This window comes from Oratosquilla oratoria, chromosome 9, assembly GCF_046742065.1.
Source record: "Oratosquilla oratoria isolate Oo_2021 chromosome 9, ASM4674206v1, whole genome shotgun sequence".
Classification (NCBI taxonomy): domain Eukaryota; kingdom Metazoa; phylum Arthropoda; class Malacostraca; order Stomatopoda; family Squillidae; genus Oratosquilla; species Oratosquilla oratoria.
In genome coordinates, this window is record NC_134785.1 from 48,007,926 (window position 1) to 48,080,014 (window position 72,089).

Genomic DNA, 72,089 nt, shown 5'->3' on the forward strand with positions numbered 1-72,089 from the left:
TGATTATGAATATGTTTCCGGAAGGTGGTATTTGGTGGTTGTGGAGGAAGAGAAGAGAGTATCTGTGTGTGATACAGGTCTTTGGGTGTTGTTTTAATGTTTCTTGGTGTGTGTGGATGTTCTATGTAGTGTAGCGGGTGTAATGTGTTTGTGGTGGCTGCGGCAAGTGTTTCTGTACCTCTCATGTCGAGGTGGTCCTTGACTTTGAAGACTTGTTTCATGGTGTAAATGGTCTGAAGGTGTTGTATTGTGCAGCCTGTAATTGTTTTTAGGGCTTTGTTTTGTATGATTTGAAGGGTGTTGTGGTGTGTCTCACTGAGATTAGGAGCCCATGCAGGACTCGCATAATTCATCGTTGAACGTATGCATTGTTTGTATATTGTTGTATTAGTTTCTTTGTTTTGTCCAAATATTGTTCCAGTGATTGACTTAAGTGCGTTAAGTCTGGGTGTGCATTTGTTTTTTATGTTTGTGATGTGTTGTTTGAAAGTCATGGATGTATCGTATGTTACACCAAGAATTTTCGGTGTGTTTGTGTGTGGTATTAAAGTGTTGTTGATGTAGAGATGAGGTATGTATTTGTGTTCTTTTGTCCAGTTGGTGAGAAGTGTTGCTGTAGATTTGGTTGGAGCTATTTTGAGTCTGTGATGAACCATGTGTTGAGTGTATCAAGGTATGGCTGGATTATTTCTGCAGCTTTGTCTGTGTTACGATGTGTGCATGTGATTGTTATGTCGTCTGCGTAGGAAGAGATTTGTATTTCTGAGGTGTCTGGTGTGGGTAAGTCATGCATGTATAGATTAAAGAGTGTGGGGGATAGAACAGAGCCCTGTGGTACTCCATTCTTAATGTTTCTGATGTGTGATGATTGGCCATTATATGACACATAAGCATTCCTACCTGCCAGATAATTGGCCAGCCATCTTTTGGTGTTATTGTGCATGTCTGTGTTATATATTTAATTTGTTAGGATGTGGCAGGGGATAGCATCAAAAGCTTTACTAATGTCTAATGTTATAAGAAGTGTTCTGTGGTGGGGCCTATCTGAATTGATGCCATCTAAAATTCTTTGTGTAAGGTTTATCAGAAGAGTGTTTGTGGAGTGTAGTGGCCTAAAACCGTGTTGTGAGTCAGCAAGGGGAATATGTGGTGTGACAAGTTTAAGTATTAAGCGTTCAATGACTTTAGAGGGGGTGCAGAGAAGTGTGATTGGGCGGTGCGATGTTGGGATTGTTGGGTCTTTGTTCGGTTTTGGAATGGTGATTATTTTACCATGCTTCCAGATGTCGGGTATAGTGTTGTGTGAATAGCTGTAGTTTGCAATGTTTGTGAGTGCGTGTATACCTTGTGGTCCAATGTGTTTTAGGTGGATGTTACTTGTTATCAGGGCCACAGGCAGATGAGTGCTTGAGATTATGTATTATGTGTTTTGTCTGACTGTCTATGAAGGGTGTATAGTCTGAGTCTGTGGGAAAATCTTTCTTACGTCGAATAGTGCGTCGGTCGTCAGGGTGAGAAGTGAGATGGCTTGTCTGTGCAAAATGATTTATGAGTGTGTTTGCTTGTTCTCTGTTTGAGGGTAGATTGTCTGTTGTGATTATTGCTGCATGAGAGTGTGTTGTGTTACTGTTGGATAGTGTAATGCTGTTGAGTGTTTTGTACAATTTGCTGGTGTTTGTTTTGTGATCAAGTGTATTGATAAAGTTTTGCCAATTTTGTGTTTTTTGTTCGTGTATCTTATTGGCAATCACAGTGTTTAGTGTTTGTATTTGGTCTGCTATGTTTTGAGGGATAGGTGTGGGGGTATTGTGTTTAAGCGTGTCTCGTTGTCTGATGAGGCCTTGGATTTCTGGTTTGAAGTTGGGGTTGTGTGATTTTCTGTTGCCTCTAGGGATGTATCTCTTGTCTGCGTTTTGTATGATTGTATTAAAAGTGTGCACAGCATTGTTTATGTTTGTGATTGGTGTACTGTTAAGTGTTTCAAAATGTTGTTCTGTCTCTTCAGTTAGCTCTCTTGTAATTGGTGTATGTGTGATTGTGGCCAACTGGGGTGCATCTTGTTTTGGTGGTGATGATTGGAAGGTGGTCAGAACCAAGGGTTCCGACCACTCTCCATGAAGTTGTTGGGGTTAGGCAGGGGGAGCAGAAGGTGATATCAGGAGAGGAGGGAGTGTAGAGGGCTTGGTGTGGGACATGTGTATGATTATGTGTTGTTCATGATAGTCAATGAGTCAAACTGAGTCTGTATATCAAGCCCTCTGTCTGTGTCAGGGTTGTCGACATACCAGGCCGACGACTTGGCGTTGAAGTCACCACCCATGATCAGGTTGGGGATTGAGGCTAGTTGGCTAAATTGAGGCCTGAAGGTGTTTGGAACTGTGGGGGATGATTGGGGGGGAATGTACATGTTAACTATTGTCAGTGTTGATTTGTTGCCTGTGCGGATTCGAATGGATTGGATTTCTGTAGTGTTATCTGTGGTAGGAAGGAGAATTTTGGTTGTGGCACTTGTGTCCACAAAACAGATGGACTGGTGGATCAGGGTGATGAGTTCACCGCCATTGCCGTCGGTCCGGTCTTGTCTGATGGTGTAATTATGAAATGGTGTTTTGTGTGAGTGTCTTAGTTTTGTTTCTTGTATAATTGCAATGTGTATGTTGTGTTGTTTAAGAAAGTGTTCGAGTTCATGTTTTTTTCGTGTTAATACCGTCAATGTTGTGTTGTAATATGTTGATGTTGTGTGTTCTGTATGTGTTGTATGTTGCCGTTTGGGGTTGAGGTTGGGGTGTTAATGAGGAAGGTATAGGATCTGGGTTAGAGGGGAGGAAGGAGAGATTGGGGACAAAGGAAGGGGAGTACTGATTGGGGATAAGGGCAAAGGGAAATTGGGAGTGGGTAAGGGTGCTGGCTGTCGTTGGGGAGGTGGGAGTGGGGTTACTGGAGGGCAGGTAGAACATGTCCAAGTGTTTGTTTATTGGTTTGTGTCAGCAAGTGTTGTACAAATGAGGCGGGCCCAGTTTTTGCACATATTGCACTGAACTGAGCCCTTTGTCTGTCTGCTCGAGGTAATGGGTTTAGAGCATGTTGGGCATGTGTATTTTGTGGTGGCCCCAGGATTGCTCTCTACATCTCCGGCTAAAAGTAGAAGAGGGGTGATCACCGGAAAATCACCCCTCGGTGCAGTAAAAACGTAACATTGCATGTTGAGAAAAAGGATTGTGGTACTCCCCAAGGCAGTCGTAGCTCCTCTTGGGGATCGGTGCCACCTGCGTACAGTAGAGCCGGTGGCCAGGGCTGGTTGCCGCCGTTTAGACCCCAACTCTTGAGGTTGGGGGGTGGGTGGTCCCACGACGTAGACGCTGCGGCTCCAGGACCTGTTATAGATGGTTGTAAGTCGATCTACAACCACGACTTACAACCGTTATAGATGGTTGTAAGTCGTGGTTGTAGATCGTCGTTGGAAGTCGTAAGTGGTTGGAAATCGTGGTTTTAAGTGGTGGTTGTAAGTTGTGTACGTCGTGGTTGTAAGTGTACTTGTAAGTCGTGGTTGTAACCTAACCTAACTTGTCCCTGGACAAGGCACTTTTTTTAACGTGTAAACACTGTTTACACTATTCCTCCGGAAACAGCATTTCATAAACATCATTCATGAGTGTTCAATTCATATTTCGATTTCGTGGGTGTAACTTTATCCTATCTTCGTACAAAACTTTATATTTAGACAATCACAGAGGAGCGACGTTCGGGACAGCTAGTCGTTGAAAAAACAATGAGTTTTGTGAAGGCTACAATAATCTATTAAATAACATCTAACTGGAGTTGTATTTACCTAAGCCAATCTATCTAGATTTATTGCAACCCTGTCTAGTAGAGTACACTAGTACAGCACTAGTACACCATTAGAGTACACTAGTATAGTACTGGTATACTAGTAGAGTAGTAGAATACAGGTACATTAGTAGAGTACACTAGAGTACTAGTACATCAGTACACTAGTAGAGTACTAGTACACTAGTAGTAGAGCACTTGCTGCTACGTCACACCTAAGGTGATTCCTAACTTCTCCATGCGTCCTGTTCACCTGATCCGTTCTGAAGATAGCTTAGTTTAGTATGTTGATCCCACTGTCTACCTGGGTGTAGGTGGGCTTCTGCAAGGGCAATAAACATAAATCTCTCTTCATCTGCTAGATCCATGAGGAAGAGGGTTTTGTGCTGGTTGCTTGCATGATACAGGCCTTGTGCACATTCGTTTTCTAGTCAAATTTCTGCATCTCTGCTTGTAAATAGTGGCGTGTAGGACGTTTATTGTTTGGGTGACTATATAGGCTTGTTACATGTTTTTGGATTCTGGATAGTTGTGTTCCTAGAGTCTCCATTAATTCCGTTTTGAGGGTTTGATTCAACCCTAAAAAAAATTGTGGTTGCAATTCCTTTTTCTCACAGTGGCTGTCATTTGTCCAAGCTTCCTGCTCAGGTGATACCTACCTCTGATCTTGAAGGAGAGAGCTGGACTTCGACTTGGATATTGTTGTGTGTTGGGAAATCTTTGGGTTCCCTTTATGTGTGTGAACCTGTAGTCTTCATTGAAGTATGGGCAACTTGAAACTGAATATCTGCAGAGTTTTGGGTGGGAGTTGGGTTCTGAGCTTGCATCCTCCCTTCACCTCCTTGGGCCTCAATCTGCTGCCCAGAACAACATGCAGTTACTAGTGGTCATACAAAAGTTGGAGATCCATTAATGTATTTTATTCAGGCAAGCTCAGGGATTTGCATGCCGAAAAAGTCTTTGGTGTGCCAGCAGGGTTTGCACATGTGCCAAGGGTTCCCCACCCCGTGCACTGCACTAGGGGCAGGCTTCTAGAAATCACCCTCTCCAGCCCTGACCATCACACACCATTACCAGAGGAATGGGTTGGTAATAGGAAGAATTAACTGATTAAAGTTTAAGGAAATATGTCCCTGACAACACCTCCTGGTGTTCAACTTCTTTCCAAACCCTTACCCATAAGGTCTCTTTTATTTAGCCTTCACCTTAAATCTCTTCATCTACTGTAATGACATTTTTCAAAACTATCTTCACCCCACCTCCAATTTTATTTCATCACATCTCTAGACAGTGACCATTCCCAGGCTGTAGATCAAAGGTGTGGACGTTAACCAATTTCATAGATGGGTGGCAGGAAATTGACTGTGTCTGTCTTGTAGGATCACCTCAAGGATATGCCTGCCATTGGTCCCTCCCTTCCTAATCATCTCAAATTACACATACCCATCCACCTTACCTGCCACACTCCACTGATATCTGGATCCAAGGGCATGTGCATGGGGCCCAGCCAAAGTAATTTTTTTTTTTCTTCTTCACATTTTAGCCTCTTTTGTCCACACCTTTGGACTGAGTCGTGTCCAAGCGAAATCTACAGGCCTCATGGCTCTCAACCTGTAGGTGAGATAGTGCTTCCAATGGAGCAAGTGACAATTATCAACCACTCTTTTTTCATGTACTGCATGGTTATGCTTGGCTCTCTTCTTAAACACTGTTTGCTTTTAACTCCCTTTAAAAAAAAAAATCATCTTTGCAGTTCAATTCTCACCTAGCACCCCAAACCTCCCTACTACTCCATTTCTTGGCATATCTCCTACTCTAGCATTGAAATTCTTCAACACCACTACAATAACATTCCTCCCAAATCTCTCTATATGCTCACTTAAATTGGCCCAAAAAGCCTCCCTTTCCTCTTCACTTTTCCCATCCAATTTCACCTTTACCCACATTTTCCATGAAAACACTTTCCTCCACTCCACACTTTTACCTCATCACTTACCAGTAAATCCACTTCTTCCCTCCTTACCCACTCATCACTCCAGACACCCTCCCCACCGCACTCAGAAATGCAAACTCACCCCTCGCTTTCAACTTGCTATATTAATCCTAACACATCCATCTTCCTTCTCACAAACTCTACCCTTTTGCTTTCATCTACACCACACCCACTTAATGATGTAATCACCAGTTCTGGTTGGGGTCATTCCAGACCCCCTTATCATCTATCTGTACACCAAGAGGTTTCTCCCTTATATGGGAGGTAGCCAGGCAGGCAGGCAGGCAGGCAGGCAGGCAAGGTATGCACCCTTCCCTCCCACTCCCATCCATCACCCATTTGTTTTCCCCTTTATCTTGTGCCTTGACTTTTCACAAGACAGAGTGCAGGATCCCTAGTCCCATAATTCCTTCCAATTTAGTTGCCTTTTACAACATACATGGGAAGCACATTTAGCTGGAGTAAATGTGTCCTAATGGGATCCTAATTGAGGTAGTGTAAAATTAATTTCTAAATTTCTATAGGAAATATTTTCCCTTTGAAGTGAATTGGGGTTAAGGTACATACAGATACCAAGGGCCCATTCCCTTTACAAGGGGGGTAGCCAAAGTCAAAAGGCATAACTCCACTCCATTTCACCACCCCTCCTCCTCATCTTGGTTCCTCCTGGATGACGGGTCATCCCTACATCATGCCCATCAGTCTGGGTCAGAAGCAATGCAGCAAGACACAGGACATCCACAGCAAGGCCACTTTATTTAATCAGTGACCCCACCCCACCCCCATCATGCAGAAACATTGAATAAGGGGAGAAATCCCTTTGGCTGCATAAAAATATCATTCACACACAACCCTTAACCCCACCCACTCCCTTCCATCCATCAGAGCATCATCCATAGACAACCATTCTTGACTCATCCCCATCTCCTGCCTTCTCCCTTCCTTCCTCAACAGACATCCCCCTCTTGCTCAACACCCCTTTCACCCCATCCATCCACCCATCTCATCCTCAGTTGCTCCTTCAGGTTGACTTCATCCACCTCTACCTTCCACACTTCTTTTACTAATCTTTCTTCACTCATTCTTTCCATGTGTCCAAACCATCCCAATACTCTTTCATCAACCCTATCTCCCAACTCCTTTTCCACCCCTGCTCTCCTCCTCACCTCATTTCACTCTAACCAACCTTATAACTCCTACTGTACTTCTTTGACATTTAACCTCCAACACATTTCAACTCTTTCTTTCTTATGTTCCATATCTCTGCCCTATACAGTGCTGTTGGCACAATTACCCCTTCATACAATCTCCTCTTAGCAACCATTCCTAAATTTCTATTTATCATTACACTTTTTAATCCCCCAAGGCACTTAATTGCTTCTTTCAATCTACAATCTACCTCCACCTCCACTCCTCCCTTTCCTGCCACATGTGACCCCAAGTACCTAAACCTATCCACTTCCTCCAGTCTTTCTCCTTAAAGACTCACTTCCAAATTGCTGCCATCACCTTACTTTTACCCACACCCACCTTTGACGTTCTCCCCTTGCACACCTTCCCAAACTCCATCATGAACTTCCTAACTCCACTCTGATCCTGGCACAAGCAGTGTCAATAAACAACTGGCTGAGCTCCTACTTTTCTCCATTTTCTTTAACCATGTCCCATTACATCTCCAACCCATTACCATTGCATTTATCTCCCACACCACCCAATCAATGTGCACATTGAACACCCATGGTGACATGACACATCCCTGTCACATCTTTTTGCATTTCTCATTCTAACACAGGCTCTACTATTCTCATAAAAACTCGACTGCCCTTGACAGCTTTCTTTTGATTCCACACATCAGCAAAACCTCCCACAGTGCCTTCCTGTCTACCCTCTCATAAGCCATTTCCTAATCCATAAAGGCCCAAAAAAACATCCTCATCTTTTCATACAGCTTTCTCACATATGTCTTACCACAAAAACCTGATCCATGCAACCCCCTTAATCTCTCTGTTCTTCTCCCAATCCTCTCAAAACCCTCAAACTACAATCAACAAAGTGCTCCCTCTGAAACTACTACTCACATTTGCCCCCCTTTTCCTTGTAAAGTGGAACTATACAGGCACTCCCCGAGTCTTCTGGCATTCCACCCTCCCTCACCAACTATTCCACCATCACTGTACCTCCCTTCTTCAGACACTCGACATGACACCCATTCAACCCAGGTACTCCACCTGCTCCCATCATTTCAAAACTATCTGCACCACATCTTTTCCCATTTCCCCCAACTTTCCTCATCCATCACTGATATTTTCCTAGCACCTCCCACTGCAGCCACTATTTCTTCCCTATCCTTCACATTTAGCAAACCCCTAAAATACTCTGCCCATCCCCCCTACTACCACCTTTTCTGCTACCATCTCTCCATCCAGACCTTCCACCTTTTCCTCTCTACTTGACTCACCTCCCCTTCCACTCTTAATTTCCTTCCTAAACATCTTTTTATTACTTTGAATTTTTCTGTCTTACTCTTCCCCCAGTTTACATCTGCTCTCCTTTTTGCTTCCTTTATCTCATGTTTTTCTCTTCTTTTTTTTTTGTACCTCTTGGACCTTCATAGAACAATGATTTGATCTTGATGTTGAACCAGTTTGGCAAGTAGACACCCACAATGTACTGGACAATAAGCCTCAGGTTATGAAGCCAATTCCCCTTCAGTTTATGATGAGCAACCCAAATTCTGCAGAACCTGAGAGTCATTGTGAGCCACCTAGAATGTGAGACTGGACCTATCTGCAGGTAAGCAAGTCTATCAGGCATGACCCCAGTCCTGATGGCACTGCCAATCATGTAACCATAGTACTGGTCAGTACTCAGGTCGTCAATCACAGTCTGTGCAAGCTCAACGAGTGGAGGGCCAACTGTGATTCTTTCAAACCTCGGATTTATTTCTAACTCAGTGGCAGAGTCCAGCATCTTGCCAAGAGGACCAGACCATCTGTTGTCTGAGTCTTGCCTTCCAGCTCCTGGAACAAATGTTTGAGTGGCAACTCGGTGGTGTGGAGGTCACAAACAATCCAGACCAGCTTCCTCCCAATCTTCCACTCTATCCACTGCATGACCCACCCTTACCATCCTGTGTTTGTGCTGTCCCCTCTAATGGCCTTTAGGCTCTGGTCTAAGTTCCTCTCTTTGAGGCAGCTCACAATGTTATCTGCCACTATCTCAGCTGGTTTCTTGATGTCATCTTTCTTTGGAGTGAAATGCCACAAATACTTCCCTCCTGGCTCACTGCAGCAGATGTAGTGTTCCCCCTCAACTATAGCATGGAACAAATTGGCAGAATTTCACGAACATTTTAATGTCATATCTTCTCCAATCAAAAAACAAATGATTCCATTTTCTCTTATTGTCTTATCAAACTCCTCTTCTAGATTACCAACAAGTTTCTCCTGAGCTCTCCTTTGTTATGATCTGTCACCAGGTGAACATCATCAGGTGTTATCAAACCACTGTCAATCCTGACAGTTGTTGCTGTCTCTGCAGTTTCTCCGAGACCAATGTGGTGTTGCATGCTGGCCAGGGCTATGTTCAAGATATCTTTCCTATTTCAAATCTTATGCCTTTGGGCGTTTGGAATAATTATTTTCTGGGTTAGAGACAAACTCATCATTCTGGTCAGCATTCGAATCAGCCAAGAGGAAGTCATTAAACTCTGGATCAGCTTGACTCCAATCATGTCTTCTTTCTCTCAGCTTGGGCCTTCTCAAGTCTCTTTTCCTCGGCAATTCTTCTCCTCTTCTGTCACTGTGGCAGCCTCCTGTCTTTTGGACTCTGGAATATCCTGGCTAGAAATCATGATAGCTCCTATATTGCCAGTCTTCTCTCTCTGAGCTTTGACAAATGCAGTTCAATCACAGGAATCTTCAGTTCATGCTTGCAAATACAGTCACAGTCACATCCAAACTCAGGACTGAAAAGTATTGGTCCAGTGGCTTGGCAAAGCTGTCCTTAAGCAGTCTCTCACTAATCTTATTTTGTCTGGAGGCTTGAACTAAGCATTAGCCCGAGTGTACTGTGCCAAGAGAGCTTTGGTCATACCACTGGCAATATCTTTAGTTGTGTAAGTTCTTTGGTTCTTTTGGCTGGTTTGCCTGATTAAAACATTGTATCTCAATGTAGGCAACTCAATTTCAGGAGAAATCTCCCAGTCCCAAGATAATGACTGAGATGGCTGGATTTCTGGTTCTTCGTCCTGACAGCAGCAGTCATCGTGATTATTATTAACTTATAAATGCTTCACAATCTGAAACAGAAAAATTGTTAGTTGTTACAGAATGAAGTAAAAAAAAAATCAATGTTCACTGTTTAATTGTAATGCAGCTGTATGTTATATTTTCAAAAAAATTCACGCTAGAAGTTAAAAAATATTTAAACCAAAACTATTTTTATTTATATGCACTAAAATCTACCAAAAAAGTGATGGGCCATTTATTTTAGCTGATCTCCTCTCTTATGACACACCCTAGCCTGGTAGAAGACTGTAGAGGAAAGGGAGACTTTTTGGATAGATTTAAATGCATGCATTGAGGGTTTAGGGAGAAATGTCATTGGGAGATCTAAATGCTGGAGTAGGAGATAAACCAATAAAAGGAGCGGCTGGGAAGTGTGGAGTGCCAGGAAAAAACCATAGTGGAGAATTGATGGTGATGTGTTTAGAGTTGATGATAGCTAACAGTGTTAGGAAGAAAGTCAAGCATATGCACACAAGGAAGGTGGTGGATGGAAGGGTGGTTGATAGGGCTTTAATGGACTGTATAGAGGTATCTAGGAGAAGAGTAGAAGTTTTGGATGTTCATGTCCTTAGGGTGTGTGTGTATATATATATATATATATATATATATATATATATATATATATTTTTTTTTTTTTTTTTTTTTAAGGTAAGTTGAGAGTAGAGGATAGATGGAGAAAGGGAAATGATTGAGGGTAGGGAGGTGCTTAGAGTAAACTGCTTAAATGAGAAGGAAAAGAAGAGTGCAAGAAGAGGCAGAGTGAAGTGTGGGAGAAGAATAGACTAGAGGTAGGAGTGGAGGAGGAATGGGGGCATTTCAAGAAGGGAGTACCAAGGTGTGCAAAGATGGTGTGGAACAAGAAGGATGGGAGGGAATAGAAGGAAGGGTAGTGAGTGGTGGGATGGTGAAACAAAGAAAGTTATAGGAGAGGAGCGGCAAGCATTCATGAACTGTTTGTGGGATGGGATGGGAGAAACATACGAGTGGAGTCAAGGTAATAAAAAGGTAAATAAATAAAAAATAAAAGTCTTAGTTATAAAAAAGTAGTCAAACATCTTATCTGTTTTCTTTTTTATTTAAATAAAATTGTTTTTTTTTTTTAAATAATTTAAATTGGCTGTTTTAAATCAGCTAACCTTGGTACACTGTTGATTTACTTCAGTGGTTTTATGTGGCCCATGGCATACATTTTCCTTTGGTTACGGAGCATATTGTAGGAAAATAATGAAACATTTGAGGCAAGTGAAACTTATGAAATATTATGTGTTACAATTCAATTGGCTAATCTACATTTGGTAAACCATATTTGTCATTTTTTAACAAAACCTGAAATGAAGGAAGGGTCTCTGTTTGACTCTGGACAAGTTCTGTCAAAATCCTCTAAAAGTGCTACCAGTTTTCCCATTAGCACAAGTTGATCTTTGTGTCCATATTTCCTCACACAACTTTTCACTAACATTGAAGCTGCATGAGCAATATCTTCTTCTTCAAGAGATTTGTCCAGGTGCTCCAGAAGTGGTTCAGTAGTAGATTCTTTCTTTGGATTAACTTTGTGCTTTTTTCTTCGGTGTATGTCATCATCTGACTGTGGTTCTGGTGTAGAACACATGCGCTGAATATCTCCACTATTTATTTCTGCAGCCTCAAATGGAGACAGCACCATTTCTTCCACCTCTGACTCGTCACTGGTCATCTACCCAAAAAGAAAGCAATATATTCATGAATGCACACACACTAAAACTAGATTTCAAGTAAAAGTTACTTCAAACTTATTAATCACCTACATCCCCCTCCTATGGCACCAATAACAGGCACCTGCATGAGGTGGTGGTCCTCCTGTGAGATGGATACATGAGAGAATTATCAAAATTCATCAGCATCTTCAATTTCATCTGGGGGTGCAACCCCAAGGTAGGGGCTGACATTTAGTTTCTAGAAACATACTCAAGATCTGCAGTCCTCATCCCACAACTCCAACCTCTAAACTCACTAACAAGCTAACACATTGGTAGGTGACACAAATACACACCATCCGATTAAGGTACACATACACCAGACCAAAGAGGAAACACATTACTAAAAGAACTCTCCAACTTAAACATATTAGACTCTAGCAACTTTTTTACCCAAAATTTCTTCCCTGAGAGGTCATCTATAACAGGGTCACATGATCATTGCCACTGTGTGGATGCAGCAGATCTCTAGTCAGTGAAACTTGTGGCAAAAGTGATGGACATTTTGAGTTATTAACCATTCCCGCTGGTTGAGCGGGTTAGGGTGTCATTACTTGCTGCAAAGGTTGAGGGAATGGCAGTTTGAATCCTGCCACTGGTGAAAGTTGAACCAAGGGCATTATGGTTCATTAAATTCCACACTACAAAGTCCTCTGTGAGGGGCACCGTCCTAGCCTTCCGATAGGGGAGAGTTTGTGACATTAAACCATATATCATATCATCACTCATTCCCAATAGAAATGAGGAGGATTAGGAGAGGAACAGAGGTAGTAATTAGTGATGAACAGTGTGGGTTTAGGAAAGGTAAGGGTTGTATGGATCAGATCTTTGTGGTAAAGTACAGTATATGAGAAAGCTTTAGGAAAAGGTAAGGATGTATTTGGGCTTTATGGATTTGAAAAAGGCTTATGGGAGGTATTACAGATATATGGGATAAGAGGAAAGCTGTCAAGAGTTTTTACAAGAGTAGCAGAGCCTGTGTTAGAATTAGAAATGGAGAGAGCAACTGGTTTGAGGTAAAGGCAGGACTTTGCCAGGGATGTGTCATGTCGCCATGACTGTTCAATTAATACATGGATGGGGTGGTGCAAGATGTGAATGCAAAGGTGGTTGGGGATTGGAGGTGGTTAAAGAAAATGGAGAAAAATGGGAGATCAGCCAGTTGTTGTTTGCTAATGACACTGCACTTGTAGAAGCATCAGAGGATGGATTAAGAAAGTTTGTGACGGAGTTTGGGAAGGTGTAAGGTGATGAGATGTACAAGGGGAGAAGATGGAAGCAAACTGGAAGTGAGTATTAAAGGAAAGAAACTGGAGGAAGTGGATAGCTTTGGATACTTGGGGGCAAATGTGGCAGAAAGGGAGAAGTGGAGGTGGAGGTAGATTGTAGTTTGAGAGAAGCAAGTAAATACCTAGGGGGATTAAAAAGTGTGATGAGGAATAGACATTTGGGAATGGATGCTAAGAGGAGATTGTATGAAGGGGTGATTGTGCCAACAGCACTATATGGGGCAGAAACATGGAACATAAGAGAGGAAGAGTTTAAATGTGTTTGAGATGAAATGTTTGAGAAGTATGGTAGGGGTTACTAGGCTGGATAGAGTGAGAAACAAGATGATGAGGAGAGCAGGGGTGGAAAGAGTGTTGTTGTTGTTGTTGTCGTTCCCTAGACTGTCTGTCCGAGCAGTCCCGTCTCCCCAAGGAATGCCATAGCCGAAACTGGGTTTTCCCACAAATCCTTTATAGAGCGTATGTTGTGTTGTTTGCGTGCATGATTGTGTATAATGCAGTCTTCCATTATGTGTTGTATGGTATGGGGTGAAGTGTTACATCCTGGGCAGCTGTTCACAATGCAGTCATCCAGCCTCTTCTGGTAGCTTAGAAGTGCTGGGTGGTGACCGCACCGCAGTCTGGCCAAGTGGACTCTGTCCTTTCGTGGGAGAGAGGATTCAGAAGGGTGGATATCAGGGGGTCTGGCATGCAGCAGTGTGTTGTCTTTCAGTGTGTTAATGGAGCGGTGAGTGATATGATTATGAATATATTTCCAGAGGCTGGTATTTGGTGGTTGTGGAGGAAGAGAAGAGAGTATCTGTGCGTGATAAAGGTCTTTGGGTGTTGTTTTAATGTTTCTTGGTGTGTGTGGGTGTTCTGCTATGTAGTGTAGTGGGTGTAATGTGTTTGTGGTGGCTGCGGCAAGTGTTTCTGTGCCTCTCATGTCGAGGTGGTCCTTGATTTTGAGGACTTTTGTTTCATGGTGTAAATGGTCTGTAGGTGTTGTATTTGTGCAGCCTGTAATTGTTTTTAGGGCTTTGTTTTGTATGATTTGAAGGGTGTTGTGGTGTGTCTCACTGAGATTAGGAGCCCATGCAGGACTCGCATAATTCAACACTGAGCGTATGCATTGTTTGTATATTGTTATATTAGTTTCTTTGTTTTGTCCAAATGTTGTTCCAGTGATTGACTTAAGTGCGTTAAGTCTGGGTGTGCATTTGTTTTTTATGTTTGTGATGTGTTGTTTGAAAGACATGGATGTATCGTATGTTACACCAAGAATTTTCGGTGTGTTTGTGTGTGGTATTAGAGTGTTGTTGATGTAGAGATGAGGTATGTATTTGTGTTCTTTTGTCCAGTTTGTGAGAAGTGTTGCTGTAGATTTGGTTGGAGCTACTTTGAGTCTGTTTGTGATGAACCATGTGTTGAGTGTGTCAAGGTATGGGGTTGATGAAAGAGTATTGGGATGGTTTAGACCAGGGGTGGGGAACCTTTTTGTGCATGAAGGCCACCTTACAATTCATCGTCCCACATAGAGGCTGCACTGAACAATTTTTTTTTTTTTTTTTTTTTTCAATTATCTTATCCCTTTTAAGGGGACAGTGTAAGTTTTCCACCCCCCTCCCTGAAAACTCAGTTTAAATTCTTTTTTTTTTTTTTTTAAATATACATATGTATAAAAAATTTAAATGACTTTTTACCCATTTTTTTAAATTTCAAAGTGGGTGTAAAAGTTACACTTGACCCTTTTTTTATTTTTTTTTATTATACCCTTTTTATGAATTTAAATTCAAAGCAATTTAGAAATGCAAAAAATGCTTATAGATATTTATTGAGACAAAAAATACTAAGCAAAAAAAAATGCATAAAATGTAATTATGAAATGAAGATTCAAAATCTTATAAAAACAAAAGCTGGTCATGTTTTAAGATGCAGAAATAAAAATTGCAAAAATTATTTAACATCCCCATTTTACACTTTAATAAAGGATTTTAAAATTCCAATTAATATTCAACTAAGAATAATTTATTGCTTTATTTTAAAAACAGTTAACTTTGCTTTCATCTATGTGTGTGGTGTATGTTAAAGGTTTCAGGTGTATAATGATTTCAGACTTAAAAAATATTCAAGGTCTTTTAAAAAAAATAATATGTATATCAGAGGCCGCAGAAGGCCGCAGGTTCCCCACCTCTGGTTTAGACACATGGAAACAATTAGAGAAGAAAGATTAGTAAAAGAGGTGTGGAAGGCAGAGGTGGAAGGAGTGAACACAAGGGAGCAACTAAGGATGAGATGGACGGATAGGATAAAAGGGGCATTGGGAAAGAGGGGAATACCTGTTGAGGAAGGAAAAAGACAGAAGATAGGGTTGAGTGGAGAATAGTTGTGCATGGATGATGCTGTGATGCATGGAAGGGAGTAGGTGGGGGATGGGGGATGGGGGTGAAGGAGTATGTGTGAATGATATTTTGACACAGCCTAAAGGAACTTCCCTCTGTCTTCTCTTTTTCTGCATAAGGGGACAGAGGGGGGGGGGGGGGTCACCAATTAAATGAAGTGGCTTTGCTGTGGATGTGTTGTCTAGCTGCATTGCTTCTGACCCAGGGCAGTGGGCGAGATGCAGGGATGACCCATCATCCAGGAGGAGCCATGAAAAGAGGGAGGGAGGGAGGGAGGGGTGGTGAATATAAGTGGAGTATGTGGGGATGAAATGGGTGGGAGTGGATTTATGCCTTTGACATTGGCTACCTCCATTGTAAAAGGGAAAAAGCCCTTGGTATGTGTATACATGTACCCATCCCCAGTATTTTCTTTTTACTCATTCTTTTTTTTTTAACTGATAAGGGTATAGAAAAAGATAAAATGCAAAAAACATTAAAAACAATGAAAGTTGATAAGACACCTGAATTTGATGGTTACATGTATCTTACAAAAGGAGTAAAGATAAAGGACTGCCAAGTGACACTGCTTAACCTCTTCAATTTGACTCAAATATTTGCACACACACTTTAGGTCGCCTGATGTATGATGATGCAACACAATACGCTCATTATAAAATATAACGTTACAGCTGTTATAATCTTTCTCTTTCACCCAGAATGTTTATAACCACAGAAAACACAATCATGCCTATTCACAGAATTCAGAGGCACTCAGCTACAACTACAAAATAAATATAATCAGGATGCCGACACCAGCATCCACGTATACCCACTCACACTTCATGACGCAGGCATTATCGTATTCAAAGGGTTAATGCATACCTAAGGGAGGGAAGTGTGCCAGCAAACTTTTGGGGAAAGCATGCATAGTTCCACTAAACAAAGGAGACTAGGATAGAGTAGAACTAGGAGTGGAGAAGGAATGGGGATGTTTTATGGAGGGAGTCACAAGGTGTGCAAAGATGGTGTGTGGAACAAGGAGGATGGGAGGAAATAGAAGGAAAGGTGAGTCGTGGTCACAAAATAGGATGACAGAATCATATGAGAGGTACAAAGAAAAGAGAAGTAATGTATAAGATAAAGGAGGCAAAAAGGAGAGCAGATGTGAAATGGGGGAAGAGTATGGCAGAAAATTTTGAAAGGAATAAAAAGATGTTTTGGAAGGAAATTAAGACAGGAAGGGGAGACGAATCAAGTAGAGAAAAAAAGTAAGATGTGCAGATGGAGAGATGATAATGGAAGAGACAGCAATAAGAGGAAGATAGAAGTATTTTAGGGAGTTGTTAAATGTGAAAGAGGATAGGGAGAGAAAGGCAGTTACAGTGGGAGGCGCTGAGAAAGTGACAGTGATGAATGAGGAAAATGGAGGAGAAATTAAAAAAGATAAGGTGAAAGAGGTTATTAAGATGATGAGAGCAGGAAAGGCACCTGGATTACATGGGTGTCTTGTGGAGTGTCTATAAAAGGGAGGTACAGTGATGGTGGACTGGCTGGTGGGGTTGTTTAATGTTTGTTTAAAAGAGGGTAGAGTGCCGGATGACTGGAGGAGTGCCTGTATAGTTCCACTTTACAAGGGAAAAGGGGACAAGTGTGAGCATAGTAGTTTCAGAGGGATCAATTTGTTGAGTGTAGTTGGGAAGGCTTACAGGAGGGCTTTGATTGAGAGGATTAGGAGAGGAACAAAAGGAGTAATTGGTGAGGTTTAGGAAAGGTATGGGTTGTGTGAATCAGATTTTTGTGGTAAGGCAGATATGTAAGAAAGCTTTAGGAAAAGGTAAGGATGTTTTTTGGGCCTTTATGGATTTGGAAAATGCTTATGACAGGGTAGACAGGAAGGCAGTGTAGCAGGTATTGCAGATATATGGGATCGGAGGAAAAATGTTAAGAATAGTCACGAGATTTTATGAAAGTAATAGAGCCTGTGTTAGAATTAGAAATGGAGAGAGCAACTGGTTTGAGGTAAAGGTGGGACTTCATCAGGGATGTGTCATGTTGCTATGGCTGTTCAATTTATACATGGATGGAGTGGTGCAAGAGGTAAATGCAAAGGTAATGGGTTGGGGATTAGAGATGGTTAAAGAAAATAGAGAATAATGGGAGATAAGCCAGTTGTTGTTTGCTGATGACACTGCACTTGTAGCAGGATCAAAGGAGGGATTAAGGAAGTGACTGAGTATGGGAAGGTGTGCAAAATAAAGAAGTGGAAGATAAATGTGGGTAAAAGTAAGGTGATGAGATGTACAAGGGGAGAGGATGGCAGCAAACTTAAAGTGAGTATCAAAGGAGAGACTGGAGGAAATGGATAGCTTTAGATATTTGGGGGTGATGTGGTGGAATGGGAGGAGTGGAGGTAGAATGTAGATTGAGAGAAGCAAGTAAATGCCTTGTTGGATTAAAAAGTATAATGAGGAATAGACATTGGGAATGGATGCTAAGAGGAGATTGTATGAAGGGGTGATTGTGCCAACAGCACTGTATAGGGCAGAAATATGTAACATAAAAGAAGTTTAAATGTGTTTGAGATGAAATGTCTGAGAGCTATGGTAGGGGTTACCAGGCTAGATAGAGAGAGAAACAAGGTGAGGAGGAGAGCTGGGGTGGAAAACGAGTTGGGAGATAGTTTAGACACATGGAAAGAATGAGTGAAGAAAGATTAGTAAAGAAGTGTGGAAGGCAGAGATGGATGGAGTGAACATGAGGGGGTGACAAAGGACGAAATGGATGGATGGGGTAAAAGGGGCATTGAGAAAGACCTGGCTGTCTGTTGAGGAATGAAAGGAGAAGACAGAAGATAGGGGTGAGTGGAGAATGTTTGTGTATGGATGATGCTGTGATGCATGGGAGTGGGTGGGGATGGGGGGTGAGGGAGTATGTGTGAATATTCTGATGCAACCCATAGGGATTTCTCCTCATCTGCTTTTTTTCTGCATGAAGGGATGGAGAGGGGTACCAATTAAATGAAGCAGCCTTGCTGTGGATGTGCTGTGTCTTGTTACATTGCTTCTGACCCAGGGCAGTAGGCAAGGTGCAGGGATAACCTGTCATCCAGGAGTCATGAAAAGAGGGAGGGGTGGTGAATGAGAGTGGAGTATACAGGGATGAAATGAATGGGAGTGGATTTATGTCTTTGACTTTGGCTACCTCCCTTGTGAGGGGGGAAAAGCCCTTGGTATTATATGTAAGTACATATGTAAAATACAGGAGAGGAGCTATGCCAGTGGGTCCTATCTCTTTTCCCCAATGATTAAACTTAGTTTAATTTGTTTATAGTTTTAGATTGGACTATGCTAATGCTGAAGATAAATATTATACCTTGTCTGGGATCAGAGCTTCCAGAAAGCTTGGGCTGGCATCATCAACAAATGAAAGCATCTCATACCACTCCCACTTTGAAGTAACCGGACGAGAATACTTGCTCTGCTTTGCATTTATGCGTCTTTTCTCCTTTATGTAGTAGGATTTCATATTCCCAAATTTCACCCTAACATGATCTGTAATGAAACCTTATTCACTTAATATCAACATTCTAATGCAATCTTTCAGCTACCTTCAGTTTGAATATTTGGCCATTTGAGTTTGTTGCCTACACACCATTCATCAACAATTTTCATGATGTGAAAAGCACAAAGTATTACTTCTTTTCCAAATTCCTGGAAGAAGAAGATGAAGTAGTAGAAGTAGTACAAGGAGTAGAAAAAGAACAAGAACAAGAGAGAAAGAACTTACCTTGGGTTACTGGGCCTAGGTTTGGATAATTAGTCCTCAGATATGCTGCTATTTCTTGGAAACATTGGGATCTTGTGCTTTTCTTTTGGTATAACTTATGCCTGAAATCCCACAACACTCTGCATTCCTTCACTCTTTCTATTAGGGCAGCTTCAGCATCTCTTGTCCAAAAAATTCTGCTATTTTCACAGTTAACATGGTCTTCTTCATCTATCACTGTCTTGTTCTTGAAAATGAAAAAAATATAGTGAAAATTTAAAAAGGCAAACAATTTGCTACTACTGATTATAATCTCCAAATTAACTTGAATATGACTGTTTTGTATTAATACCTTGCAATTTTATGAAAATATTTCAGCTCATAATTATACCAGACACCATATTATTTTTAAGTAATCTATTAAAGTAATACATGCCTTACACATAACTAGAAATACCATATATTTGCACCCTATTTCTTTGCAATCTTGTGAAATAAAATCTCTAACTTGAAAACACTACATAATGTACTGATATGTATGCCACAAAACACACAATTTCTAAACAATACAATGACTGTTTTCTGGCAGGGAATATGGTCATTTTATCATCGTTTAACTCACCACCCCACTCCCACAAAGTGGGAAGTGAGAAACCCCTGATAAGGCAAGCCATGTCAGTTGTGTCAAGCCAGGATTTTTAGGCCAATGTTTGGATTGCCTCGCTGGCTGGTCAGGGTTGCTCAGAACCAACACAGGAACCCCTTGGTGAGTCCCAGGAATTGAACTCACAACCACCTGCTCATGAGTTCAACACTCACTTTCTTCTTCACTTTCTTCACTTCTTTACTAATCTGGGCCCTTTTACTTCAAGTGAGTGCCTCTCTGAATCAACAGTACATTATATCTATACAATTTGCAAAATTTACTATCATGTTTTATGTGGTAGAATAGAAACTGTATTCATTAATACAGACATACTGCATCAGTGGTGGATCCAGCTCTAAGTTACACGGTGGGGGAATCTAGTTAAACAGGAGCAGATGATAGGAATATCATTTATATCATTTATATCATAAACTAAAAAAAGTAGGGAGGTGAAAACTGATCATTTTATACAAGCACCCTGACTAAAGAATTCACATGCAAAATTGGATGGATAGGAATTCAAATTAAACAACTACCGGTAGTTACAAAGTATATTATGAAATCCAGCTGCCTTACTACTGTATCACAAAGTGAACTGCTTTTTGGGAATATTTATATTTTTAACTATTCTAGCTGTTGCAACTAAGTTTCAAAGGTCATTAAAAAATTCAGCTTCAACACTATTATCGGAGGGAAATTCTTCTATTCACATAATTTCTCACAATAGCACTGGCTAAAAATTATGGGCTCTGTATTCATAGACATGCACTACCACTTGGCAGGAATTCCAAGGAGAGCAGATGTAAAATGAGCAAAAGTAGAACAGATGTGAAATGGGAGAAGAATATGACAGAAAATTTCGAAAGTAATTACAAGATGTTTTAGAAGGAAATTAAGAGAGGAAAGGGAAGCAAATCAAGTAGAAAAGGTAAAAAGTGCAGATGGAGAGATGATAATGGAATAGACAGTGGTAAGGGGAAAATGAACAGCATATTTTAGGGAGTTGCTAAATGAGGATAGGGAGGGAAAGGTAGTTGCAGTAGGAAGTGCTAGGAAAATGAGTGATGAATGAGGAAAATCAAGGAGAAATTACAAAAGATGAGGGGAGGTATAGTGATGGTGGACTGGTTGGTGAGATTGTTTAGTGTGTGTCTAAGAGGGTAGAGTGCCAGAGGATTGGAGGAGTGCCTGTATAGTTCTACTTTACGAAGGAAAGCGGACAAATGTGAGTGGAGTAGTTTAAGAGAGATCAGTTTGTTGAGTGTAGTTGGGAAGGCTTATGGGAGGGTCTTGATTGAGAAGATTAGGGGAGGAACAGAGGGAGTAATACATGAGGAGCAGTGTGGGTTTAGGATGTAGGTAAGGATGTTTTTTTGGTCTTTATAGATTTGGAAAAAGCTTATGACAGGGTAGACAGTAAGACACTGTGGGAGGTATTGCAGATATATGGGATAGGAAGAAAGCTGTTAAGAGCACTCAAGAATTTTTAGTAGAGTTGTAGAGCCTGTGTTAGAATCAGAAATGGAAAGAGTGAGTGGTTTGAGGTCATGATGGGACTTTGCTAGGGATGTGTTATGTCGCCCTGGCTGTTCAATTTATACATGGATGGGGTGGTGTGAGAGGTATGCAAAGGAGATGGTTAAAGAAAATAAGAGAAAAATGGGAGATGAGCCAGTTGCTGTTTGCTGATGACACTGTACTTGTACTAGGATCAGAGGAGGGATTAAGGAAGTTATTAACAGAGTTTGAGAAGGTGTGTGAAAGAAGGAAGTTGAAGATAAATGTAGGTAAAGTGATGAGATGTACAAGGAGAGAATGTGACAGAAAATTGGAAGTGAGTATTAAGGGAGAGAGACTGGAAGAAGCAGATAACTTGGGTGCAAATGTGGCGGGGAAGGGAGGAATGGAGGTGGAGGTAGAATATAGATTGAGAGAAGTGAGTAAATGACTTGGGGATTAAAAAGTGTAATGAGAAATAGACATTTGGGAATGAATGCTAAGAGGAGATTGTATGAAGGGGTGATTGTGCCAACAGCACTGTATAGGGCAGAAACATGAACACAAGAGAGGAAGAGTTTAAATGTATTTGAGATGAAATGTCTGAGATGTATGGTAGGGATTACTAGGCTGGATAGAGTGAGAAACAAGGTGAGGAGGAGAGCAGGGGTGGAAAAGGAGATGAGAGATAAGGTTGATGAAAGAGTATTAGGATGGTTTGGAGGCATAGAAAGAATGAGTGAAGAAAGATTAGTAAAAAAGGTGTAGAAGGAGTGAACATGCGGGGGCAACAAAGGGTGAGATGGATGTATGGGGTAAAAGGGGCATTGGGAAAGAGGGGAATGTCTGTTTAGGAAGGGAGAAGACAGAAGATAGGGGTGAGTGGAGAATGGTTGTGTATGGATGATGCTGTGATGCATGGAAGAGAGTGGATGGGGGATGTGGGGGGAGGAAGTATGTGTGAATGATATTTTGATGCAGCCTGAAGGGATTTTTCCCCATTTTCTCTTTTTCTGCAAGAGGGGGGTCGCTGATTAAATGAAGCGGCTTTGCTGTGGATGCAAGTGGGCAAGATGCAGGGATGACCTGTCATCCAAGAGAAACCAAGAAAAGAGGGAGGGACAGGTGGTGAATGGGAATGGAGTATGTGGGGACGAAATGGTCTCCTGTCAGCATACTATTCCTTTGTAATCTTTTGCAGCAATCTGTATGGCTCTCTCACAATCCTACTGATATGTCTCTCAGGTGACATGTTGTCTTTTATCAAGACTCCCAAATCTTTCTCCTCTTTTGCTTTAGTATTAGGTTCTCTTCCCAAGGAGGAATAGTTTAAGGATGGCCTTTTGCAGCCATTGCCCATTACCAGTACTTTACATTTTTTGCATGGGCTGTGTTTGAGGAGGCTAGAGCAAGTGTTTGTGTGCCTCTCATGTCAAGGTGATCCTTGACTTTAAGAACTTTCATTTCATGGTGTGGACTGTAGATCATCTGTAGGTGTTGTATTTGTGCAGCCTGTAATTGTCTTTGGGGCTTTGTTCTGTATAATCTGCAGTGTTGATGTGTGTCTTAGTGAAATTAGGTGTCCATGCAGGGCATGCATAATTAATCACTGAGTGTACTTATTGTTTGAATACTAGTGGTAATTTTTTTCATTTTGTCCAAATGCTGTACCTGCAAGTGAGTTCAATGCATTGAGCCTAGGTATGTCTTTTGTTTTTATGTTTATGATGTGTTGTTTGAATGTGTTGTTATGCCATGAATATTGGAGGCATGTGTGCAGTATAAGGGTGTTATTAAGGTATGGTATGCATTTGTGTTCTGCTGTTCAGTTGGTGAGAAGTGTGGCTGTAGATTTGGTTGGGGTTATTCCGAGTCTGTGGTGAATCAGGTGTTGGGTGTGTCAAAGTATGGCTGTTATATTTCTGTGGCTCTGTCTGCATCTTGGTATGTGCATGTAATTGTTATACCATGTACATAAGAGATCTGTATTTCTGGGGTGTTGGGTGTGGGTATATCAAGCATGTATAGATTAAAGAGAGTGGAGGATAGGACTGAGCCCTGAGGTACTCCATTACTGAAGTTTCTGCTGTGTGATGACTGGCCATTATATGACACTTAGGTTTTTCTATCAGCCAAATAATTGGCTAGCCATCTTTTGGTATTATTGTTTATGTATTTGCCTAGTTGTATTATACGGGAAGACAGCATCTTTCAGCATCAAGTTTGTTCTTAAAATTTTTAATAGTATTTCCACACACTGTTGACTCATCCAATTTATTCCAGATATCCACCAATCTGTGTGGGAAGCTATTTTTTTCAGATCTCTTCTATAACTATCCTTTTTGAGTTTTTTCCATGTCCTCTTGTTTTGTTTTTTTGTCATACATACATATACCAAAGGCTTTTTCCCCCTTACAAGGGAGGTAGTCAAAAAACAAAGGCATAAAAAACCATTCCCACCCATTCCATCCACAACACACTCCCCTCCACCCTCTACCCTCGCTCTTATCTTGGCACCTCCAGGATGACAGGTCATCCCTGTATCTTGTCCACCTCCCTGGGTCAAAAGCAATGTCACAAGACACAGTACATCCACAGCAAGGTCACTTCATTAAATTGGCAACCCCCCATCTCCGTCCCCTCATGCAGAAAAGAAGACGGGGAGAAATCCCTTCGGGCTGCATCAAATTTTCTCACACATACTACCTCACCCTCCACTCCCCCACCCATTCCACCTCATGCAATCACATCATCCATATACAACCATTTTCCATTCACCCCTGTCTTCTGTCCTCTCCCATCCTTCCTCAACAGACATTCCCCTCTTCCCCAAAGCCCCTTTCACCCCATCTATCCATCTCATCCTAGGACGCCCCTTCATGTTCACTCCCTCCACCCACCTCTGCCTTACATACCTCTTTTACTAGTCTTTCTTCACTCATTCTTTCCATATATCCAAACCATCCCAATATTCTTTCATCCACCCTATCTCCTAACTCCCTTACCACCACCGTTCTCCTCCTCACCTCCTCATTTCTCACTCTATCCAGCCTAGTAACCCCCATCATACTTCTCAGACACCTCATCTCAAACACATTCAAACTCCTTCTCTCTTCCTCTCTTATATTCCATATTTCTGCCCCATACAGTGCTGTTGGCACAATCACTCCTTCATACAATCTCCTCTTAGCATCCATTCCCAAATGTCTATTTCTCATTACATTTTTTAACCCACCAAGGCATTTACTTGCTTCTCTCAATTTACATTCTACCTCCACCTCCATTCCTCTCTTTCCTGCCACATTCGCACCCAAGTATCTAAAACTATCTACTTCCTCCAGTCTCTCTCCCTTAATGCTCACTTCAAGTCTGCTGTCACTTTCACCCTTTGTACATCTCATCACCTTACTTTTACTCACATTTATCTTCAACTTTCTTCTTTCACACACTCTCCCAAACTCTGTCACCAACTTCCTCAATCCCTCCTCTGATCCTGCTACAAGCGCAGTGTCATCCACAAACAACAGCTGGCTCACCTCCCACTTTTCTCCATTTTCTTTAGCCATCTCCAATCCCTAACCCACCACCCTTGCATTTACCTCTCACACCACCCCATCCATGTATAAGTTGAACAGCCAGGGCAACACAACACATCCCTGACAAAGTCCCACCTTTACCTCGAACCATTCACTCTCTCTCTATTTCTAATCCTGACACATGCTCTACTACTCTTGTAAAAACTCCTGACAGCTCCTAAAAACTTTCCTCCTATCCCGTATATCTGCAAAACCTCCCACAGTGTCTTCCTGTCTACCCTGTCATAAGCCTTTTCCAGATCCGTAAAAGCCCAAAAAACATCCTTACCCTTTCCTATAGTTTTCTCACATATCTGTCTTGTCACAAAAATCTGAATACACAACCTCTACCTGTCCTAAATCCCCACTGCTCCTCACCCATTACTCCCTCTGTTTCTCTCCTAATTCTCTCAATCAAGACCCTTCCATAAGCCTTCCCAACTACACTCAACAATCTAATCCCTCTGAAACTACTACACTCACACTTGTTCCCTTTTCCCTTGTAGAGTGGAACTATATAGGCACTCCTCCAGTCCTCCTGCACTCTACCCTCTCTCCAACAAACATTAAATAACCTCACTAGCCAGTCCACCATCACTGTACCTCCTTTTTTTAAAGACATTCTGCATGGCATCCATCCAAACCAACCTTACCTGCTCTCATCATCTTAACATCTGCCTTCACTTCATCCTTCCTTATTTCTCCTACATTTTCCTCATCCAGGAGGTGCTAAGATAAGAGGGAGGGTGGAGGGGTGTGGAGTGTATTCAGGGATGGAATGGGAGGGAATGATTTTATGCCTTTTCCTTTTTGGCTACCTCCCCTGTAAGGGGGAAAGCCTTGGTATATGTATGTATGTATTTTCCTCATCACAGTCATTTTCGTAGCACTACCCACTGCAACTATCTTTACCTCTCTATCCTCCTTCACATTTAGCCACTCCCTAGAATAATCTGCCCATCTTCCTCTTACTGCCTTCTCTTCCATTATCATCTCACCATCTACACCCTTTACCTTTTCTTCTCTACTTGATTAGCCTCCTCTTCCTCTTTTAATTTCTTTCCAAAACATCTTTTTATTACTTTCAAAATTTTCTGTCATACTCTTACCCTATTTCACATCTGCTCTCCTCCTTGCCTCCTTTACCTTGTGCTTTACTTCTATTCTCTTTTCTTTGTACCTCTCATATGACTACCATGTCCTATTTTGTAACCAATCTGTGAAAGTTCACTTCTTCTCTACTACAACCTTCTTTGTTTCCTCATCCCACCACTCAATACCCTTCCTTCTATTTCCTCCCACCCTTCTTGTTCCACACACCATCTTTGCACACTTTGTGACTCCCTCCTTGAACCTTCCCCATTCCTCCACTCCTTGTTCTACTCTATCCTTCACTCTCTCCCACTCCTCTCAGCTTCTTGTACTCCTTCTCATTTAAAGAGTTCACTCTAAGCACCTCCCTACCTTTTGTCCTTTTCCTCTTTCTCCATCTATCTTCCACTCTCAACTCACCTTCCACCAGAAAATTATCTGATATTCCCCCACTCTCTCCCCTTGGAGCATATACATCCTTAACTCTTCCTATTATACTCCTATCTACCACTACATAGTCCATTAACACTCTACCACCCTTCCATCCACCACCCTCTCCCATGTGTACTTATGCTTGACTTTCTTCCGAAACACTTTATTTGCTATCATCAACTCTCTTTCTAGACACATCTCCACCATCAATTCTCCACTACAATTCTTTCCTGGAACTCCACATTTCCCAACCACTCCATCAGTTGGTTCATTTCCTACCCTAGCATTAAGGTCTCCCAATAATACTACATTGATGTTCCTCCCTAATCCCTCTATGCACTCATTTAAATCTATACAAAAAAGCCTCCCTTTCCTCTACACTCTTCTTACTACCAGGCCCATATGCACTTACAAAAACCCACATCTCCTTTCCCAGTTTCACCTTCATCCACATTAACCTTGAGGAAACCTCCTTCCACTTCAATACACACTTACCTATCTCTTCACTTACTAGTATAGCCACTCCTTCTCTCCCTCGCCCTCTCTTCACTCCTGAGAACCTCCCAACTACACTCCCAAACTCACACTCGCCCCTCCCTCTCAACTTAAGTTTCACTCAAAGCCAACATATCCATCTTTCTTTTCACAAACATACTACCTATCTCTTCCCTTTTACTTTCATCTGTACCACATCCATGCACATTAAAAGACCCAAACCTTAGTGCTGGTTGGAAAACTCCTAGACCCTCTTATGCCTTTACTATTTTTTAGGAATGTCCCCTGTGGGGCTACAGGGAGAAGGATGCCTAGTCCCAATCCCTGTCCCGTTTTTCTCGCCTCTTACAATCCAAGTGGGAATATTTGGTGGTAGCATTCTTTGTCCTACTTTAATAAATCATCTCTATTACTTCCATTCCTTTCATAATTCTGTAAATAGTCAGTAGATCTCTTTCTCTTCTTTGTTCCAGGGTTGTATATTTTGTTTGTGAGATTGTGTCCAGGATGGCATCAAAACCTTTACTTATGTCTAGTGTTATAAGAAGTGTTCTGTGTGGGGGCTTATCTGAACTGATCCCATTGAAAACTCTTTGTGCGAGATCTATCTGAAGAGTGTGGAGTGTGATGGTCTAAAAATGTGTTGTGATTTGACAAGGAGGATATGTGGTGTGACAAGCTGTAGTATAAAGTGTTCTACAACTTTGGAGGGGGTGTAGAAAAGTGTGATTGGGCACTGCAATGCTGAAAGTGTTTAGTTTTTGTTAGGTTTGGAGACTGATAATTATACCATACTTCCAGATGTTGGATAAGATGTGTGAATAGCTGTAGTTTGTAATGTTGGTGAGTGCATGTGTTCCATGTGGTCCACAGTGAACTTATGTTATCAGGACCACAAGCAGATGAGTGTTTGATGATGAAATGGTTTAACATCACAGATTCCCCTTATCTGAAGGCTAAGATGGTGTCCCTTACAGACAACTTTGTAATGTGGAATTTAATGAGTCATGCCCTTGGTTCACCATCGCCACTAGCAGGGTTCAAACTGCCATCCCCTCACCCTTTGCCATACTCATAAGTAATACTGCCCTAACCCACTGAAGTTATTATATGCTTCATTTGCCTCTTCTGAAGGGTGTGTAGTAGTCTGGGTCTGTGGGGAAGTCTTATGTCAGATGATTTGTTGGTTGTCAGGGTGAGGGATGAGATGACTTGCCTGTATAAAATTATTTATGAGTGTATCTGTTGTCTGTTTGAGGGCAAGTTGGTTATGGTTATTGCTGTGTGAGAGCATGTTGTGCTACTATTGGATAGTGTAATGCTGTTCAGTGTATTGTACATTTTTTTTTTTTAGTTTGTTTCGTGATTCAGTGTGTTGACAAAGGTTTGCCAACTAAGCATTTTTTGTTCATGTATTCTATTGTTAATCTTATTGTTAAGAACTTGTATTTGGTCTGTTATGTTCTGAGGGATAAGTGTGGGGTTGTTGTTGTTGTTGTCATTCCCTAGCCTGTCTGTCCAAGACCATCTCCCCAAGGAATCCCATGGCCGGGACGGGGTTTTCCCACAAATCCTTTATAGAGTATATGTTGTGTTGTTTGCATGCGTGATTGTGTATAATGCAGTCTTCCATTATGTGTTGAATAGTATGGAGTGAAGTGTTACATGTGGGGTTGGTGCGTTTGAGTGTGTCACAGTGTCTGATGAGGCCTTGAATTTATGGTATGATATTTGGGTTGCATAATTTTCAGTTGACTCTAGGGATGTATTTCTTGTCTGCATTTTGCATACTTGTGCTGAAGGTGTGTACAACAGTGACTATGTCTGTAGAATTTCCTACAGTCTTAGAACCTAACCCCCTTTATCAACATTGTTCTTTATGGGGGAAACTATAATCTATTTACAAGTCTTTTAGGAATTCATCCCATGTGTAAATGAAAGGTTAAAATGGAGATTTCCCAGACCTGCATTTAAAAGTGAATGGTTTGTCATAGATATACATATACAGACGCTCCTCTACTTACGTTCATTCGTTTTACATTTTTTCGATTTTACGTTTGAACTGACTGTAAAAAAAAATTGTAAAAATAAAAATTTTGAGTGAATTTTTTAGTTTAGCGCACTCTCCGTAGTTCAAACGATACTTACGCATGATGCTGCGTCCATTGTTTACATTGCACAAACGACAGACTGAAAGTGCCTTGCCTCATCCTCCTCCTCCTCCTCCACCATCTCAATTTATGTTGCTTGAATTTAATTTATTTGAAATTAATGTTGTTATTTTACAATGTTATGTGTATAATTAATGATTTAGGGGTGTTTCGTAAGATACGGTAATAGAATTTAAAGATGTACAGTATAGGACATTAACAACTTACGTTCATTTTCAACTTACGTTCGGCCGTTCGGAACGTGACTAAAACGTAAGTTGAGGAGTGTCTGTATCTAACTATTTCAGCAGTTCCAACCAAGTTGCCTAGGTATAATAGTTGGGGAATAAAGGGTGGGTGGGGTCTTACAAGTATAAACACCGTGTGAGATCAAAACCTTTATTGGTACAGTACGACATTTCGCTTGTTACAGCTTTTTCAAGTACAGACATGGCAAACACTCGAGTATACATAGGCCGACGGGGAAGGAACTTTATCAGGGAGGGGTGGGTGGTAGGTGGAGGGGCAGAGGGGGTGTGTGTGAGAAGGGGGACGGGTGGATTGGGATAACGCAGAGCTTCTTTTTAGTGAACCAGACAGGGTGAGGAGGAAATGCCTCGAAGCAGCCGCCATTCAAAGCTTCAAAACCATTGAGCAGAACAGAGGCAAGTTTAACATTGCCCCTCCTATCATCCATCTGTTACCCACATTATACAAATGTATGAAATGTCCCCCTTAGTCCACTTCAACAAACTGTCCGAAATGTCCTCCTTTATCTCCACCAAGTCCCACCTGTCCCCCTTCTCACACACCACCCTCTGCCCCTCCACCTACCACCCCCCTCTGCCCCTCCACCTACCACCCACCCCTCCCTGATAACCTCTCCCAGTTCCTTCCCTGTCGGCCTATGTATTCTCAGTGTTTGCCATGCCCGTACTTGAAAAAGCTGTAACAAGCGAAATGTCGTACCAATAAAGGTTTCGATCTCACACGGTGTTTATTCTCACAGTCTTGTCGGCTTTTGCCATTGTGTTTCATCTTACAAGTAATATACAGGACCAGTGACAGGCACCTGCATGTGGTGGTAATCCTGTAAGAGTGACGGTGAAGCTGCTGCTTTTCAAGACCCACCAACCAACCCCTTCAAATCCACAAGATGAGGGCTGACACACTGATTCTGGACTGGGCCCAAGATCTCTCTCTCTCTCTCTCAACTTCACCTGTATTTCTTACACTTTTTCATATATAGAGAGCAGTTGTCAGCTGACACCTGGGCCCAGTCTGCAGACCAAGTACCAGCCCCTCAGGAATGCACCTCCTGATGGAGGTGAAGGGGGTGACAACTTTTGAAAATGGGCAGCTTTGCTATCCACCTTGCAGGCACCACATTTAGGTACCCATCATTGGTCCCTGATTGATTAAAAAGTGCACAATTGCTTTCTTTCATATTATAAATCTTTTACCCAAAGTCTCTCTTGCAGGAGAACCATGGTTCCTGGGTGACCAGTGATGGCCATCAGACTGGCCCAAGTCACTTGAGGAAGAAATATTGTGTTGTTGTCTGGGTAGGGTTGTAATTGCATCTGGAACCAATTCAGTTCTGGGCTGGTACTGCTTCTATGCTGGGTGGTGGGGCACAGTTATGCTGGTGTGATTCTTGCATGTAATGGGGAGGGATCTCTTGATGGGCTGATACCTGAGGGAGTCAAGTGTAATAAACTTTGGGACTCCATCTTAGAGTGCTTGTTTTGTGATCTGTGTGTGTAAATGTTTTTTGAATACAGGTACAGGATAATGTTGATTTGAGTAGTATAATTTTGGGTGCAGTTTCTTCTTGTATTCAGTTGGTTGTACTTGTACTGTGGTTGGAAGGCTGGGTGAGGCTAAGGGCTCTTGCAAACAACTGTGTGCCTACTAATTTCATGTGGGACTAGTGAAAGGTACCTTCCTACACATTCAAGATTAGCAATTCTGTTTACTTATTCCTCCATAAACTCACCATTCTACCTAAGTACTTACCTATTACATATAGGGTTAGTTATATTTATGGGATCCCACCTCTATATCTCCAATTATCAAACTTTGCCTTAAATTCACATATGTTGTCAAGTTGAATTACTTCTTCATCTAATTTGTTCCACAAGCTAAGGCATGTATTGAAATGCTATGTTTTCTAATGTTTTTAAGCAGTCTTTTTTTTCTGTTCTCTTAAAGTTCTTTCATCCCATTTGAACAGATCTGTCAATCCTCTTCCTTTCATTTCTCCAATCTAGAGATAATTTATCACTTCCCTGTTATCTTTTCTGTATATCCCTCCTGGAATGGTTAATACATACACACACACACACACACACATACATAAATGGTAAATAAAAAATAAACAGGAAATAGTGAAACTGCATCAAGGGAATGCAGAATGTATAGAAGATGAAGAAATGACTGAAATTATGAACAAACATTTCAAATCTCTATTCACAAATGAAAATACACAATTGGGATGAAGGAAAGGGAGAAAGATCCCCCAATGAAAGAAATAATTGTGACACAGAAAGAAATAAGGGGCCAAATAATAAACCTTGATGTCAGAAAATCACACGACATGGACGGAATTGCAAATTGGATACTAAAAGAATGTATAGATGAACTAACGGACAAAATATATAAGATAACAGATTACTAACTCAAAGAAGGAAAGATACCACAAGACTGGAAAAATGCCAATATTGTGCCAATATATAAAGGGGAATAAAGAAGACCCAACAAATTACAGACCGGTCTCCCTTACAAGCACAAGAGCTAAAATATGTGAAAAAGTCATTAAAAGTAGATGGACTAAACATCTGGAAGAAAATAATAAACTGAATCCAAAACAATTTCATTTTAGACAAGGAAGATCATGTGCCACAAACCTGATTTGTTTTTATTCAAGGTTGATAAATATAATGCAAGAAAGGGATGGATGGGCAGATTGTGCTTTCCTGGATTTACAAAAGGCCTTTGATAACATACCACACAAAAAGCTATTAAGAAAACTTGAAAGTACAGGTGTACAAGGAAAATTATTGAAATGGATGGAAGATTTCTTGCATAGGAGAAAAATGAAGGTGTACTTAGAGATAAAAACTTGACCTGGGAAGAAATGATAAGTGGTGTTCCACAAGGTTCAGTAGTATTAGTTCCAATAATGTTTGCTATATATATGACATGGATGAAGGTGTAGAATGCAATATGAACTTCTTTGCAGACAATGCAAAACTACTAAAGAAAGTACAGAAAAAGACTGAATCACTACAGCGAGACCTGGACAAAGTATGGGAATGGAGCCAAAAGTGGGAAGTGAACTTCGACATCATGAAATGTAGTATAATAGAGTTTGGAAAAAATATATATATATATATATATCAGGACAATATAAAATTGGTACAAAGTAAAAAAAGTTAGCTCCAAAAAGGACCTAGGAGTAATCATCAACAAATACATGTCCCCAGACAAGCATATAAACAAAATAATAGGAGAAACATCCAATTTACTAAGATCAATAAAGGTGGATTTTAATTACTTGGATGAAGTAATGTTAAAAAAAATATTAGTCACATTGATAAGACCAAGACTGGAATACACTGCAACACTATGGACACCCAGCACAAAATAGAATATAAGAAAATTAGAAAGAATCCGAAGAACAATGACAAAGATGGCCCCAACACTTTCAAAACTGACATACAAAGATTGTCTAAACTAGAACTACCAACCCTGGAACAAAGAAAAGAAAGGAAATTTATTGACCATTTACAGAATCATGAAAGGCATGGAAGTCCTTGACAGAGAAGACTTATTAAAGTGGGATAAAAGAAAAACAAGAGGACATGAAAAGAAACTCAAAAAGGATAGTTATAGAAGAAATCTTAAAAAAAAAAAATCCACACAGTGGTGGATGTCTAGAACAAATTGGACAAAACAAGTGTGTGCAAAAACCATATAAGAATTTAAGAACAAACTAGATGCTGAGAGATACAAAGATGGGTCAGTACAGGCATAGCTCCCCTTCCCATATAACTTGGTAAATACATACCAAAAGGCCCTTTCCTTCTTATGAAAGGGGTGGCCAAGTCAAAGCATACATTTTACCCTACACACATGCCACACCAATCCATTATCTATTCATCACCTCCCCATCTTCACACCCCATGGATGAAAAAGGTCATCCCTGTCCCCTACCACACCATTCAGGTCAAAGGCAATGCAGCAAGATACAGCACTTCCACAGCAGGGTCCAACTGTCAAAGCTGGTTTACCCCCCACCACTTTATTACATAGGACTTAGTATACACATCACCTGTACACTCTATATGAAGTAACCAATGTATTAAGGTGCACATTTCATAATCCTACTTTCTCATTTAACCACTTCAATAGGAGTCCAATTCTCATAAGCAGCATCAGCTGCCTGATGTACAATGATTTCATGATGCATCACAATACTCATGTTATAAAATATAAAGTTACAGCTGTATTACTCATTCTCTTTCACTCTGAATGTTAATAACCACAGAAAATATGATCAAGCCAGTTCACAGAATATGGGGGTCACTAAGCTAAAACTACAAAGTAAATATAATCAAAACGCCACCACCAGCATACTTATATACCCACTCGTGCCTCATCATATAGAAGGGGTTAAAGACCTAAGCTAATCCACAACAAAGATATGTCGTAGCACATTTGTAAAATAATACTGATGACCCACTTTCGGAGAAGAATAAGCGAAGATATAGAGATCTGTATAAACAATTTTCTGTATAAACAATTTTCCAAATTACAACATTTCCCATGGTCAATGGTCACCAGATTGTATTTCTTCTTTTGCTATAAATAAAATGTTACCATCTACATTAGCGGTGGACAAAAATCACCAAGGTCCATGCCATGCCGGACATGTGACCTGAGCCACCAAGATCTGAGCATGCATGCCGGGCATGTGACCTGAGCCCCCATCCTTTCTTGCTACCTCACTGTTTCATTATAAATACACATTGTTCTCTATTTTGTAACTCATATCTGCTGAAGAGGATCACAGTAAGTGATCGAAATATACAGATCTCTATATCTTCGCTTATTCTTCTCCGAAAGTGGGTCATCAATATTACCTAAGCTAATATTCAGAGGAATAAAAAAGAAAAACAGTCTTTACCTACCTGAGGTTGGAAGCCTTTACCTTCATCTCTCAGGGTATCATGAAACCATCCTTATAGACTGTCAGGTAACTGACTGAACTTTGTAAGGAAATATTAAAAAACAACAGTAAGATAACCACTACTAAACTATGTCAAGAAAGGTGACAAAAATGAAAATTCATAAAAACTTACTAAACTTAAAGCCACAGCTGGCTCTTGTAGGTTGCAAATACTGGGTATTTCCGTGCCAAGACCATCTAAAAATGTAAGATGGCTGAAGAGTTCCCATTTCGGTGTTGGAGGACCATCTGTCTCACTGCTTTTCTCTTGTTTCTTTCTCTCTCTGATGTAATATGACCTTAGGTTTGAAAACTTCAAGCGCACATGATCTGGAAAGGAAATGGTTGTCAATTTTCACAGCTGAAGTGCACCCAGTGAAGGCTTAGTTTAGATAAAAATGTGACAAGAATACAAGTAGCTTAAATGTATTTGTCCTGTCAAATATTTAAATTTTTCAATAGACTACAAATTATCAGTAGCAACTGATCATTAAAATTATCAATTATTCAGATTTTATCCAATAATCTAAATATACATTTTATTACTTTAATGAAATTAAACCTCCAGAGTTCAATAAATGAGTTCATTATGTCACCTTTTACGTAATTTCTAATACTAGGTGGGGCAATGTTACTAGTGGGGTCCCTCAGGGCTCAGTTTTGGGTCCCTTAATGTTTATTTTGTACATAAATGACTTAGACGATGGGATAAATAGTGATTTTAGTAAGTTTGCAGACAACACTAAAATAGGATGCCTAATTAGGTCAGGAGATGACACAGAGATTCTGCAGGATGATCTTAATAAATTCTTAACATGGTTGGTGAAATGGCAAATGAACTTCAACATCTCTAAGTGTAGCGTGTTAACCATAGGGCTACACAACCCCAAAAATAGATACAGCTTAGATAACACATTTTTAGAAAAATCTGAGTGCGAGAGGGACTTGGGAGTTCTGGTGAGTCTGGACCTTCAAACCAGGAAGCAGTGCATTAGCGCCAGAAATAAAGCTAACAGAGCATTAGGTTTCATTGCTAGGACGGTAACGAATAGAAGTGCAGAGGTAATTATCAAACTCTATCTAGCAATAGTTAGACCCATCCTTGACTATGCAGTACAGTTTTAGTCTCCGTCCTGCAGAATGGACATCAATTCACTAGAATCAGTACAGAGAAGAATGACCAAAATGATACATGGACTCAGAAATTTGCCTTACTAAGGCTTAGGCACCTAAATTTACACTCTGGAAAGATGCAGAGTGCAGGGTGATCTAATAGAAGTGTTCAAGTGGATCAAAGGTTATAACAAGGGTGATGCAAACAAGGTCATCATAATAAAACAACAGGGCAGGACTCACAGTAATGGGTATAAACTGGACAAGTTTAGATTTAAGAAGGAAATAGGCAAGAATTGGTTTACTAATAGGGTGGTCGATAAATAGAATAAACTTAGTAACCATGTAATAAGCGCTGAAACTATCAGTTGTTTTAAAAAATGATTAGACAACTTTATGGATGGAGATGACAGGTGGTGATGGATACAGAGCTGCCTAGTGTAGGCCTTACGGTCTCTTGCAGTCTCCTTTATTCTTATGTTATGTTCTTATGTATGTCAATTTATTATTTACCATTTATGTGTTTGTTTATTATTTAACTATGCCTATGCATTTCTTTTTGTATTTTATTTATTATTTACATTATTGTAGATTTTATTTATTCATTTATTTATCATTATTATGATTTTTTTCACATCCGACCTAGATATGGACCAAAAGGTCTCCTGTCAGCATACTATGCCTTTGTAATCCTGAGTCTAAAGGATGTGAAGAAATAAAGTTTTCTATATAGATGCATGGAATAGCATAGGTGATATAGCCCAAGCTCAAACACTATAGGAGTTCAAATCTAAATATAATAATTGGAAATCAAGGATATAGATTACATTGGAACTGTACATGAATTTGAAGCTATGTACAATATAAAATTAGAGAATAGGAGATGGGACCCAAGCATTGCTCCTTTCCTATATACTACAATTAGGTAAATACAGCAAAAGAAATGACCAACAATCCTTCAGGTTTTCAAACTAGGGGAACTTTTGGTGATAGAATAGTGTTGATATTTAGCCATTGTTTAACAAATGCAAGACATGGTCAAATAAATTAACAACCCCTTGTACATACAAACTAAGGCAATCTAAACTTTTGGTGATAAAGTGGATTGCTAACAATTTCTTTTGCCATGTTTAGCACAGGAGGAAGGGGGAGCAAATTGTGTTGCTGGATGGGACCTCTCATATTCCAGGAATGCCTGAAAACCCACCACCACATAAACCTGATTTTACCTTTGAAATTCATGAACAAAAGTTTGGGTATAGCATTAGAAAATTAAATAGATTTTGTAAATTATAATACATCAATGTAATATTTTTCTTGGCAGAAATCAATATCAGAAAACGTTGCTAAAACCTATGCAGCAACGAATGAAGTCATGTCGACTCCTTTAGACGCCATCTCTGTTTTGATAGATTCAAGGGTCAGAGGCAATGATGATGACCCTGATGACTTCTAAAATTACAGGTACTACATTACTAATTGCAGGTTAGGTTAGAATAGATGAATTTATCATACTCTAATTTTTCTTGGCCTCTACCTCTCCCAAAACAAAAATGGCGTCTCAAGCAACTAAAGCGGCCGTTTGTTGGTTTATAGCTTTTTGCAACCTTTTCTATTTTTGATTTCCTCCAATAATGTATATTACATTGGTGTATTATAATTTACAAAATTATTCAATTTTCTATTCATATCAAATTGGTGTGCACTTCTAAAAATTTACCAAATTTGGTTGTTCCAGTAACATGCAAATGCATTTGTCACTTCCTGCTTTGCATTTGAAAGATTTTCTTTATTATTATTATCATATTATTATTATTATTAAATTGTTACGTCTGGTAAAGTTAGGAGCTATTGGACAACATGTTTCACTTAAATATAGGTGCTTGCATGTTTCTAGGTTTTAACCAAGTTTACCTTCTTTTGCTGTCATTATAATTAGGGGGAAAAAAAAAAGAGACAACAAATGGGTGTTGGATAGGTATGGGATGAGTGAAGGGCTATCCATCTTATATAGAGGAATCACCTTTTGGGATTATCATGTATGTACATACATATAAATTCATCTAGCTGTAGTATACAGGAGAGGATATTCATGCCCACTTTCCAGTTCATCATACTAAGCCTCAAATTCATGTACAGTATGATGGGTCTGTATTTGTTCACAGGCCACTTATGCTTTTATACCTTTATATACATTTTTATTACAACTGTGTACTACTATGTTATGCTCAATTATAAATTCATTGACACAATGAAGTCCTGCAAGGCATACAATAGCCACATTTGTTAGGATTACTTCAAATTAATGGACAATAAATAATTATATTTTCTACACAATTCTAATACTACGATATTTGGGGTTATCTGTTAGGCACATTTGATCTGTTTGTGTGTAAATAACTAGTCCCGCTACTGTCATACCTGCCGTCACATCTCCAAGTATTGGATAGTGTTCCATCATGTATGCAGCAATTCTGTTGAAATGATACCTTCTTACAGATTTCTTCAAGTAGTCTGGATGAGTATGATCCCACAGTGAGGGAAAATCCCTAATTTTGTCAATAAGAGCAGCCTCTGTCCCTCTATTCCAATAAACTCGTTGATCGTCATCCATTTCGCTAAAGCTGTTGTAGTAACTGCTCAAAGAATTCTTGATTTCTTTTTCCTGGTTATCAGGAATTTCATGCCAGTTACACGTTATGACAGTGATCACACATGATAATTTTTCCTTCGACTTCTATTGCAGTGTTTGTTTCTCCTTCCTCTGACCCGTTTTCGCTTTCCTCCAGCTCCAACGATTGACTTGAAAGGAGTTATCACACTAGGCTTCCAAGGGCTTCGCCGACGCCGACGACCGTTGTGGATTCGTTTGAGTCAAAACGACTTCGGTTACAATAATATATTTTTCGGTTCTCCATATATCAAATTATCTTTCCGTCATATATATCAAAGCTGAATGATGAACTAAGAGATCGCAGGTCTATGCAAATATTAGATATACTGTTGAAGTATTCTTAGAGAAGTATCAATTTCTGTAAGCGAAGTCATATTCAAGTTATTCAAATGGAGGTTGGAGGTAGGATGTGGGAGGAGCAGTGGCGTGCAGAGATCTGGTAATTCCCGAGGCCAAATCCTTGATTGTATGCCCCAAAGATTCTAGTACAAGGCCTAGTTGTGAGAAACATAATGAGAAAGGAAGATATTCTGAATTTGTACACATAGATGAAACATAAAATAAATATTCGATCTGGAAATAAATCAATCTAATTTATTAAATTATTTCCCCCCAAATTATCTGATTGGATGCCCGGAGCCACCGCCTCTTCACGCCCCCTCCCCCCATTTCTGCAGGCCAATCCACTATAGTCTGTGCGCTCTAAGTAGTCCGTTCAGGATGAAGAACAGTGAGATGAACCCCAACACTAGCGATTTTCTTCACTTGAGAGCAGTGGCGGATCCAGGATTTTTTTTTTTTGGGGGGGGAGGGCTAACCTGAATTTTGTAAATGTAGATGACGCTTTTGAGGGGGTAACCTGAATTTTGTAAATATAGATGACGCTTTTAAAGAGATGTACTCTGTAACACGAATACGATGATTTGGAATATAAATTGAAAAAGATGTTCTCACTTTAGTTTCTTTAAAATATTAGGCAAAAGTAATACTTAATCACACATTTCTAAAGATTTACTCTCAGTAATGTATTTGATATACTTCCAATCATTGTATAAAATGCTGGGGGGAAATTCTGCCACTGTATTGCTACTTTTTGCCCCGCACCCCAGTCTCATAAGAGGCAGGTTTCTCGACCTCTGCAATGAGGTAATGAAAGAACATTTTTTTTTTGGGGGGGGAGGCTTTAGCTCCCCCCTGGATCCGCCACTGCCTGAGAGAACCTTAGGCAGTCAAACGGCGACTCCTTTCGTATCGAGTGACCCTTTATCCTTATTCTGGTTGCCGACAGTCGATTTTATTCACGTCCACTATTTGATTAACTTTTCCCGGCCAGTGTTGGGTCTTCCCTCCCACCGGAAAATAAATTAATAAAGAGACCCCGAGTGGTACTAGCCAAATGGAGAGGGGTGGTACAGAGACAAAGGCAAGACCATCCTGCTCTTTATCTTGAACCTTGCCACAAACCCAGATGAGCCAAAGATTACAATTGAGAGATGGTCGAACGCATTTTTTTCCTATTTCCTCTAGGAGCACAAATCATGTGTAGAGCTAGCTAATAAACAAATAAAAATAATTAAAGTAGTGAACAGTCCGTTTGGACAAGTTTTTCTGTTGAAAATATTATCTAGATTCGACGTTGGTCAGAAGCCATATTTTCTTACAAGGCTTCTCGACGGAACAATGGAAAATCAACCCTTCTTTGTAATTTGTGATTATACACGAGTTCTAAGTGAAGAACTCGTGTTTACTCGCTGACATGATATCACAACATTTCTAACGACATCCCTACGTTCTTTTCTGTTCTCGATTTATAGATTTATTCTTTGTTTTATTTTGTCGTTATCATTGTACGTTGATGAATTGCTCTTCTAGCCCTAGACATGATCTTGCGTGGCAAAGTATCCTTAGGGTGTCCTCTACATCGAAGTGACCTGTCCCCTCCATTCTCTCCTACTCCGCACCCCTTGTGATCAGAATCTTGTAACCTTTTTTTTCGCTACCGGGCAGTATGACCCACCATTTCATGAATCATACTTTAAGAAAAAGAAAATGTTACACCATACATGAAAGAATGAAAGAAACACAATTTGAAATGACGAAGTTTACAGCAAGTATGTAAAATACTGTTGGAGTGAGAATGGAAACATGATGACGTCATGTCGGCGAGTACATTTTGCTTTGACCTACGACTGAGAAGACAAATGTGGCAAAAGGATTTTTCGTGGGTGTTTTTGTGATTGTTATACTCCTGAACTTTGTCCTTCACCCCCCACTTGTTCATGGTTATGTAATAAAAAGAACGGTTATTTTTTCTGTTTCCGTTGGGATGCCTTAAAGAAAATATTGCTTTTGACCAACCTCGAATCTGGGTTTAGGTTACCGACGTATTGTCCATATCAGGACTGTTCACTGCTTTTAAGGGGCCTTAACTTGCTTATTAACGAGCTCCATTTGTAAAGTGTTCGTGGAGGAACAAAGAAAGAAGTGCGCTCGAATATGTGCCAATCTTAGTCTGTCTCATCCAGCGGCGGCGCCAGGAATATTTAGTTGGGGAGGCTAAGGGGGGGCTGAGCAAATTTTTTTGGGGGCTAATAGTAATATGATAATACACATATATTATCCTCATTTCAGAAGAGGAGGGGGTTAATGGTAGGGCTTGCACTGATGGCTGACAAATCTTTAGCCCTGGCAATTAAAAATTCCACTTAATAAAATTATTTCAATGAGTGTTTTAAATTTTCAATTTGCTCATTTCAGTTGGGGGGCTAATAGGGGGGCTGGCCACTTTTTTGGGGGGGCTAAAACCGCCCCAAGCCCCTCTCTGGCGCCGCCACTGGTCTCATCTGGGTTGTGTGACAAAATTAAAAACTATTGATTGCAGTACAAGTCCCCTATCACTCCTGTACCACAGTTGGAAGCGATCAAATTTTACATAAACTAATTTGTTTTGTGACGGGAGGCAAGACCCAACACTGGTCGAGAGGGAGGGAGGGTGAGGTCAAGTGAGAAGCGCAGGTGCACAGAATATCCTGGCGGTAAACAGAATTGAGGGGAGGGGGGGGATTAAAAGGCCACCGGGTACGACAGGAGTCACCCTTGGACTGCACGAGGTTTTTTCAGGTTAATAAAATCGTCTGGCAGCAGACTGAATACGCCCCGACTGTCGACCTTGCCAGTGATAGGTTCACCTCACTCTTCAATCCAAGAGGAGCATCTGTGCACCACGTTCGTACATAAGTCAATGGAACATAATATGTATGCTTTATTAATGGGGGGTTAAAGGAATAACGATGACTTCAGTGGGCTGAGATGGTTGACTTGGGTGGCAGGCAAATTCCCTATTCTTCACATCCCAACATTTTGAGCGTTATTGTAGCGATGGTCACAATTGGAACATTAATAAGGGACAGTCATTGGAGTTACAGAGCAATCCGTTCGTCCACATTTGGAATAATAGTGATTATGCACGCACAGGTCAGGGTTCGAATCCCCTGGCAGAGCTTCTAAAAATGTTCAATCTGTCTTAAACATACACAACTTGTCGGAGGGCTCGCCTAATACGGGGATTGGATGAAAATGAGACTACGTCTTCTGATGTTACGTGGTGTGGTCGGGGACTTGTACAGTCCTTTTGAACCATTGCACGTAGTTCAGTCACTAGAGTCTTGACTTCGTGATTATGCACGCACAGGTCAGAGTTCGAATCCCTTGGCAGAGCTTCTAAAAATGTTCAATCTGTCTTACATACACACACATGCGCGTGTGTGCATATAGATACGGTTTATGTACTCGTAAATTGGTGCATCTATGAAAGTACGCATGTGATCATAGTCAAAACCCGTCATGGCAGTAGTGAGGTCAATATGTGCAGCACAAGATAACTGCGCACGACAGCGGCGCGAAGAAGGATGTCCACAAGGATAGAAGCGCCGGTAAACTACGTCCAACAACAACAACAACAATAATAACAACAACAACAATAACAACAACAACATGTGTAAAAATAGGTGAAGATGAGACGTCTAGGTTCTTGGTGTCTGTGCCTCGCGGGGTGAGGGTCCTCGACATTTGCTCCACCCAAGTCGCAGAGTTTTTAGCAATGATGGTATCGCAATTGCCCGTGTGACGTCAAGACGGGAGCGACGGACTTCGGGGGGGGGGGGGGCTCGAGGGAACCGGGCGGCGACACCAGCAGCAGGGAGGGCAAGTATAAATTCGATTAGTTTAAAAGTAAACCTAAGTTATTTAAAAAGAAAATACATAAATGCTTGGCAATTTTTAAGTTAACAATTAAGAATAAATCAAAGTAGCCATTAGAATATAGAAAAAAAATAGATTATCAATGAAGGAAAAATTGTTGAGACATTCTGATAGGTTGGCGTAAGCGGAGTAGGAAACACAAGAGTCTTAGTCTTGTGTTTATTCCTGACTAGTTTCGCAGGTATGCTTATTCAAAGGAATGGTGCACAAACAGGCTGTGGGCATTTTATACATGGGGTGGATATCACTACCTCCCCGTGTTACCATAGTTGGTGACAAGTGTGAACATCACATATACATTGTGGCAAATGTGATAATAATGATAAAGTTTAACAAGTGGTAAATATGATGACAACACTAGTAATAACAATGAAAATGATAATAGCAATTGCAACAGTAATAACAGGAACAAAAATAGTAATAATGATAGTAACAATAATAATAATAATAATAATAATAATAATAATAATAATAATAATAATAATAATAATAATAATAATAATAATAATAATAATAATAATAATAATAATAATAATAATAATAACAATAATAATGATAATAATAATAATAATAATAATAATAATAATAATAATAATAATAATAATAATAATAATAATAATAATAATAATAATAATAATAATGATAATAGTAATAATAACAATAATAATAATAATAATAATAATAATAATAATAATAATAATAATAATAATAATAATAATAATAATAATAATAATAATAATAATAATAATAATAATAATAATAATAATAATGATAAAAATAATAATAATAATAATGATAATAGTAATAGTAATAATAATAATAATAATAATAATAATAATAATAATAATAATAATAATAATAATAATAATAATAATAATAATAATAATAATAATAATAATAATAATAATAATAATAATAATAATAATAAATAGAAGAGAATAGTAAGGATAATGATGAAAGTATTAAGTGGTGTAGGAACAAAGTAGAAATAATGGAGGATACGTGAATTGGTGGCATGTGAAATAAACTTTATCATTATTATTCCATTTGCCACAATGAATATGTAATGTTCACACTTGTCACCAACTATGGTAACACGGGGAGGTAGTGAGGTCCACCCCATGTATAAAATGCCGACAGCTTGTTTGTACACCATTCTTTTGAAAAAGCATACCTGCGAAACTAGTCAGGAATAAACACAAGACTAAGACTCCTATGTTTCCTACTCCGCTTACGTCAAGGAAAAATTATTTAAAAAAGAAACAGCGTGGAAGAAACTGAGAAAGATGATTGGGATGAAGACCATTTTAGTAATTATTATTACTCATGTATTTGTTGTGGGTTTTGGTTAGAAATTATACGTTTAATTATAGCACTAATTAATTTTATATATATTCTTTATCTTTTTCTATATGCATTATGTGTTCCGTTTTAGTTGTTCTTTATACATTTCTTATGTATTTTTTCCTGGGGCCCTGAAGAACGACTAACTTCAAAGGAACTTCACGTGGAACCTAACGGCGGCAGGAGCGGCCCCCACCCACCATTTATCGTCATGAACATTTCCTCACTCCTGAGGCGCAGGTACGATGGTACAATAATAGTATGTGCGCGTGCCCACGCGCACATACTACCATTGTACCATCATAGCGGGGATGGGTTGAGCACAAAATTCGTGTATATGTGTGTAGTTCGAGCATACAAATATAAGAAATTGTACTCAACTTATATTTCTCTTGATGGCGCAGTGGTTAGTCACTGTTACTCTGATACGCGTGAGCTGAGGTCCGAGCCCTTGGCTCCGCTTCGTATCAGTTTCCGTATATGTCTCCGACGAGCGCATCATCAGTCTCGTTCGTGATGACATGGAATTAAAAGTAAATAATTTATGTGGTTGAAAAAAAGATTGATATCTGCACTGGGGACCATTCAGTGTGCGTGAATAACACTTGCCCACGTGCACATACTATCATTGTACCATCATAGCGGGGATGGGTTGAGCACAAAATTCGTGTATATGTGTGTAGTTCGAGCATACAAATATAAGAAATTGTACTCAACTTATATCTCTCTTGATGGCGCAGTGTTTAGTCACTGTTACTCTGATACGTCTGAGCTGAGGTTCGGGCCCTTGGCTTCACTTCGTATCAGTTTCCGTATATATCTCCGACGAGCGCATTATTAGTCTCGTTCGTGATGACATGGAGTTAAAAGTAAAAAGTTAATGTGGTTGAAAAAAATATTAATAGCTGCACTGGGAACCATTCAGTGTGTGTGAATAACACACACACACACACACACACACACACACACACACACAAATATATATATATATATATATATGTGTGTGTGTGTGTGTGTGTGTGTGTGTGTGTGTGTGTGTGTGTGTGTGTGTGTGTGTGAGAAATCATAAAATTACCCATACATTGGGACATACGTCAACTCAGAATTCTCATCTGATAGGGCAGCACGTGATCCAAGACCTGGTGAATCTCTCTCTCTCTCTCTCTCTCTCTCTCTCTCTCTCACACACACACACACACACACACCTTGTGCGTATAATGAGAGGAAAGATACCCTAACTTTTCACTTTGGAAGATGTGATTTGGGTGCTTTTGTTGTCATCATTTATGCATCTGTGACACAAACAAAACTTTGAACTCTTTGATCTGTAGTGTAAATGTTTATCCTTGGGTCGCAATGTTTGTTCTGCCATCTATGATAAAAAGAAAACGTCCTTTGGGGAACATTTGAAATAGAATTACGAAACAGTCCTTGTTATCTCGAACATTTTTTAAAACAATTTTTGTAGATGTTTTGAACTTGCTATAAAAAACATAAATACATATTTTTCATATTCTTATAATGGCTCGAATGCCGCGTTTCTTTAACACACACACACACACACACACACACACACACACACACACACACACACACACACACACACACACACACACACACACACACACACACACACACACACACACACACACATACATACATTCATATATATATATATATATATATATATATATATATATATATATATATATATATATGTATGTATATATATATATATATATATGTACATATATATAGATATGTATGAATACATATATATATATATGTGTGTATACATATATGCATATGTATATATATATATACATATGTATGTACATATATATATATATACATATATATATACATATATATACATATATATATGTATATATATACATGTATATACATATATATATGTATATATATAAATATATATATAAATATATATATATATATATATCGAATAAATCACAAAAACACGTGGTTCACAAAATGTGTAATAAAACCACTTGGAAAATAAAATGAAAGGTGACAGAACGTTTTCGTCTTCATTTCATTTTCCAAGTGGTTTTATTACACACACACACACACACACACACACACACACACACACACACACACACAATACAAAAACAAGAAAAAGAATATGTAAAATGCTGGTACAACAAAAGTTGTAGGGAGTTAAAAGACAAAAGAGACAAAGCCTGGACCAGATGGAAAAAAGACAGAAAACCTGAAAAATGGAAAATATATACCAGTTATAGAAATGAATATGTACAAACATGCAGAGAGGAAAAGAGAAAATATGAAAAAGACGTCATAGAAAAATGTAAAGATCAACCAAAACTATTCTACAGATTTGTAAACAATAAACTGAAAAACAAACAAGACTTGGAGAAATTAAGACAAGGGGGAGTTGAATACACTGAGGAAATGGAAATGGCGGAAATTATGAACAAACATTTTAAATCAGTGTTTACAAGGGAGAACATACAACCTGAAGAGATTGAATGGAAAGAGAAAGTCCCCCCTATAGAAAAAATAGAAGTATCAAAGAATGAAATATTGATACAATTGAGTAATCTTGATGTCAGAAAATCACATGGACCAGATGAAATAGCAAACTGGATTCTGAAAGAATGCAGGAATGAACTGGCAGACAAAATACATAGCATAATAAGCAGTTCCTTGAAAGAAGGAAAAGTTCCAGAAGATTGGAAAAAAGCAAATATAGTACCTATATATAAAGGAGGAAATAAAGAAGAACCTACCAACTATAGACCAGTCTCTCTAACAAGTACAATAGCAAACATTTGTGAAAGAATTATCAAAAATAGATGGGTAAAATACTTGGAAAAAAACAACGTACTAAATCCAAGGCAATTTGGATTCAGACAAGGACGATCATACGTCACCAATTTAATATGCTTCTATTCAAGGCTAATAGATATAATACAAGAAAGAGATGGATGGGCTGATTGTGCATTTCTAGACCTAAAAAAAGCTTTTGACAAAGTACCACATAAGAAGTTGCTTAAGAAACTAGAATCTGAAGGAGGAATACAAGGTAAATTACTAAATTGGATGGAAGACTTTTTGCAAGAAAGAAAAATGAGAGTAGTGATAAGAAACCAGCACTCAAAATGGAATGAAGTAATAAGCGGTGTCCCGCAGGGAACAGTCCTGGCCCCAATAATGTTTGCTATATATATTAATGATATGGATGAAAGAATTGAAAGCTATATGAGCTTCTTTGCAGACGATGCAAAACTACTGAAAAGAGTGAAAACTGAAGAAGATTGTGAATCACTACAGAGAGATCTAAATAAAGTACAGGAATGGAGTAAGAAGTGGGAGATGGAGTTCAATACAAAAAAGTGTAGTATAATGGAATTTGGAAAAAGCAAAAACAGAATAACAGGATCATATAATTTGGGAGAAGAGGGAATAAAAAAGTAGAAAATGAAAAGGACCTGGGAGTCATTGTTATGAATAATATGTCACCTGAAAAACATATAAATAAGATTTTTGGAGAAACTTATAATTTAATAAGAACAATCAAAGTGGCATTTACATACCTGGATGAAGAAATGGTGAGGAAAATCCTAATCACCCTGATAAGACCAAGATTAGAATATGCAGCAACAATATGGTCACCAAGTACAAAAAAATGTATAAAAAAACTTGAAAGAATACAAAGAGCAATTACAAAACTGGCACCAACACTCTCAAAACTATCATATGAAGAGAGACTACAAAAACTTGAACTACAGACACTAGAGCAAAGAAGAGAGAGAGGAGATTTGATAGCTATTTACAGAATCATGAAAGGCATAGAAATTACTGATAGAGAGAATCTGATAAAATGGGATGACAGAAATACAAGAGGACACGGAAAGAAAATAAAAAAAGACAGCTATAGAAGAGATTTGAAAAAGAACAGCTTTCCACACAGAGTAATAGACAGTTGGAACAAGTTAGATGAGAAAGTGGTGTGTGCAAAAACAATACATGAATTTAAAAATTGTTTAGATAAAATGAGAAATGAAGACGGGACCCCACGAGCATAGCTCCCCTTCCCGTAATATACAACTAGGTACAACTAGGTAAATACACACACACACACACACACACACATATATATATATATATATATATATATATATATATATATATATATATATATATATATATATAAAGATAGATAGATAGATAGATAGACTTTATTTGGCAATAAATCAATGTACATGAAGTGCAAATAATGACAAGAACACATAGTTCGAAATAATAAATGTAAATTGCCGAGGATAACACAAAAAGCATGAACGCTTATTTCCATTGTGGTTTTCAACAACATTAATTCACTTTAATTCCATGCCATCGGGTTTTTTTCCGTTGTTTCTTGTGTAGACCTTTGGCTACATGAAAAAATCAGAAAAGGTAAAGATGAGTGTGTAATCCGTGACGTAGAAAGACAGGAGCGTTCTGTCCATGACGTAATGTTGTCAAGTCGCCACAGTCGTTGTTGCGCCCATGTTTGGATTTGTTAGTGAACCCCGTCGTTTTCCAAATGTCGCCCTTATTCCAGTGTTATGTCGGTGTCGGCAGTAAAGTAATCGAGAACAATTTCAAGACTGACGTGTTTTCTACGTGCCGAACTCATGCTGAAAGTGTTAAGTTTATTAGGTTTACCAGAAGAAATATCTACGATCTTCAGGTCTGAAGCACAATTTCGTTGTTAGAAGGTATGTACTCTCCGCGGACCGCTATTATCCATCTAAAGAAAGACACATTTGGCATAACAGTGTCATTTTCCACGTGTTTATTGTATTCATTGTAAATTAGTTAAATATTTGCACTAGTTTTATGCACACAAATTCTCTCGTTATTTAGTACAGGGACAAGAAGAAGCTGAATGAAGTATGAAAGTGGCAGTTGGTGATAAGTGTATCGAAATAAACACCATCTAAGGACGGAGCCTTTATTACTACGACGTTTTGCTTGTTATTACAGCTTTTTCAAGTACTTGAAAAAGTTGTAATAAGCGCAACGTCGTAGTAATACAGCCTCCGCCCTCACATAGTGTTTATTTCGATAAGCTGAATGAAGTTGTGTGATATTGACTAAAATAAATGCCAAACGGTGTGGAAGGCGTCATTTCTGTTTAAAATGTGGATCGCGAGGTGATATATTATAACGGTGTTCAGGTAGGGACTGTTGAAATATTGCCATGAAACTGCACGAATTTGTGTTACCGAAATGATAACTGATAATTCCCGGGAGGTAAAAGATAATAATCCAGTAAGGATAATCCATCCTTAAATGAATTTACTTACTTCATGCACGGGTTGCAGATTATAACGTAAATACTAAACTAAAAGGCAAACGATATAATTCGTTGTAATTATCATTATTACATCAATCATGTAATTAGGAGGCGTTCCTAATATTCTGAAACCAAATTATAATTTAGCAAATATAGCACTACTAACCTGGTTGCCGTAATGACTGGCTTTGTATATTTTATTCTGGCTAACGCCTTGCAATTTCATTCAAACGGGGATCCTTGAGAACTGAATGGGATTTCCATCCCCCTGAGCTCCTGCTGAGTGAAATCGCCTGAAATTAGCCAGAATTGAAGTTGTAGAGGGAGGGAGATAGAGAAGTTGCCATATTCCCTCTTAAATATTATTTTACTCCAGGCCATGATTACATCGTGGGCTTGATTTATGATTCGTATCTCCACCATTGTTGCTGATGGTCGTAAAGTTAGTCTTAATGAAATGATGAAACAATTGGTATGAGGTGTCATGGAGCCAATGGGGTTCGTGTTTTGATTAAAGGAATTAACCAATCAGAACTGTCGTAGAACCGATCAGTCGAAATTTTGTCTTCTTTGGTAGATTTTGATTTTATCGTTGACTGATGATAACAACGAAGGGTAACTTATACCTATTGCAACTAGAAAAGAGAAAAATGCCTCGGGTAAATCTATAATACCTTCGACAAAGTTGGATTTGTTCCGGTAAAATGTTGAACCATTTTTCTTTGTCTTTTTCCTAACCAGTTGCTGCAATTCTAAATGTTTCGTTCTCGAGATACGAAAATGAAACTATAGAAGCAGTTTATGAATCTATACGTCGACACAGGTCAGTTTCTTCATTATATGAGAAGTGTACATTAGATTTTTGTGGTAAAACAGATATGTGAGAAAGCTAAAGGAAAGGGTGAGGATGGTTTTTGAGCTTTTATGGATTTGGAAAAGGCTTACGACAGGGTAGACAGGAAGGCACTGTGGGAGGTATTGCAGATATATGGGATAGGAGGAAAGCTGTTAAGAGCAGTCAAGAGTTTTTACAATAGTAGAACTTGTGTTAGGATTAGAAATGGAGAGAGTGAATGGTTTGAGGTAAAGGTGTGACTTCGTCAGGGATGTGTTATGTCGCCCTGGCTGATCTATGCATGGATGGGATGGTGCGAGTAGTGAATGCAAGGGTAGTGGGTCAGGGTTGGAGATGGTTAAAGAAAATGAAGAAAAGTGGGAAATAAGCCAGTTGTTGTTTGCTGCCGACACTGCGCTTGTAGCAGGATCAGAGGAGGATTGAGGTAGTGACAGAGTTTGAGGTGTGTGAAAGAAGGAAGCTGAAGATATATGTGATGAGATGTACAAGGGGAGAGAGTGACAGCAGGCTGGAAGGGAGCATTAAGGGTGAGAAAATGGAGGAAGGGGATAGTTTTAGATACTTGGGTGCGAATGTGGTAGGAAAGGGAGGAGTGGGGGTGGAGGTAGAATATAGATTGAGAGAAGCGAGTAAATGCCTTGGTGGATTAAAAAGTGTAATGAGAAATAGACATCTGGGAATGGATGCTAAGAGGAGGTTATATGAAGGAGTGATTGTACCAACAGCTCTGTACGGGACAGAAACATGGAACATAAGAGAGAAGGAGTTTGAATGTGTTTGAGATGAAATGTCTAAGAAGTATGATAGGGGTTACTAGGCTGGAAAGAGTGAGAAATGAGGAGGTGAAGAGAACAGGGGTGGAAAGGGAGCTGGGAGATAGGGTTTATGAAAGAGTATTAGGATGGTTTGAACACATGAAATGAATGAGTGAAGAAAGATTAGTAAAAGAGGTGTGGAAGGCAGATGTGGAAGGAATGAACATGAGGGGGCTTCCTAGGATGAGATGGATGGGGTAAATGGGGGATTACGAAAGAGAGGAATGTCTGTTGAGGAAGGACGGGAGAGGACAGAAGATAGGGGTGAATAGAGAAGGGTTGTGTATGGATGATGCTGTGATGCATGAGGGAGAGTGGGTGGGGGATGGGGGGCGAAAAAGTTTGTAGGAGAAATAAATTGACGCAGCCCGAAGGGATTTCTCCCCGTCTTCTCCTTTTCTGCATGAGGGGACGGAGAGGGGGATCGCCGAGTTAATGAAGCGGCCTTGCTGTGGATGAGCTGTGTCTTGCGACACTGCTTCTGACCCAGGGCAGTGGACAGGATGCAGGGATGACCCGTCATCCAGGAGGTGCCATGATGAGAGGGAGTGAGGAGGGTGGGGGGAGTGGAGTATGTAGCGGATGGAATGGGTGGGAGTGGTTTCTATGCCTTTTTCTTTTTTGCTACCCCCCCGTGTAAGGGCGAAAAAGCCTTTGGTATATGTATGTATGTATATATATATTCATGATCCCAATGCAGGTGCATCGTTTTCTATGCAATAACCCTGTCATGATGTTCGTAAGAGGCAGGATTTTTTTTTTTTTTTTTTTTTTTTGTCTAAAAGCGTCTTTGTCGCTAATTAGGTCAACTTGCACACCGAGTACCATTCCCTCCGACTGGGAAAGGGGTTTGGTCGTCCCCGTCTCCTGTAGTTGGGGATTGCGGACGGACCAGCTACTGCGGTGTACATCCAACCCGGAGTGCGACGGGTCCGTCCGTTGCTGACGTGGGTGCCTCCCCATCTGCTGAAAGTGGCGGCGCACTAGACATTTCTGGCTAGCATGCTACTTGCTTTAGCTACTCAGAATTTTGGTATCCAAAGCGAGCAGCACGCTACTGACTCTTGCCACTGGGAAGAGTGGATAACCTGCTGGGAAGACCCAAAGGAAATTTTTGAAACTCGCTTGAGTGCTCAAATGAGCCCCCATTCCTGTGGCTATTCGTACCATAACGGTGCGCAGTTCCTTGTTTTTCACCTCATCCGTACCAAGATCTATATATACCAGGTCTAACCACTTCCGACCGAATTTCGAGAGAGTTGGCGCAGCGGGCCCGTGACATCACCTGGCTGCTCAAAGTGGGGTTCGCGCGTCCCGTTGCTGTTAGTTGATGTTGGTTCGTTGTACGGGCATGTCGCTGCCTCCGCCCGCACCGCTCCACGCAATTAGTTATATTCTGACAATGAAGATCTATATATACCGGTATATATAGATCTTGACAATATGGCTTATTGTACCATTAAGGGTTGTGGCTCAAACCAAAGAGGAATTAAGCCAAATGTTAATTTTCATCGTTTCCCTGCAAATACACGCACATGTGAACGTGTACACATATAAGCACACACGACGATATCTCCCCGTAAAATACAAGTATATAAACACACACACACACACACACACACACACACACACACACACACACACATATGTGAACGTGTACACATATAAGCACACACGACGATATCTCTCCTTCCCGTAAAATAAAAATATATAAATACACACACACACACTTGATAATAGTCAGACGACTTGGTGGCGCAATTGGTAGAGAGTCTGGCATATAATGCCATAATAACGGCTATATTTGGTTCGAATGCTGTCCAGGTTTAATTTTTTTTCCAGTCTCGCTGCGCTTCGAGTCGATACTCCAACTCTCGTGGGCGGGGAGTTGGAGATATGTGTGCGTGTAAGTTCATAGATCGGACATACGAGCTCTGAGCTCTCTTCCGGGAGGGAAATAGCTGTCGATCATGAGTCCAATACGTGATCCAAAAGACAAAGATGAATCACACACACATGTGAACATGTACACATATAAGCACACACGACGATATATCCCCTTCCCATAAAACACACACACACACACACACACACACACACACACACACACACACTGATAATAGCAATGAGCTAGAGAGAGAGATAACGGGGGGAAATAATAGTTCCAGTCTTCCTTAGCGTTTCACAGTTTTCTTCAGTGTTTCACAAAGAGAAAACGGAAGCAGCCAGATGACGTCAGAAGCTGCGCAGAACGGCTCAAGCGGTTAGACCTGGTGTATATAGATCTTGATCCGTACCGTTGTAAGCAGCCAATGGGAAAGCTTTCCTGCACCGTCCTGTTTCGCGCGCATCGACGGGTCACCCACCTCCCGTTTATTTATCTATTTATTTATGTATGTATGTATGTCTCGGCCTTGTCGCGCGTGGACTTCGCTGTGCTCATTGAGGTTTGTGACGACGTGATCACTTGCCTTTATTTTATACATATTTTTTATCTACACTTTGCGGTTGGTTAGTTGATATTTGACATGTTGTGACGGTTAAGGCATGCATTTATTTCTGATTTTATATAGCTTTGGTTGCAATTTGTTGTTGACCCCAGGAGACAGATACTCGTGACGAGTCGTGCATCTCTGTGCACAAGGCAGACATGCATACACTGTGCATGAGTGGCGCGTGACATATTTGATCTTCTGACTGACTTTTTGTACGTTTATGGTACTATGGACGCATTTTGGTTAGATTAGGTACCGTCGCGGTACAAGTAGCCCCGCAAATATACCAATGCCCGTGACGGTATACCGCCGCGGTACGAATGGTAATCTAAATAAACTAAGGCGATTATATTCAACTGAGGGACGGAAAGGGTTGTGAATCTCCTCCCGGGAGATACTCGATTCATCCTCATCCTCTCCAGGTGGAGACGATATATATATATATATATATATATATAATATGTATATATATATATACTAGTATATATATATGTGTGTGTGTGTGTGTGTGTATACAGTATATATTATATATGTATATATATATATATATTATATACATATATATATTTTTATATATATATATTATATTTATACATATATATATTTTTTTATATATGTATATATATATACATATATGCTATTTTGTGAAGAGTGAAAGAGATCTGGAAATGAGCATCAGAGTTATTGGAACGAGAGCGTTAAGAAGGAAAAAATATAGGAATCTCATTACAGCTAAGAGCTAAGTCCATCAAAATGAGAGGTCTTGGTCGCTTCAGCGCGGAAACGTACTTCTGATAAACTTTAGTTCTTTGCTGTACCTGCCGCCGCCGCCGCCAGGCGATTCCATTCAACTGGGGGGTTGCAGGCACGGCACGGGATGGAAGAGGTCCGCTACCTCGGATGAATAAAATGGCCCGGCAGCAGCAGCAGCGGCGGCGGCGGCGGCAGGTGGGAGAACGTCCTGTGGGTGGCGTCAACGCCAAGTTGCCTCAAGAGGTTCGTCTAGTTCGATCGGTAGATAGATAGATGGGAAAGGGGACAAAGTTTTTTTTTTCGGGAAATCGAACGAAATTAGCGCGACGGGAAGATTAATGGACCTTCGTCTCTATTTTGTCTCTTGGTCGGCGATGGGATTCGATCCCGGGCCACACACACAACGTTGAAGGCCTGGTCATCAGAACACGCTGGGTTGGGTGTGAGGCTAGGCGCCTTCCGGTGTTTAGCTTTGTTGGAGGAGACTGATGTGATTAGGGAGGAAAAAGAGTAGAAGAGAAGAAGAAGAGTAGACTTGCCTCTCAAGAAGCTCGAAGAAGGATGATGATGGTGATGAAATGCGAGGGAGTCCAAGTAAATCTTCTTCCGCAGCGAGAGAGAGAGAGAGAGAGAGAATGTTCGTAAATTGCGCCCTGAGTAGTAAAGAGAGAAATGCAGGAGGAAAGACTGCAAGTAAAGGTGCGTGTCGTTTTTTTTTTTTTTTATCAGCGTGCACGAGAGAAAGAAAGCACAAGAAACGTGAAAAGACTGGGCATCAGGGCCTACGAAAGTTTTTCTGTGAATTTGAAAACTGAGTTTCTGCTTAAAGATTGTCTTCACTGTTTACAGATTGTTAAACAACGAGTATGTTTTACAACAGCTTGCAACGCAATTGCATTGGGAAGTTGGTTGAAGACTTGTCGTCTCTGAGCCAAAGGAGAAAAACGAAGGGATGAAAAGTCATTTGGTAATGGGAAGTTAATGTACTGAATGAAACAACGAAGATGGTAACATGAAACAGCGGGGTTCTTTGATGATTGCACCGGGGGGCGGGGGGAGGGGGGCTCTGTGAAAAGATGTATAACATCGGATAGAGTGTGACCATCCCGCACATCACGGGTGTTTGGAGACTCGGCGGCTTAAGGCCTGTCTACACGAGCGGGCCTGATCGGCGGGCTTGCCCGTTAACGGGCATATTTGACGGGCAAACGATCAAATTGCCCGAAAGGCCGCCGAGCGAAATCACTGAGCTGGTGCCCGGTAGCTGGAGTTTCTACCCTGCCAGACGCAAGATAATATCGTGAACCATATCCTTTTCTTCTTTTTCTTCTTGAGACACACAGCTATTATCATAGAGCACAAAATCTTTTTCTTGACAATGCTAGGCACCATGGTTCTCGTACAGCACTCCACCCGCTACTGGCAACATCGTCGGGCAGGCCCAGCTGTTCATCACTTCGGTCGTGTGGACAACATTCACGGGCAGGCCCGCGAGAATTTGCCCGTTAACGGGCAAACCCGCCGATCAGGCCCGCTCGTGTAGACAGGCCTTTAGTCTGCTGCTGTGGTCCTAAAGTGGCGAAGAGGGGTACCAAAGTGACGAACGGTGTTAGTTTACAATTCGTAACCCGTCAAGGCATAATAGCGTAGTTTTATTTCCTCTGAATGCTATCTGACGCTAATCGGAACAAAAGCTTTAAAGTTGTCCACATATTGCAGGGTGTTACTGGAGATGCAGTGAAGGGATAGGAGGCGGCTTTGGCAAAGCTGAGTAGAATCGTCTGGCGTTGGCAAGATCGAAATCTGGTGACATAATCCTACACTTTATTTGACCAGATATGCTACTACTGAACTGGTGGAGGGGGGGGCGCTCCACTCGATACAGGGGGGGCGAGCCCCCACTCCACCCCCTCTGCAGTCCCATGAAGTTTAAGGGTTTCGTCTTTTAATTGAGTGAGCAACGCCGAGCTATTTCATCCACCTTTATTCACTTCCTTGTAGGTGTAAAGTTTCAGCATGATGGTGTAGGTATTGGAAAAATATATTATGGCCTCCTGCCGCCGCCGCCGCCGCCTAACGTCCTCCTCGTCTCGGGCTACCTCCTTTCCCATGGCTCACACTCGTTACGGACGTGAAAACAAATGGTCTTCGTCCGCTTTACTTTGTTAATGAAAGAGTAAATGTGTGTGAAAGAGGGAGGGAGAGCGTGTTTGATTAATGAGGTGGAGGAGATTGCCGTTTCGAGCAGTTGGTTCTGCTGCTTTAATGGAGAAAGGAAAAGAGAGTAGATTGGCAAAAGGAAAATAGAGAAAGTTGATGTGGAGGTAACTAAAACCATCTGTCATCAGCCATAATAATTTACTTACAGCTGTTCTTCAACACGATCTTGGTTCACGTATTGGACATGTGATCCGCAGCTGTTAACCTCCCGGATGAGAGCTCAAATTTCATATATGGCCCGATCTAGGTAATGTGGTGACTTTACACATATACACGGCACATTGGTAGCATTCGCAGCCACTACTCGAGCGGTCCGAGCTCGAATCCCGCCCAGGGCTGAATTAATTTCAGGGTGCGAGCCATTAATCCAACTCTTGTGGGCGGGGGAGTTGGGGGGGAGGGACGGGGGAGGCGATTCTCCTATATGAAATCTGAGGTCTCAATCGGGAGGGTAATAATTGTCGATCACGAGTTAAACACATGATCCAAGACCATGGTGAATCACACACGCACATCTCCTTGCCCATTAGAGTTGCTGTGCTGTGATTTGGTTGTCGCGAGTTTGCATGTACATAAAGACTAAGTAGATTTTAACTTTTTGTCGAGGTGCCGCTTGTTTTTCCTGTCAGTGTATCGTACAACTATTGAATTGTACTTTTTTATTTACTATTCTAATTCCTTTAATAACATCGTTGAGAAAAAGAATTCTTAGTAGTCGGGTGTGGGGGGGGGCGGTCATAGCTCAGAGTTTCAGGACAGTTGTTCATTTTGTGATAGAAGCAGGAATATTGGTAAACATGTAGACTAATGTGTCGTGGTGATTTTCAGATATTGGTGCACTTGAAATTATGTCCGTGTCAGCCACGGCAGCCATTTTCCCCAAATGGCCGCTGGTTTTGAAAGACCTTTCGCTCCTTCGGAGTGCACTCAATCCTCTATAGAATGGTTAAAAAGGGGAGAAATTGATTATTTTGTGCAATGTAACATAGTGTAATACCATAAAGTTATCTATTAATCCCACCGTTGACACACAAAAATGTAATGATATAAATGATAAATGACATTTACTATAGATTGATTATTGAGTGTGGCTTAATCCTACCACTGCTGTGATAAAAATGTAGTGCCAAAATAACACCTATTATTATTATTAATGAATGGTAAGGAGAGATGTTTATAACGCCGCTGTAAAATAGCATTTAATCAAGAGCACCTCCTAGGAGGAAAATAAAACATATCTATATAATGCTGACTTGGGAAATATGATATCAAGTCTAATTGTTTTAGCAGTAATCGCTGCCACCACCCAGATCTAACAAATATATCATTTGAAAAATGGTGTTCTTGATTAAACGATATTTTATTTCATTCTCTTCGTTGTGATGTAGTAGCGGTTTACAGGTTGGGTAATAAAAGAATATCTCAAATTTTCAATCCGTTAATTATTAAATTGTAACAAAGATAAAACAGAAAATATATGTAGGTCTTGTTCAATAATTACAGTAAATACAGTTGATTTAAGGTGATTGAATATGAACTAAAACCTGTTCTGAATGATGGTTAGGAGGTTATATAATTCCATGCCTAATGGCGTAGTTCGGAGGACCTGGATTCTTACGATCTAACCTTTCGGTCACTTATCTAAATGTCTATTTCACCTACTTCCTGCCAAACCTAACCTAATATTTTCCATACCTTCGGGAGAGAACACTTCCGGACTAAGTTCCACTTAACGATTTCCTATTTCTATCAGAATAGATTAAGTCGATCGCATGTTCCATAGACCCAAGGTTTTTTTTTGTTTTTTATTCACACGGGTTTTTGTTTACACTCCTTCAACCCATTTTCTCCTCCCTGTTAGGGCAATAGTTGGGGCTTTAGTCTCATCCAGATAACTTATAATATGATCAAAATATTATATTTTCAATGTATGTTCCTTTATCTCCACATATTTCACTATATTTCAATTATTTCTTTTTTACGGAACGCATTGACATACCTATTAGGGGAATAGTTGTGACAGTCTGATTCAAGCTGCGCACAAGAAACCGATCCTGGCTGGGGAACGCCTTTGTATCTATGAATAAAACTACAGACTCCCTCTTCGTGATATAACTCATGTTGAGATTCGAATGCATTCTAATGACGTCACGGATGGGCGAAGCTACATTTTACCCATAGTGCTTAGCGATTACAAAGGATTACAAAGGCGGAGCATGTCGACAGGAGACCTTTTGGTCCATATCTAGGTCGGATGTGAAAAAATCATAATAATGAATAAAGACATGAACAAATAAAAACTATAATTATGTGAATCATAAATAAAATACATAAATGCATAAGTATAGTTAAATAATAAACAGGTAAATAGTAAATAATAATAAATTGATATATAGCTAATAATAAATGAGATTCAAGCAAATAATGAAAAACAAACAGACAAATTATAACAAAACAAATAATATAAAAGAAATTATAATCATTACAGCATCTTGCTTAGGTGTTTATCTAAATGATTCTTAAAGCTTCGAACTGAACTACATTGCACTGCCTCTGCAGGAAGTTTATTGCATTCATTAACTACACGGTTGGCGAAGTTGTTTCTACCCACTTCCAAATTAAATCTATTTCCGGACAGTTTGAGACCATTGTTTCTTGTCTGATTCTCATTCAGTGTGAAAATTTTGTCACTTTTGATTTTGACAATTCCCTTTAGAATTTTAAATACCTGTATCAAGTCACCTCTGAGTCTACGCTTTTTTTTTTTTTTTTTTTTTTTTAGGGAAAACAGATTCATATATCTTAGTCGATTTTCGTATGATTTATTTTTTATATTTGGAATCAGTTTTGTGGCTGGCCGTTGTACTTTTTCCAATCTGTCAATGTCTTTAATGAGATTTGGTGACCATATATTTGGAATCAGTTTTGTGGCTGGCCGTTGTACTTTTTCCAATCTGTCAATGTCTTTAATGAGATTTGGTGACCATACGGAAACAGCATATTCCAAATGTGGACGAACTAACGATTTATATAGCTTGTTAATGAGTGATGGACTTTTGAAGTCAACAGATCGCGCAATCAGTCCTAGAATCTTATTTGCTTTCTCAGAGGCTGAAATACACTGCTTGGATGATTTGAGATCGTTACTGATAATTACGCCGAGATCTTTTTCAATATTCACTTTTGTTAATGAATTTCCAAATAACTTGTAATCGTACTTACCGTTATTTTTACCTATGTGCATTACCTTGCAATTACTTGTGTTAAATTTCATTAACCACTTTTCAGACCATTGCTGTAATTGATCTAAATCTTCTTGAATATCTAATTGGTTTAAGTGATGATATGCCACTCCGCACAGTTTTGTATCATCAGCAAATTTGGAAACGATAGATTTTAGTCCATGTTCTATATAACTTATATATATGAATAGAAGTGGCCCAAGAACGGAACCCTGAGGAACTCCACTTGTAACATTTTTCCATCTAGAAGTTTTTTCATTTAAAACAGCTCTCTGTTTTTGTTTATCATTCAACCAATTATTAGTTCAACTTAATAGGCTACCACTTATTCCGTGTGAAGCTAATGTAGTAAGTAGTCTTTCGGGGAGGGGGGAGACGGTATCAAAAGCTTTTGCAAAGTCTAATTATATTAAATCTATATTGTTTCTTTTGTCATAATTCAAGATAACTTGGTTGTAGAATTCGAGTAAGTTAGTCACGCAAGAACGTTTCCGTCTGAAACCATGCCGGCTATCATCAAACGGTTACTTAATGATGTTCGATAGCATCTCTGATGATAGTTTCCATAATTTTTCCTACGATTGAAGTCAAACTTATAGGCCTATATTCATTTGGTGTTTTTTGTCACCTTTTTTGAATATGGGAGTAGCGTTAGCTAGCTTCCATTCTCTTGGGACATCTCCGGATATGATGGATTTCTTGAAAATAATTTCTAATGGAACAACAATCTCATTTTTCATTTCCTTTAAGATTCTTGGATGCCAACCATCAGGCCCTGGTATTTTATTAATTTTGAGTTTCTCTATACACCTTTTAATTTTTTCTTTTGTTATATTTACCGTAGTGAGTAAGTTTACCCTAGACTTTTCACAGGTTTCAGTTTGGAGTTCACTTTGAGGTGTTTCATTTACGAATACCGAGCTAAAATAATTGTTTAAAATATTACACATTCCTTCATTTGAATATTCAAGTTGACCGTCAGCAGATAATAGTGGACCAATGTGATTCCTAACAACCTTTTTATCTCTAATGTAACTATAGAATTCTTTGAGATTCTCTTTGGATTTATCAGCGATATTCATTTCGTATTTTCGTTTTCGTTTTTTATTGTCTTTTTTAAATCTCTCTGTATTAATACATAACTTTGATAGTCATTAGATGCACCCGAGCACATATATTTCTTATAAGCCTGTCTTTTTTTAGCAATACTTTTTCAGTTTCTTTGTCGAGCCATTTTGGGCGAGCCTGATTTAGGGAACATCTGTCCTTAAAAGGAATGTAAGTAAGAATCATCTTAGTGAGAGTATTTTGAAATGTTTCCCACATCTGGTCTACAGGTCTTCCGCTTATAGAATATAAAACATTCGATCAGCACATGTTACGCGTACGAGAAAAGCACACCAGATCACAGTTGCTGCCTTGTGCATTCTGGAGAACCTTTGAAAGCTAGTCTTACCTGTGCAGGGTAAGGTACAGTTCCTCTGATTCTTGAGGACTGGTGTGAGGAGAGAGGTAAAAGTTCTCCACAGTTCCAGTACTGTACTGGGCAGTAACACTGGCACTTGAGCTCTACATTCTCACCCCTGCGAGAGGCAAACTTTGGCATGTACCTCGATGCCCTGAAAAGAACTTGTTACGTGGTTCTGTGCCTTAGCCCATACAAGCTATGCACGTTTGGATACCTGTGTCACCTGAGAGACATGGATCAGCTTCCACAGAAACACCCACAGGTCTACAAAGAATTCAATTCTGGCCACTTTACAGCGCAGACGACTAACCGATCTTTCTCTGCAATTGCCATCGATCAAGTGCATGAGCAAAATGCTCATATCAAAAGTGATGGAGGAGCCATTGGCTTCACAGAGAATCCAAGTGCTTTGCGGCGTTGGATGTTTTCTGGACCGGAGGCTACCAGACTGATGAATTTGAAAGTGAGTTTCAACACCAGAAAAAGGAGGACACGATGCATCACGAGCAAACTCCAAGTGTACAAAAGTTTTTTATACAAGACGTACGCTCACTCGTGAATGCCACTGAGGAGATGTGAAACCCCTTTGAAGAGGACAGCCAGGACTTGCTTGTCCTTGACACCAAAGACAAATTGGTCAGGGGCAGTTTGTTGCATTCACTAGAGAGAGTTTCATAGAACCAAGTCAATGACACCATTCACCGCAACAAGCTACCTTTGTTTAGCACCAAGACCCAACAGCAAACCAAAGCCAAGAAGCAGATGAATTCCCCCAAAAGTGATGTAGAACTCTTTTCAAGACTATAGCCTGCCATACACAAGATGACAATTTGGAATAATTTTTTAGACATGAAAATCAGGCATGTCCTCCTACCCTCTCAGAGTCAGGTAAATTCCATTTAGGGACGAAGAGTGACTTCCTGAGATGCTTGGAAAACCATTCAGAGACACGATCAGATGATGTACCCACTCCCAAAGCCAAGGTTCCTGATGGAGCTGTGATCGTGCAGATGCTGGAACCCGGTACAACCAAGACATTTGAGGAATATGCAAACTTCATCCCTTACATCCAAGGACAGCTTCAACATTGGTCACGTCTCAACCTTGTGTGGGGCAACTACAGTCCTGACTCGCTGAAATCCACAGCCAGAGAGAAACGCGGGAAAGGTGTGAGAAGGCACGTCGACAAGTCAGCAACCATTCCAAGAAATTGGTAGAGCGTGTAGACAGCATCAAGGTGGACCTCTTCCATTTCCTTTCTGAGGCAGTCTTTGAATCCTTTGATGATGGTAGTGGCAAGGTGCTAGTGGTGACAGATGGACAGCAGGTACTCTCTGCTCCAACCCAAGAGAGTACAGAATTACTTGCTCCATGTACAAACAAAGAGGTGGATACTCGCTTGATGCTACATGCATTCAATACTGCTCAGTACGGCCACCATCAGATTCTTGTTCGAACTGTAGATACATATGTTGGAGTTTGACAGTGAAGCTAGCCCTGTCACTGGCAAATGAAGACGAACTTTGGATAGCCTTCGGGGCAGGCAAAAACCTCCGTTTCTTGGCCACTCATGAGATTGCTTCAATTCTGGGTCCGAACAAGTGACTTGCACTTCCAATGTTTCATGCCCTCAATGGGTGTGGCACTGTATCCTCTTTTGTGGGACATGGTAAGAGAAGTGCCTGGCAATCTGGAACACTACCCCATAGCTCACCAATGCAGTGCTGACTGTGGCTGATGCACCCACTGAAATTCCAGATGGGGCAATGCAAGTCATTCAGAGATAGATGGTCCTCCTCTGTGATTGCATCAGCACACACAGCGAAGTGAACAAAACAAGGAAAAGGTGTCTGCAAAGAAGACTTGGATGCAGCGCATTTCACCCACCTATGCTGACCTTGAACATGTCAGAAGGGCAGCCTTCCAGGGTGTTCATATCTGGGGTCAGATGTTGGCTGCACAGCTATCTCCACCAGCAAGCTGGGGCTGGACCACGGATGAAGAAGATGGCTCCGATGAGCCATCTCCGGACCACGCTCAATTGAAGATGCAGAAAGATGCGAGGAGGAGGAGGAGGAGGAGCTGGTGTCATGATTGATGTGGCGGCTGTCACGAGAAGGGCTGCTGCAGGCGCCGGCCACCCCCCCCCCCCCCGGTGCAAGTGCGAGACTGACTCGTGAACAAACCACTCGCGTACATTACCTGCTTTTGTTTTGCCACGTAAATGCTGTATTGCAAGATTTCATTGCATGCTGTCTTCTATGATCTAAGGTGACCTTTTGTGAGTCAGTAGCAAACTAAACTCATTTCTTCATATGAACATTGTATGACTTCTAAAACGTCAATTCCGATCGAGTAAAACTTCCAGTATTATCAACTTTTCTTTATAATAATAAATTTTCCAGAAAAAATATTGTTTATGATTTGCAAATACGTATGAAATTGATACGTTTCAGGTGAGCATTTACCCAGAAAGAGCCTTATTGGCACACACATGCACCCATATTCCCCAAATCTTGCCAATGGTATGTGGCAGCCATTTTGAAAATGACTGCCATGGCTGACACAGGCATAATATCAAGAGCCCCAATATATGAATTTTTTTCACAATATGCACCTCTACATATGTGCCAAATTTCATGCTTTTATCACAAAATCAGCAATTACTCTGCCCCTGACTGTAGTGTTTACTATCTCCCTCTGTATACATTATGATTTCAGTTGTCATTTTACTTTTCATCTTGTATATTTATTTATTCAGGTTTGGGGTGTTGTCGCCTACGCCTACGAAGTAGCACGGATTAGTATCATAGAAAATGTGTCCCTGACAATACAGAAAACGATGCAAAGCTATGACTTTAGATTAAAATATGTTGTGGCAACATGCACACTCGTTCCTTTATTTTTCTTTATCCTTCCTCCTTTCCTTAGTGCCTTACTGCTTACTTTCTATTTCCTTCCTTCTAAGTCTAATAATGTCGTTTAGCGTCAGGGTGGTTGGAAGGGTTTGATGGCTTAGATTTTCTTTTTAGACACGCGGGGAGGAGAGAGTTGGAGTTAAGAGTAAAATTGAGATGAATGATCAAGTCGGGTCCTTGCGAGGGTGCAGTTCATTTAAGTCTTTTTTTTTTTTCCTTTGGTTTGCGGTGCGGGACTGGTAGTGCCCACTCGGACCTCAACCCTTTGCAGGTGGTTCGGAACTGTTCATGTAGACTGTAGAGGGTTTGTTGTCCACGCGATGCCACTCTGTTATTTGCGGGGACACCCTGATCTCAGGGGAGGGAGGAGTACCCTTCAACCGCAGGCGGCGCCAGAGGGAGGGCTTGCCCCCCACCCCCCAGGAAGCTGAGGGGGGGAGTTGTCTTCCAAGGGGAGACGGTGAGGTGCTGCGCAACCCCTGCCCAGGAGGGAGGTGAGTGGCGGGCGGGCTGGAGTCACCTAGACGGCGAAGGATGGCCGTGGCTCTACGCCAGGGCTTTGCAAACATTGTTATTCGTTGACCTCCCAATTAAGTTATGATTTTCTATCGACCCCCTAGTTTTTCATTAAAAAAAAGATGGCAAAATCAATATGATTAGTAGAAGTTGTAGTAGTAGGTGACATGCAGTATGATGAAAGGTAACACAGTATGAAAATATGCCGAGGTATACCAGTATATGTAATTTAATTCTGAGTGCAACATAGCTTTTTTTCTTTCGCTGTTGCCATCATAACTGCCACAATAAATGTATAAACGGAAATCTAGAGCGAAGTGACTTGGAAACTTCGATTTTTTCTAACATCTATTCTGACAACGATATTCCTCTGTTTTGTTCGTTATTCAAAACAAACATGACATGCGCCCGTGACGTATATTTGATAAGTGACTATTTCATTTCTCGTTTGATGAAAATAATCCCCGGGTGCCAAAGTCGTACGGAATGCATCCTGTAGGGACCCAAGTACGGACGGTAGAGCTGCGAGGGACAATGACGGGGGAGGGGTTGGTTGAAGGTAGTGTTGCCAGCGCTGCTCCAATTTCTGAATATATACAGAAAAAATACCCATTGTTTGAATCAGAGAAATTACAATTCTTTTTAATGTAATGGTGTCTGATATTCTTCAAACTTTTACGAATTATCGAGAATTTCCAATTGGGGGCTTCAGTGGTCCCTTCGACCCCTCAGTAAACATTCACCGACTCCCTGGCTAGTCCTGGACCCCTTGAATGGTCCCATCGCCCCCTTTTGAGAACCCTTGATCTGCAACCCAGCAGACAGTGGCGGCGGAGGGGCTCGTTCCACCTCGGGGGGGGGGGGGGCACACAGAGTTCGCAGCCTTCGTGGTTGTCTCATCCCGCATTTGCCACCCACAGCGCTATCCCAGGCGAATCCTGTGGACGGTAGATCCCGCCCTTCTATCCAGAGGCAGGTGGGCTGCATCGTACCTAGTGACGAGGTAGTATCGCAGCGTTAATTCAGAAGTATGGAGCTGACTGTTGTGGTTGGCTCTGGCCATTAATTAATCTGGCCTTCTTGATGGCGACACCATTGGTCTGTGTGATTGTGGGTGTCAGGGCCAATGTGATTTTGCTGAACTTCGTCGCTGCCTTGGCGGCAGCATCTTCCGTAAAATAGTGTTCCCTGGAATCCCGACGTGACTCAAGGACCATGGGTCACAGTCGTGCCGGTCGTAGTCAGCCTTCCTTCCGTTGAGGTGGAAAAATTGAAAGCTGGCGCAGAAAGATCGCCACGGCGGAGGCGGGGGGGGAGGGCATAATCTGGGTGAGAGTCGTCTAGAGCACGTCGCCGAACCAATTCCCGTAGTTCAAAGGCTCGGATCCCATTCACCGTATGAGCCTTCCAGGAGTGACCAGTGGGGTCTCCCTCGGCTTCTAGTGTACTCAGGAGGGAGGATTTCACTTCAGTCTCCCTTGATCCGGTCAAAACTCGTACGAGAAGACACTAAGAAAACCTCTCCACCCGTAGGCGAAGAGAGGTAGCCCCACCTCCTGTCTAAGATTCACCACACTGGCCCATTGAGTGGCCGCAGTCACAGTGTGGAGAGCCTGGTTTTGGACTTCGAGCTGCTTGTCCCACGAACTGAGCCGGAGAGAAATGAGAGCCACTTGAATATAGTACATTCGGAGGACCTTGTACCCGTCACCTAGCCGGGTTCTCGTCATGGCTCTGTTAAGATTTAATCTCGTCTTTGTGGCATTACGGAGGTATCTGACTTCCGGAGCAAAGGAGAGCTTGGCGTCGATCCAGAAGACCAAGTGTCGATAGGTGGGTACCCAGGGGAGGGTGTCGCCCTGAAGAGTAAGGTAGGAGCGTTGCTTCCGCGTCCTCAGACTCATTGGTCTGGTTTTGGCCGTCGAGATCTTCAGTCCCAGCCTTCCACATTCCTGGGAGAAGAGATCAAGTGCCCTCTGAGCACTGCGAAGGATTGAAGTAGGTGATGAGTGTATTTAAGCTCGTCCGTGGTATCACTGTAAGCGTTAGTGGTTAGTTAAACACTTCACTTTGCTTCTGGACCTACGAGTATATTGAGGTGATAAGTACACTTCGTGGATCCTATTGGATCTACGTTCACCTATTGACTGGTCGTTCCCTCGCTCGGTTCTGTCTTTTATACCAGTTTAAATGCTGACACAGCTATCTGCCGAGGGGTTGACAGTCTAATAATCATTAACATAAGAATTTGATAATAGGGAGGTTAGACATTTGTACATGGTATAATTTATTAGTGTTTCTGTTATGTAATTTTTTATTGTGATTTAATTTGTGTCCGTATTCTCAGGGTCTTAACACGTGATGGTATGGGCCTAGGGACGTGCGGATGTATGTTTGTTCGTGTGTGTGTGTATGTGTGTGTTTGGTGTATTTTTCCATGGAATATATTTGATAAGGTTACAGAAGGAAGCCGCCCCCAGTGACCACCAAAGCGAGATTGTCCGCATAGCAGAGGAGGCGAGCATCCTCCCCGAGATCAAGGAGAGCCAGGTTCTCCATGACCACGCTGAAGAGGGTACGACTAAGAAGGCCCTCCTGCGGGGTCCCATTTTCCATCCTGTGGTGTGAGGATAGGTGTCCCTGGAGACGCACTCTCGCTGATCTAACTGTGAGATAGTCTGCAACCCAGGTCAAGAGTCTGCCGTGGTCCCCCTTAGCAGGCAAGGATGCAAGAATGGCAGAAGCACTTGCTAGCTTGAATACTTTTTCCAGACCCAGAAGCACCACAATGTATTGCAGGCTAAATACCGACCAATCCAAAAAGAGTTGCCACACATTCAATTGCTGCTACTTCTTTGATAAAACCATACATATTGTGATGGAAGGGTTAAGTGATGATTGTTGTTTTGCGCTATGTGAAGAGAGAGAGAGAGAGAGAAAACGCGCGCGCATGTGTGCGTGTGCTAGGAAGGAGGAAACAAATAGTTTGGCGCAAACTTTTGGCTGATTCGAGTTTGGAAAAGGCCCGACTCAGTAAAGCAGTGACCCCCCCCCTCCCCCCGGTCTCCTTCGCGCCCCAACGACACAGAACAGAACTTAAAACTGCTAGAGCTCGGGTGCATATTCTTAATTCTTACAGGTACTTTCTATTATAATTTTTTCTCTAGACCAGAATTCCATTTAGTTCCGTAAATATTGTTTCTCTTGTGTTGAAACAGAAATATTTATGATAATCAAGGACAAACGTCACGTTTATTATGAGCCGAGGACAAGAGTATTTATCGTTTTTTTTCGGAGTGTTCAGCCACTAGTTTAATTAAATTACTTTCGGTTTGATTCGAGTCATGCCGCCCTTCCTTCTAGTAATTTTAATGATGTTTAAGGATTACAGTTCAACTTTGTTTTCCGTACGTACTGACTGAGGTTATTGGTAGAGTACCCACAGTTGCTGCGGATCCAACCGTCAGTATTGTTCTCACCTCGTCGTCGTTTCTCACTCCATCTACCCTGGCAGGCATCCCCCACCGTGCTTCTTAAACACGTCATTTAAACCACATTTAGGCTTTTTCTTTCTGCCTCTCATACACTCCTAGTCTGCCCCACCCATACAGTGTCGTAGGCACAATTACCTTCTCTCATGGTGTTCATCTCAAGATACTTATTTCCCATGGCTTTCCCCCCCTCATACATTTACTTGTTTTCCTTATTCTGTAATCTGCACCCGCCCCGACTTCCCCATTCCCTGCTACATGTGACTCTAAATGCTTGAAGCTCCTCACTTCCTCCAACTTCTCTCCATTAGAATTCATTGCCACCTTTTTCTTTGTGCACCTCATCATCTTACTTTTGTCCACATTTAGTTCCAATGTCCTTCACTCACATCATACCCTCTCAAACTCCGTCGCAAAGCACCCCAGACCCTTCTCTGGTCCGGTTACAAGCGCAGTGCCATCTGCAAACGACAACTTGCTCATCTACCACTTCTGGCCACCATCTGTAACCATCTCCAATCCCCCGCCCATCATCCACGTATTTACCTCTTGTACCACCCCATCCATCAACACACTGAACAACCACGGTGAAATTACATAACCCTGGCGTAATCCTATCTTCACCTTAAACCACTCCTGTTCTAACACCTACCCTAACAACAACAACAACAACAGCAGCAAAAATACAACAATTATAACAAAATAACAACAATAATGATAATGAAGAAAAAATAAAACAAAAAGGTCCAACACTCGCAGCGTTCTTTCGCTTATAAGATCTTTGTATCTCGTACATGGTTCTCGTGAGTGAAAGAATGAGAGTTTGAAAACTCGTACATCAAGATGGGCTGCAAAGAAAGAAAGATAGAAAGAAAGAAAAAACTGAAGTGGGAAGATGGCGAAGAGGAATCTTCTAGAGAAAAGAACGTTTTTTTCTCATTTGTCTAGAGTGATGAGCAAGCTATCTCAGGTAGAAAGAGAGAGAGAGAGTATCCGTGCTATGCGTACATACGCACAACTGCACACAGGGTTTGTCATATAGCCTAATGACGATTTCTATTCACAAGAAGAAAGATGGGAGAGAGAGAGAGAGAATTATAACAAACGCATCCGAGACAGTTCTATTCAGTGTGAAAAGGGGATCTTCTCAAATGACGGTGGTATTCCTATCGATAAGAAGAAAGAAGTGAATTGATACAGAATGACCTATTGGGGTTTCAGCGGGAAAGGAAGATGACACAAACTCGAACCGAAAACGAAGCTAGGCCAAGAGGTTTGTCTTCTCAAATGCTAACTAGAATAAACCCTACTAGAAGTGGTGCGTGTTTCTAGAGCACGCGAGGGTTAAAGAATAAATATGGAGAATCTGCAATTAGCTCTGGGAAGAAAATGGAGAAAGTCATAATGTAAAAAGAAAAGAAATAAAAAAAATGCAACAAATAAAAGCGCGTAATTGGTAGGCAAAGAAAAATGGAAGAAGTTCAGTAAAATTTGATGATTTCATATTGGTAATTGAATGTTGCTTCCTTACAGTTTCTCACTTCCGGAGGGAGGGTGGCCTTCTGTGTAGAGAAAGGGGAGGGGACGCTGCCGCTGTACCACCTTAAGGACGTCATTACCTCGTAAAAAAAAAAAAAAAAAAAAGGCTCGAAATGGTGGTCCGTGTTTTCGTCTATATGATGTCCGTTGAGGTGCCCATAGGTTATACTTTCGGAGAAGGAGATTGGGGGTGGGGGGCGAGGTCTCCACAATTGTGTCCAAGACCCTTATTCTCTTTGTGGCGTCTCCGAGCTGAGGTTCTCCGTTTTGCTCCCTCAGGAGGGTTGCGCCCGAGGATGGAGTGCTCAAGAAGCGTCACTTCGGAGCGCGCTGAACTAAGGAAGACGCGAGAGCTCTCGTGGAGTCTCCTGGTCAGCAGGATCTATCATGACAGCGGCGGTTGGGGGCAGTAAGAGGAAGTGTCAGATACGTTGGTCAAGAACTGTCCTCAGCAGATAATTCTTGTGTCGGGGCCATGAGTTACTCCAGATTTTTTTTTTTTTTTTTGGGGGGGGGGGGAGTGGGGGAAGGAGGGATTATGTTCATTTTTAAATTGGAACTGGAGTTCTGGAGCTCCATTCAGTGCTCAGGGAGGGCATCTCTAAGTTTAGCCAAAATAAGATTATTGTTATTTTCACTTTTCCAAATGTCAAATTACTCTTGCGTCATAGAGTGAGAAACTGAATGACGAACTGAGATAAATTTGATTGAATTAATCTATACGAAATTTAGACACATTGTTGAGATATTCAGCGAAAGTCTAGAATATTGTAACCGAAGTTGTTTTCACTCAAACGCAGTAGCAAAAGCAAATAGCATGATAGCCTAGTGTGCCGCCACCTTTAGGCTGTCGCGATACTAAGACCGAGGATCGTCGTTGACGCAGGATGACGTCGTCTCACAATAAATTGAAATATCGGTTATCTAAAAAAAAAAGGGGGGGGGGATCCCGTCTGGCCCACATTTTTTCCCTCTATTGTCTCCTGCTATTTGTTTGTTTATTTAATTTTGTCATCCTTTCTTCTGAGATTCCCTCATCCCCCAACGTGCTTTATCCCCCCTCCCCCTCCCTTTTTCCAATCGTTGCAATTTCCAGATCAAGGACAATTGCGTCTCGGACAATCGTGTACCTGTACAGTTGCGTCCCAGGACAGTTGCGTACTAGATAATTGCATAAACGCTCGGTTGCGAAAATTGTAAGGAGTAAGGGACTTTGATATTGAATACACTCATGTTTGATGAACCAGATGTTTGTGTATCAGCGTAAACTAGGTAATATTTTAAAAATAAATGGAAGAGTCATAAGTATTTCAATATTCATATTTTTTTGAAATACAATAATAGAGTAACATTATTGAAAGATATATTTACAAAGGATTACAAAGGCGGAGCATGCCGACAGGAGACCTTTTGGTCCATATCTAGGTCGGATACGAAAAAAATCATAATAATAATAAAATAATAAATAAAAACTATAATAATGTAAATAACAAATAAAATAAAATACATAAATAAATACATAGGTATAGTTAAATAATAAACAAACAGGTAAATAGTAAATAATAATAAATTGACATATAACTAATGATAAATGAAAATCAAACAGACAAATGATAACAAAACAAAAACAAATAATATAAGATGAATTATAATCATTGCAGCATCTTGCTTAGGTGTTTATCTAAATGATTCTTAAAGCCTCGAACTGAACTACATTGCACTACCTGTGCAGGAAGTTTATTCCATTCATTAACTACATGGTTGGCAAAGTTGTTTCTACCTACTTCCAAATTGAATCTATTTCCGGACAGTTTGAGACCATTGTTTCTTGTCTGATTCTCACTTCTACTCAAACAACCAAAGTGTTAAAAACTATTGTTCATAATTATGAACAATAGTTTTTAACACTTTGGTTGTTTGAGTAGAAGTGAGGAGTAAGGTTATGGTAAAAAAAAGAATTATTTGTAGTATTTCGAAAGCTACAATTATAAATATAAATTATTTCGAGCAGCATTATTCCGTTAATGTATTGAATATCTAAATCCCACATTCTCTATAATTTTCGCAGTTAACCAGTTACGCAATTATTGCAAATAAAAAAAATGGGTTTTTGTTTGTACATGCATACATATACCAAGGCTGTTTCCCCCTTACAAGGGAGGTAGCCAAAAAGGAAAAGGCATTAAATCACTCCCAACCATTCCATCCCTGAATACACTCCACACCCTTCCACCCTCCCTCTTATCTTAGCACCTCCTGGATGAAGGGTCATCCCTGCACCTTGTCTACTGCCCTGGGTCAGAAGCAGTGTCGCAAGACACAGCACATCCACAGCAAGGCCGCTTCATTAAATCGGCGACCCCCCTCTCCGTCCCCCCATGCATAAAAGGAGAAGACGGGGAGAAATCCCTTCGGGCTCTGTCAAATTTTGCTCACACATACTACCTCACCCATTCCACCTCATGCATCACAACACCATCCATATACAACCATTCTCCATTCACCCCTGTCTTTCCTCCACAGACATTCCCCTCTTCCCCAAAGCCCCCTTCACCCCATCCATCCATCTCATCCTAGGACGTCCCCTCATGTTCACACCCTCCACATCTGCCTTCCATACCTCTTTTACTAGTTTTTCTTCACTCATTCTTTCCATGTGTCCAAACCATCCCAATACTC

The 72,089-nt window shown here is 40.6% G+C and overlaps 1 protein-coding gene across 1 annotated transcript; it reads right to left on the bottom strand.

Moving 5' to 3' along the window:
• Window positions 1-11,348: 11,348 nt before the first annotated feature.
• Window positions 11,349-38,335, bottom strand: LOC143028380 (uncharacterized). Its single transcript, XM_076190364.1, has 5 exons — window positions 37,915-38,335; window positions 34,514-34,710; window positions 19,282-19,507; window positions 18,868-19,046; window positions 11,349-11,803 (listed from the first exon to the last, which is right to left on the bottom strand). The coding sequence occupies exons 1-5, from the start codon at window positions 38,105-38,107 to the stop codon at window positions 11,420-11,422; spliced, it is 1,179 nt and encodes a 392-aa protein (XP_076046479.1). The 5' UTR covers window positions 38,108-38,335; the 3' UTR covers window positions 11,349-11,419.
• Window positions 38,336-72,089: the final 33,754 nt, after the last annotated feature.

What these genes read in the sequence shown, in the direction of transcription:
- LOC143028380 (XM_076190364.1), bottom strand. Translation starts at nt 38,107, where the DNA reads ATGGATGACGATCAACGAGTTTATTGGAATAGAGGGACAGAGGCTGCT. An exon ending in CAGCTGTGGCTTTAAGTTTA is followed by an intron (nt 19,508 to 34,513) that starts GTAAGTTTTTAT and finishes TTCATTTTCAAG; the next exon opens with AACAAGACAGTGATAGATGA. An exon ending in AAGCTCTGATCCCAGACAAG is followed by an intron (nt 11,804 to 18,867) that starts GTATAATATTTA and finishes CTTTTTGGGTAG; the next exon opens with ATGACCAGTGACGAGTCAGA.